The sequence below is a fragment of the Medicago sativa genome, chromosome 3 (assembly GCF_051527215.1).
Source record: "Medicago sativa cultivar Bolivia chromosome 3, Bolivia_mono, whole genome shotgun sequence".
Taxonomy (NCBI): domain Eukaryota; kingdom Viridiplantae; phylum Streptophyta; class Magnoliopsida; order Fabales; family Fabaceae; genus Medicago; species Medicago sativa.
In genome coordinates, this window is record NC_140751.1 from 66,754,401 (window position 1) to 66,826,489 (window position 72,089).

The 72,089-nt window shown below is 33.4% G+C and overlaps 2 protein-coding genes, 1 long non-coding RNA gene and 1 pseudogene across 5 annotated transcripts; all 4 read left to right on the forward strand.

Annotated features, from left to right (window-relative positions):
- The first annotated feature begins 13,895 nt into the window (after nt 1-13,895).
- LOC146939343 (uncharacterized) lies at nt 13,896-26,010 on the forward strand (annotated as a pseudogene). The gene is made up of 10 exons (XR_015033007.1): nt 13,896-14,000; nt 14,840-17,794; nt 18,299-18,787; nt 21,703-22,575; nt 22,859-23,133; nt 23,223-23,297; nt 23,620-23,724; nt 25,163-25,292; nt 25,504-25,667; nt 25,849-26,010. The product of XR_015033007.1 is annotated as an uncharacterized LOC146939343 (transcript).
- LOC146939344 (uncharacterized) lies at nt 26,003-27,631 on the forward strand. Its single transcript, XM_085757425.1, has 3 exons — nt 26,003-26,124; nt 26,483-26,585; nt 26,716-27,631. Exons 1-3 carry the CDS (start codon nt 26,056-26,058, stop codon nt 27,375-27,377), a joined length of 834 nt encoding a protein of 277 aa, XP_085613551.1. The 5' UTR covers nt 26,003-26,055; the 3' UTR covers nt 27,378-27,631.
- A 900-nt stretch (nt 27,632-28,531) lies between these two features.
- On the forward strand, nt 28,532-29,284 carry LOC146939345 (uncharacterized). Its single transcript, XM_085749766.1, has one exon. It carries the CDS (start codon nt 28,532-28,534, stop codon nt 29,282-29,284), a length of 753 nt encoding a protein of 250 aa, XP_085605892.1.
- Nucleotides 29,285-68,527: 39,243 nt separating this feature from the next.
- Nucleotides 68,528-70,682, forward strand: LOC146939346 (uncharacterized). 2 transcript variants are annotated; one of them, XR_015033438.1, is made up of 2 exons: nt 68,528-69,974; nt 70,358-70,682. It is a non-coding gene; the product is annotated as an uncharacterized LOC146939346 (long non-coding RNA). The 2 variants fall into 2 exon arrangements; XR_015033439.1 differs by having other exon boundaries at nt 68,528-68,793.
- The last annotated feature ends 1,407 nt before the right edge of the window (nt 70,683-72,089 follow it).

A 72,089-nucleotide genomic window follows, 5' to 3' on the forward strand; every position in this document is an offset into this window, starting at 1 on the left:
CAAATCGTAGGGTACAAGGACATTTACTTCAAACCAAATCGTGACCAACTGACCATTGTTGGTTTAGTTCTTGTTTTATTGAATAAGTGTGAAACCAATGAATAAATGAAGTTTTAAATCAATGACAAAGACTTTTTTATTTTTTTAGGCAAAACAAAAATATAATAAAATAAAATCAAAAGATACAGAGACTTGGGGGGACATAAAACCTGACCCAGGTATAACCCAAATGGGAAGTACATCATGATAAACACAAACCAAGTGGTCCAGCCCTAAACTATTCTAGCAAATATTCATTCATTAAGGGCGCAACTCAGCTAACCCGCGTACGAGCACGAAACCAAGTTACAAAAAAATATAACAAGTGAACATTTACAACGAACATCCAGGTTTTAGAATTGGCGAATGTATCAACCGCCAACACGGTAACAAAATCCAAGTGCCAGCAGCTCCCTGAACACAACATCAAGCTTAAAAGCTCTTTCGAGCATGAGAACCAGAATGGAGACAATCTTGACGCCTTGAGACCTGCAGATCTCAACAGACCTGGAATATCAGAGAATCAAGCACAGACCACCAACATAACCAGTTTCAGATGTGTTTGAACCCAGATCATGGGATGAGTTCAACACACGTTAGTAATCAATGACAAAGACTTGACTAGCTAGGTAGCTGTGAAGATTGTCAATAATTTAATTTATATGGACCCTGTCCCTTCTTCTTTTCTTTTGAACCATAAAGTTTGTCTGCTGTTGTTGCAAAACTTGAATACCACTGCCTTTATTCACTTAAATGCTGGCTAATGCAGATTGCAGAAACAGCTGTTAATTTGAATTCTAGAACTTGAAAATTGAAGATTGTAAGAGCATCTCCAACAGGGTTCTTATTTAACAAGGACCACGTTCATGGAGCACTGGTTAAAAATACCAAAAAAGAAAGATATTATTAAAAAATGAAACATTTTTTATTGGTTAATTACACAATTTTTAATGCAATAACTATTTTATATTTTTTTTTAGTATCTTTAACCAGTACCTTGGGGAACAGTATGCATTTCTAACCCTATCAAAACTTGAATATCAAGGACCAGTGCCTTATTTCACTTAATGCTAGCTACTGCAGATTGCATAAACAACTTTATTTACCATTGATATAATGTTTTTGAAGTAGTGTACACTCATTTAATTAGAGAGTGGTGAAAGTAAAATAAGAATTCTACGTTGAAAAGTGTAAGAAATATTTATTTCAAACCAAATCGTAGGGTACAAGGACATTTACTTCAAACCAAATCGTGACCAACTGACCATTGTTGGTTTAGTTCTTGTTTTATTGAATAAGTGTGAAACTAATGAATAAATGAAGTTTTAAATCAATGACAAAGACTTTTTTTTTTAGGCAAAACAAAAATATAATAAAATAAAATCAAAAGATACAGAGACTTGGGGGGACATAAAACCTGACCCAGGTATAACCCAAATGGGAAGTACATCGTGATAAACACAAACCAAGTGGTCCAACCCTAAACTATTCTAGCAAATATTCACTCATTAAGGGCGCAACTAAGCGAACCCGCGTACGAGCACGAAATCAAGTTACAAAAAATATAACAAGTGAACATTTACAACAAACATCCGGGTTTTAGAATTGGCGAATGGATTGACCGCCAACACGGTAACAAAATCCAAGTGCCAGCAGCTCCCTGAACACAGCATCGAGCTTAAAATCTCTTTCGAGCATGAGAACCAGAATGGAGACAGTCTTGACGCCTTGAGACCTGCAGATCTCAACAAACCTGGAATATCAGAGAATCAAGCACAGACCACCAACATAACCAGTTTCAGACGTGTTTGAACCCAGATCATGGGATGAGTTCAACACACGTTAGTAACCAAACAGCCCTTACGGGTTTAAAGAACCATACCCTTTCGGGTTTGAGAAACAGAACCACCAAAAAAAGGCCAAAACTACCACCACCCGAAGTCTCCGATCTGAAACACATAAGCAAACGGTACGAAAAGCAAAAAAATAGTACGGACAAACAAGACAGAAAAAAACGGCAACAAAACACAACCAACCACAAAGTGAAACCACCAGCCACCACCAAAGAGCACCATCCAAAAACCACGACATCAGAGGCGCGCTCCCAAACGGCGACGCACCAAACAGAACAACGCAGGTAGAGGAATAGAGCATCGAACAACAACGACGGCGAAAAACCAAGGTGAGGTTGGTAGGTGAGGCGGAGGGTGGAGAAGAGTCCAAACACCTCATCGCCTCACCGGCGAAAACATCTACATGGTGTGGATCGAAATTTGGATTTGGGAGAGATGGGGAAGCAGGTGGGTTTGGGTCTGTTTGTAGAGAGAAGGGAGAGGATTTTCTGTAGAGAGAGAAACTGTCGTATAACATATATCAATCAATGACAAAGACTTGACTAGCTAGGTAGCTGTGAAGATTGTCAATAATTTAATTTATATGGACCCTATCCCTTCTTCTTTTCTTTTGGACCATAAAGTTTGTCTGCTGTTGTTGCAAAACTTGAATACCACTGCCTTTATTCACTTAAATGCTGGCTAATGCAGATTGCAGAAACAACTGTTAATTTGAATTCTAGAACTTGAAAATTGAAGATTGTAAGAGCATCTCCAACGGGGTTCTTATTTAACAAGGACCACGTTCATGGAGCACTGGTTAAAAATACCAAAAAAGAAAGATATTATTAAAAAATGAAACATTTTTTATTGGTTAATTACACAATTTTTAATGCAATAACTATTTTATATTTTTTTTTTAGTATCTTTAACCAGTACCTTGGGGAACAGTATGCATTTCTAACCCTATCAAAACTTGAATATCAAGGACCAGTGCCTTATTTCACTTAATGCTAGCTACTGCAGATTGCATAAACAACTTTATTTACCATTGATATAATGTTTTTGAAGTAGTGTACACTCATTTAATTAGAGAGTGGTGAAAGTAAAATAAGAATTCTACGTTGAAAAGTGTAAGAAATATTTATTTCAAACCAAATCGTAGGGTATAAGGACATTTACTTCAAACCAAATCATGACCAACTGACCATTGTTGGTTTAGTTCTTGTTTTATTGAATAAGTGTGAAACCAATGAATAAATGAAGTTTTAAATCAATGACAAAGACTTTTTTTTTTAGGCAAAACAAAAATATAATAAAATAAAATCAAAAGATACAGAGACTTGGGGAATGGGGGGACATAAAACCTGACCCAGGTATAACCCAAATGGGAAGTACATCGTGATAAACACAAACCAAGTGGTCCAGCCCTAAACTATTCTAGCAAATATTCACTCATTAAGGGCGCAACTCAGCGAACCCGCGTACGAGCACGAAATCAAGTTACAAAAAATATAACAAGTGAACATTTACAACGAACATCCGGGTTTTAGAATTGGCGAATGGATCGACCGCCAACACGGTAACAAAATCCAAGTGCCAGCAGCTCCCTGAACACAGCATCGAGCTTAAAATCTCTTTCGAGCATGAGAACCAGAATGGAGACAGTCTTGACGCCTTGAGACCTGCAGATCTCAACAAACCTGGAATATCAGAGAATCAAGCACAGACCACCAACATAACCAGTTTCAGACGTGTTTGAACCCAGATCATGGGATGAGTTCAACACACGTTAGTAACCAAACAGCCCTTACGGGTTTAAAGAACCATACCCTTTCGGGTTTGAGAAACAGAACCACCAAAAAAAGGCCAAAACTACCACCACCCGAAGTCTCCGATCTGAAACACATAAGCAAACGGTACGAAAAGCAAAAAAATAGTACGGACAAACAAGACAGAAAAAAACGGCAACAAAACACAACCAACCACAAAGTGAAACCACCAGCCACCACCAAAGAGCACCATCCAAAAACCACGACATCAGAGGCGCGCTCCCAAACGGCGACGCACCAAACAGAACAACGCAGGTAGAGGAATAGAGCATCGAACAACAACGACGGCGAAAAACCAAGGTGAGGTTGGTAGGTGAGGCGGAGGGTGGAGAAGAGTCCAAACACCTCATCGCCTCACCGGCGAAAACATCTACATGGTGTGGATCGAAATTTGGATTTGGGAGAGATGGGGAAGCAGGTGGGTTTGGGTCTGTTTGTAGAGAGAAGGGAGAGGATTTTCTGTAGAGAGAGAAACTGTCGTATAACATATATCAATCAATGACAAAGACTTGACTAGCTAGGTAGCTGTGAAGATTGTCAATAATTTAATTTATATGGACCCTATCCCTTCTTCTTTTCTTTTGGACCATAAAGTTTGTCTGCTGTTGTTGCAAAACTTGAATACCACTGCCTTTATTCACTTAAATGCTGGCTAATGCAGATTGCAGAAACAACTGTTAATTTGAATTCTAGAACTTGAAAATTGAAGATTGTAAGAGCATCTCCAACGGGGTTCTTATTTAACAAGGACCACGTTCATGGAGCACTGGTTAAAAATACCAAAAAAGAAAGATATTATTAAAAAATGAAACATTTTTTATTGGTTAATTACACAATTTTTAATGCAATAACTATTTTATATTTTTTTTTTAGTATCTTTAACCAGTACCTTGGGGAACAGTATGCATTTCTAACCCTATCAAAACTTGAATATCAAGGACCAGTGCCTTATTTCACTTAATGCTAGCTACTGCAGATTGCATAAACAACTTTATTTACCATTGATATAATGTTTTTGAAGTAGTGTACACTCATTTAATTAGAGAGTGGTGAAAGTAAAATAAGAATTCTACGTTGAAAAGTGTAAGAAATATTTATTTCAAACCAAATCGTAGGGTATAAGGACATTTACTTCAAACCAAATCATGACCAACTGACCATTGTTGGTTTAGTTCTTGTTTTATTGAATAAGTGTGAAACCAATGAATAAATGAAGTTTTAAATCAATGACAAAGACTTTTTTTTTTTAGGCAAAACAAAAATATAATAAAATAAAATCAAAAGATACAGAGACTTGGGGAATGGGGGGACATAAAACCTGACCCAGGTATAACCCAAATGGGAAGTACATCGTGATAAACACAAACCAAGTGGTCCAGCCCTAAACTATTCTAGCAAATATTCACTCATTAAGGGCGCAACTCAGCGAACCCGCGTACGAGCACGAAATCAAGTTACAAAAAATATAACAAGTGAACATTTACAACGAACATCCGGGTTTTAGAATTGGCGAATGGATCGACCGCCAACACGGTAACAAAATCCAAGTGCCAGCAGCTCCCTGAACACAGCATCGAGCTTAAAATCTCTTTCGAGCATGAGAACCAGAATGGAGACAGTCTTGACGCCTTGAGACCTGCAGATCTCAACAAACCTGGAATATCAGAGAATCAAGCACAGACCACCAACATAACCAGTTTCAGACGTGTTTGAACCCAGATCATGGGACGAGTTCAACACACGTTAGTAACCAAACTGGCCTTACGGGTTTAAAGAACCATACCCTTTCGAGTTTGCGAAACAGAACCATTAAAAAAAGACCAAAACTACCACCACCCGAAGTCTCCGATCTGAAACACATTAGCAAACGGTACGAAAAGCAAAAAAATAGTACAGACAAACAAGACAGAAAAAAACGGCAACAAAACACAACCAACCACAAAGTGAAACCACCAGCCACCACCAAAGAGCACCATCCAAAAACCACGACATCAGAGGCGCGCTCCCAAACGGCGACGCACCAAACAGAACAACGCAGGTAGAGGAATAGAGCATCCAACAACAACGACGGCGGAAAACCAAGGTGAGGTTGGTAGGTGAGGCGGAGGGTGGAGAAGAGTCCAAACACCTCATCGCCTCACCGGCGGAAACATCTACATGGTGTGGATCGAAATTTGGATTTGGGAGAGATGGGAAGCAGGTGGGTTTGGGTCTGTTTGTATAGAGAAGGGAGAGGATTTTCTGTAGAGAGAGAAACTGTCGTATTACATATATCAATCAATGACAAAGACTTGACTAGCTAGGTAGCTGTGAAGATTGTCAATAATTTAATTTATATGGACCCTATCCCTTCTTCTTTTCTTTTGGACCATAAAGTTTGTCTGCTGTTGTTGCAAAACTTGAATATCACTGCCTTTATTCACTTAAATGCTGGCTAATGCAGATTGCAGAAACAGCTGTTAATTTGAATTCTAGAACTTGAAAATTGAAGATTGTAAGAGCATCTTCAACGGGGTTCTTATTTAACAAGGACCACTCCCCGTTAAGGACCCTCAATTGGAGGAAGAAAAATTGAGTCCCTGTTAAGGAACATACAACTATATAAGGACCCTCTCTCTCCTGAGTAACTAACGGGTCTCACGTTTAAAAAAATAATAAAATGTGTATTACTTGGTCCCACTTGCATACAGAAGTAATAAAATGTGTACTACTTGGTCCCACCTGCATAAAGAAGTAATAAAATGTATACTACTTGGTTCCACTTGTAAAAATGAGTAATAGATGAATTATTTTTGTTTAATATGTAAAGATAGTCGGACATATTTAAGTATTTTTCATTGGAGTCATTATTAGTGTATTGTCACTGGAGTCATTGAGTCCTTAATAAGTACTTTTATTAAAAAATTATAAATAAGTGATGTGTCACGTGAGATCCATTTAAGGAGTCCTTGTTAGAGTCCATTTAGTAACTATTTAAAACTGCAGATTGGAAAAGCATGTATAAATAACAATCTCATTTTGTTTGATCATTCACTGTTGAACCAAAATTAAGCCTCTAAAGTATATTTCTACACCAGAATTGTTGCAGTCAACACTACCTTATTATTACTTAAAAAATAGAAACTCTAGCACCGTTGAAAAAGAAAAAGAAATTCGATTACTTATATGCAATAGAATATGGATGAAAGATGTTTTGATTCATTCTTTAATCTTCTATAGAGATTGATTGAACATCCATGATTGTTTGTGGATGAACGAGGGTGAAATTTTAGAGTGACAATGAATGAAATCAAGGCTTTAAGAAAATTTATATAAAAGGGCAACTTTGGTATTATAATAATTTTTTAAGTAAATTTAGGTGTAACCAGAAATACATGGGGTGTGAATAGGAAAACTCAAAATTTTAAATTATTGTAGAATCTAAGATTCAAAAATATACAATTTATTTAATAAGTTTTTATTTTTAGCGGTATACGCACGCAATTCGTTTTTAAGACCAAAATTTATTGAATAACAGAGAAAAATACAAAGAATACTCTCTCCATTTTAAAATTAGTGTTGTTTAAGTAAAAGGATTGCTCTACCGATTAAAAAGCACTACTCTCTCTATTTTAAAATTAGTGTTGTTTAAGGCTTTTAAAATTAAGAAATGTAATAAGGATCTCAAAAGATATGACAATTATATTAAACTAACTTTATTTATTATTGGTGTAATGTTTTGGAAGTAATGTACATTCATTTAAGGGAAATGCTAACCGATACCCCCGGGGCACGGGTTTGGATATGAAAAAGTAAATTATATAGTAGTTAATGCATTAAAATTGTGTAATTAATTTATAATAAAGTCAAAAGCAATTTTCTTTTATGGTAATAATTTCCTTTTATGGTATGTTTAACCAGTGCATCGGAGACATCGGTTAGCAGGACTTATTTTTTTACTCAGACAATACTTATTTTAAAATGGAGGGAGGATTTTTTTTTTTTTTTGACAAAGAAATGGAGGGAGGATTAAACAAGGACATTTACTTCAAACCAAAATTGTGACCAAGTGACCATTGGCTGGTTTAGTTTTTGTTTTATTAACTAGTAAGTGTGAAACCAATCAATAGTTGAAGCTGTAAATCAACGACAAGACTTGACTAGCAAACTAGCTGTGAAGTTTCTGAATAATTTAAGGGTCCGGAACATTGGTTAAGGAAGCATATGTAGAAGCTTTTGCATTGAAAATTGTGTAATCAATGTTTCAAAAGTCAAAAAAATATCTTTTTTAATTTAATTTAATTGAGCATTTACTTTAGGGTTCTGTTAACTGGTGCCCCTGGGGCACTGATTAAGGATACTAAAGAAGGAAGATATTACTAAAAAAATGAAATATTTTTTATTTTTTACTCCCTTCGTTTCAAAATGAGTGTCGCTTTAGTCAAAAAAATTTGTTTCAAAATGAATGTCACTTTTAGTTTACAATGCAATTATAACTTTTTTTTTCAATTGTACCCTTCAATTAATACTTTGCACACTATTTCCAAAGTATTACTTTTAAAACTAACCAATAGTTAATAAGGATAATTTGGTAAAATAATCATTCTCTTTCTTTTAATCATTGCATTTCTTAATATGTGTGCAAACACCTAAAACGACACTCATTTTGAAACGGAGTGAATATTGATTAATTACACAATTTTAAATGCAATAACTATTTTATAATTTCCTTTTTTTAGTACCCTTAACCAGTATCCCAGAGCACCGATTTGCATTTCCCTTTGCTTTACATGGACCCTATACTTGAATATGAAGGACCAGTGCTTTATTCACTTACATTGTGTTTGGTAGAGTAGAAATATAGAAGAGAGAGTGAAGGAAGAGAGAAATTGAAGAGAGATAGTGAAGTTACCCTGTTTGGTAGTGAAGAGAAATATGGAAGAGAGACTAAAAATATGTGGGTCCCACCAAAATTCCTTTCTCTCCAAAACTGAGAAGAAATGGAAGGGAGTTGTAATATTTTTGTGTGTTTCCTATTATACCCTTCCGTCAATTCCATTAATTTAACTAAATTGATTATTTTTTTCAAAAAAAAAAAAATCTGAAAGTGATTTATAGAATTTTACTTTCATACGTATTCCATTAATGCAGTGTTTCTCTTTTTCTTTCATACGTATTCATACTTTATAGAATTTTACTTTCGTATGAATTTAGTGAATTTTAGCTAAAGTGAATTTATAGAATTTTACTGTCAATTCCATTAATGCAGTGTTGCTCGTTTTTTTCATACGTATTCATAATACTTTATAGAATTTTACGTTACATATTCTTTTGAAGAAAGAATTTAACGTTCCATATATACCCATATTTTGTTATTTTGGAAATGTATGCTCTTTTTTTTTTTTACAAAAGAAATGTATGCCCCTACTAATTTAAAAAAATATATATATTTCATTGTTTCTTTTATAAAAAAATAAATTCTATTTGATTAAAATGAGTAGTGAAATTAATTAATTAAATGTATTTAAATAAAATAATAAATTAATTTTGGTTGAAAATGTTATTCAACATAGGGGGGTATTGTAGTACTTTTCAAAACATGTAATACTTCTCTTTTCTCTATTTCTTCTATCTATCTCTTATACCAAACAACCCTTCAAATCTACTCTATCTCTCACATACTTCTCTATTCCCATACTCTCTCACCTACTTCTCTCTTCATAACTTCTCTCGTAAACCAAACACACCATTAATGCTAGCTACTGCAGATTGCAGAAACAACTTTATTTACCATTGATATAATGCTTTCGAAGAAGTGTCACTCATTTAATTAGAGAGTGGTGAAAGTAAAATAAGAATTCTATGTTAAAAAGTGTAAGTAATACTTCCGTTCTTTTTTAATTGTTATTTTTGGGGTTTTTACACAAACCAAGACAACAATTACATTTTACTACTTTTGATACAACACTTTATATTTTTCCTATAATAACTTTCATCATTTAATATTTCTTTTCATATATTTCTCTCTCTGCAATAAATAACCAAGGGTAATAAAGGCAAAACATCATTTAATGTTGTATTGAACTTTGAAAGTAACAGTTAATTAAAAACAAAAGAATTTTGCAAAAGTGAGAATTAAAAAGGAAGGGATCGAGTATTTATGTCAAATCAAATCGTAGGGTACAAGGACATTTACTTCAAACCAAATCGTGACCAACTGACCATTGTTGGTTTAGTTCTTGTTTTATTGAATAAGTGTGAAACCAATGAATACGTGAAGCTTTAAATCAATGACAAAGACTTTTTTTTTTTTTTTTTGAGGGATCAATGACAAAGACTTGACTAGCTAGGTAGCTGTGAAGTTTGTCAATAATTTAATTTATACGGACCCTATCCCTTCTTCTTTTCTTTTGTACCATAAAGTTTGTCTGCTGTTGTTGCAAAACTTGAATACCACTGCCTTTATTCACTTAAATGCTGGCTAATGCAGATTGCAGAAACAGCTGTTAATTTGAATTCCAGAACTCGAAAACTGAAGATTGGAAGTAACTATTTAAAACTGCAGATTGGAAAAGCAGGTATAAATAACAATCCCATATTGTTTGATCATTCATTGTTGAACTAAATTAAGCCTCCAAAGTTTATGTCTACGGCAGAGTTGTTACAGTCAACACTACCTTAGACAATGAGATGCTACTAGCTACGGCATATTGGAGAAAGATCAGGAGGATTGTTCATACGACTTGAACATTTGCTGAAATAAGGTAACAAACAATGTTATGCTTTTAGCAAAAAAAAAAAAAAAAAAAAACAATGTTATGCTTGTGTTTTTTTTTTCTATAAATTGTGATTGCTCATTCAACCTGAAATCAATAATATCACCATATACAAATTAGGGTTAAATAACTAAAGGTCCCCTAAATATATCAACATTTAATTTTAGTCTCCCTAAAATATTACTTAGGCTTTTGGTCTCTCTAAAATTTTCATCAATGAAATTAGTTCTTTTTACTCAACTCATGTCTAACCTTTATATTTTTTAATGAAATTTTCCAGAAATAATTAGAAAATTATGACAATATTTTTTAAATAATTTAATTTGTTTTTAACAAAACATGAATTTAATATGAATTGTTTAGCACTAAAAACATAAAAAATTCATGTTTTGTTAAAATATTCTAATTTTTTTGGAGAGATTGTCATAATATTCTATCCGTTTCTGGAAAATTTCGTAAAAAGATATGAAGGTTAGACATGAGTTGAGTAAAAAGTATGAACTAATTTCATAGATGGAAAATCAAGTGCATGTATATTTAAGGGGATCATTTACTTATTTAACCCTACATATTATATTTAGTACTTTCCTTATTTTATGATCCATGTAATCATAACAACGTGTAGCTTTTTCTTATTCTATCTAGGGCCTGTTTGTTATAACTTTTTTATTTGTATAATAGAGTTTGGTAATGTACTATCTTTTTGCTATAATTTTTTTAACAAAGAAATTTTCAAGGAAAGCTTCGAATAAAAAATTTGTTTGAATAGTTTATCTTAAAATGTCATTCTAAGTATTTCATAATTTTGTTATAATTTTTTTTGGATACTAGAATTTTGAAAAAATCTTTAAAAAAAACTATTTCAAATAGGTTTTCATAAAAAATCATTTTTGAGAGATGTCATTTTGAAAAAATTTGTGATTTTTACTATGTAAAATCTCGAACAATGAATATTTAAGTTAGTGAATGTCAAAATTTCTTTTTTAACGTATATCTGATGAGTTTAAAATAACTTCAACTATTTTTGAGTAAGTTTCCAAAAAATCCAATTTTAAAAATACAAAAAAAAACCTTTTTTTTTTAAATTTAAAACAAACGGGTCCTTAATGTATTAAGTAGTTACTTCAAATATAGAATTACTCAAGTTATTACTTCAAAAGGGAAAGTAACAGTGGATTGATACTCACTTTTTTATTATTATTATTATTAATAATTATTATTGTAAATAAAATATTCTTTTATGTATTGAAATTACTCCATCAGTTTTTATTTAATTGTTGTTTTAGAATAGTAACATAAAATTAAAAATAAGTAGATTTTGAGCTTGTTTTTTCTATTATATCATCATTTTTATATACCAATAAATTATATATTTTTATCATATTTTATCTTTTCAATAACTTTGAATCTATGGGTTTTTTCCTTCTCTGGAACAAACAACTGATACTCTCTCTTTCAACCAAACTCTTTTTTTTTTCTTTTTCTTCACATTTTATCTCTTCCATAACAAACAACTTTTTTTTCATATCTCTTCCATAACAAACAACTTTTTTGTCATTAAAATTGTTTTTTAATTTGCACTTAATTTCTTTTAACATTGTACAGTTTTATTTATAGTATTTATCTTCTTCATGCATCCATTGTTATAGGTAACAAAAGTTTGTTTAAAAATTAATCAAAGGGGTTTGCTAACTTTTTTTCAACTTAATCAAATATATATCAAAGGGCTTTGCTAACAAAAAACATGAGGGTCCAAGTTAGCAAAAATGCACAGTTTTATTTGGACAAAAATACCTTTCATCTTTATTATTTAAAACTAATAGCTTAAGGGTTACTTTAATAATTTTCATTATTTGTTAACTTACACCAATTTGCTAACTTAGACCCACTTTTATTTTAAGGCAATTATCTTGAGGGATAGTTTAGTAATTTTTATACCTTTTCATTTGGACAAAAATACCCTTCATCTTTATCATTTAAAACTAATAGATTGAGGGTTACTTTAGTAATTTTCATTAAAACATTTGTTTTTTTGAAGGAATTAAAACATTTGTTAACTTGCACCAATTTGTTAACTTAGATCCACTTTTATTTTAGGGTTAATTATGTTTCTAGTCCCTATAAAATAGCGACCTTGTAAGTTTAGTCCCTACTTAATTTTAATAGCATTTTTAGTCCCTATAAAAAAAAATTTACTTATAATTTTAGTCCCTGCAAAAACAAAGTTTGATTAATTATCCTTAAACTCTTAAATTTTTGAACGATTTTTTTGAGACAAGATTAGAACACTATGAAAGGTTCGTTTACTAAAATTTAGAATTTTCTGACATGAAATGAATTAAATATGAATTTTTTAAAACGACAAAAGTTAAAAATAAAAAGTAATAAAATCTGGATGTAGAAATCAAATTTTGCAATAATTTTTTGCGGACAAACTTTTAGTAATGTTCTAAACATGTCTGCAAAAAATTGTTCAAAAATTTAAGAGTTTAAGCATAAATTAAACAAATTTGAATTGAGTAGGGACTAATACTCAGTGCAGAAAAACAAAATTAGGGACTAAAAATGCTATTAAAATTAAGTTAGGACTAAACTTACAAGGTCGCTATTTTATAGGGACTAGAAACATAATTAACCCTTTATTTTATAATAATAAATAGCTTGAGGGATAATTTAGTAATTTTTGTGGAATATTAGGAAACGGTTGTTGGATGTTTTTTATTGAAAAGTAAAATTAAATGAAATTTATTAAACTATCTCTTACTTTAAATTGGTTTACACTTGTGGATTTTTTTTTTTTTTTATAAATGAAAAGGTGCACTTTTGCTAACTTGGACCTTCATGTTTTTTGTTGGTCTAAGTTAGCAAACCCCTATATCAAAATAGTCTTGGCTTTTTCTACCAAAAAAAAAAAAAATAGTCTTGGCTTTTCAAACTTTTCCCTTTAAAACCCTCTGAAATTCAATTTGCAAATCACAACGTATAGTTCAATATTACATTTTTTAATTATTCCATCATTTTGTAATTTGTTAATTGTATAAAGCCACCATCCAAATATTTTCTCAACAATTTTGTGTGCAGAACTTGAATATCAAGGACCATTGCCTTATTTCACTTAATGATGTCTACTGCATATTGCAGAACTTGAATTGGAAAACAACAATAATTCATTCATATACAGTCTAGTTGCTGAGAACCATTTATTATGAAGTTTTTGAGAACTATTAACTAGAAATGGAGAATGAGTTGGTGAAACACAGAATTGATATCATGCTCTTTTATCCTCTCCTTACATGCAAACATAATAACTACCACTTTATTATTGCATATTTGCATTTATGAAAAGTAATATTTATATTACAATCTCAGTATGTTTTCTAAAATTATTGGAAAGACTGTCTACTTGTTGAACCAAAATTATATTTCTACAACAGAGTTGTTGCAGTCAACACCTTATTTATGATCTAGCTACTGAATATCGGAGAAAAATCAGGAGAATTGTCCATACGGCTTGAACATTTGCTGAAAGTGCTGGAGATAAGGTAACAAACAAACATAGTCTATCCTTAACAATTTTCAGTCGATATTTTAATTAATTTCTTAAGTTTTATAAATCAACTTGAGTTTTATGCTTTTGTATTATTTTTTAGAGAAACCAACTCGAGTCGATAAGGATAGAATCAAACATAGTCTATCTGTAAGAAATTTTCTGTTCCAGCCAAGTTAATTTTACTTTTCAAACTAAAAGCTTAAAATCTGAAGCCTGCTTCCAAGTCAAAATCCTAAAAAATGTCCTCTAATTTCAAGCATTGAAAAAAGGGGAAATAACAGTGGATATACCGACTTAAGTTACAAAAACTTCAATATTTTAGAAAGCTACTACATTGATTAAATAAAAGTTCGATATCCACTATGAAACACTAACAGGAGAGCCTTACCATTTTGTAAATGATATGCAAGGATTATTTAATAAGTTGCAACAATGCAAGGTCCTATACCTTATTAGTTACAGGATCCTATCTTATAACTACGCACACAATATGCCAAAACTATATTATGCCAAACTCCAACAATTTTGTAAATGTTATTGCCTCTGCAGCTTTTATTTGCTCCAGAACATGGATTGCAGTAACTATTACTCCTAATTCTCTTGATTGAATCTTTAGTATTGGATGGACTCCCTGTTTCAAATTACTTTGATGGAAAATGTGTCATGAAGTATCATTTTTCAAATGAACAGACTCCAACAATTTTTCAAAATTATTCTTTGATGAAAAGTGTGTCATCTACTATCATTTATCAACCATTTTATTTCTTAATACACAATACAACACACACAAACATATATATGCCTAACTTTGATCTATTGAAATTTATTTAGATGGCGAGTATTCTGACTGATTTTGCGAAGCCTTATGTGGATAAATTGATAAAGGGGGTGATCGATAAGTCAAGTTATATATGTTGCTTCACGCGCATTGCTAATGATTTTGAAGAAGAAAGAACTAGATTGGAAATAGAAAGCACAACTGTTAAGCAACGTGTTGATGTGGCAACAAGAAGAGGAGAGGATGTTCAAGCAAATGTTCTTTTTTGGGAAAAAGAAGCTGATGAGCTCATTCAAGAAGACACCAAAACAAACCAAAAATGTCTTTTTGGGTTTTGTCCCCATATCATATGGCGATATAATAGGGGAAAGGAACTGACAATTAAGAAGGAGCAAATTAAAAGATTAATTGAAACTGGAAAGCAACTTTCAATTGGACTCCCTGCTCGTCTTCCAGATGTTGAACGTTATTCATCCCAACACTATATTTCTTTTGAAAGTAGGGAATCCAAATACAAAGAGCTTTTAGATGCTCTGAAAGATGACAACAATTATATAACCGGGTTGCAAGGGATGGGGGGCACAGGAAAAACTACATTGGCCAAAGAAGTTGGGAAGGAACTTAAGCAATCCAAACAATTTACCAGTGTCATTGATACGACAGTGTCATCATCTGTTGATATTAGAAAGATTCAAAATGTTATTGCTGGACCCTTGGATTTAAAATTTAATGACTGTACTGAATCAGACCGACCCAAAAAACTATGGAAGAGATTAACCAATGGTGAAAAGATTCTTCTAATATTGGATGATGTGTGGGGAGACATCGATTTTAATGAAATAGGGATTCCATACAGTGACAATCACAAAGGCTGTAGAATTCTTGTAACCACGCGCAGTCTCTTGGTGTGCAACATATTAGAATGCAGTAAGACAATCCAACTGGAGCTCTTATCTGATGAAGAGGCATGGAACATGTTCCAAAGGCATGCTGGTCTAAATGAAATTTCAACTAAAAGTTTGCTTGACAAGGGCCGTAAAATTGCAAATGAATGCAGAGGGTTACCAATTGCAATTGCTGTTATTGCCAGTAGTTTGAAGGGCATACGAAGTCCAGAAGAGTGGGAATGGGCCTTAAAATCCTTGCAGAAACCCATGCACGGTGTTGATGATGAACTTGTTAAAATTTATAAACACTTGCAAGTTAGCTATGATAATATGAAGAATGAGAAGGCCAGGAGACTATTGCTCTTGTGTTCTGTATTTCGAGAAGATGAAAAAATTCCTACCGAAAGGTTAATCAGACTTGGCATCGGAGGAGGCCTTTTTGGGGAAGATTATGTCAGCTACGAATATGCTCGAACTCAAGTTGTTATATCCAAAAATAAACTCCTGGATTCTTGTTTGCTGTTGGAGGCCGATCAAAACAGAGTGAAAATGCATGACTTGGTTCGTGATGCAGCCCAATGGATAGCGAACAAAGAGATTCAAACCGTGAAGTTGTATGATAAAAATAAAAAGGCAGTGGTTGAAAGGGAGGCGAATATCAAATATTTGCTATGTGAAGGAAAGCCCAAGGATGTGTTTTCCTTTAAGCTTGTTGGTTCCAAGCTTGAGATTCTAATTGTCATTGTGCATAAGGATGAAGATTGTCAGAATGTGAAAATCGAAGTCCCAAACTCATTTTTTGAAAATATTATGGGCCTTAGAGTTTTTCATTTAATCCATCATCATTATTCTAAACTAGATCTATCATTACCTCATTCAATTCAGTCATTGAAGAATATTCGATCTCTTCTCTTTGAGAGTGTCAATTTGGGTGACATCTCTATTTTGGGAAACCTGCAAAGCCTTGAGACTCTTGATTTGGATGAGTGTGAAATTGATGAATTGCCTCATGGAATCACAAACCTAGAGAAATTTAGATTATTGAACTTGGAAAGTTGTATAATTTCAAGGAATAATCCTTTTGAAGTGATTGAAGGATGCTCATCACTTGAAGAGTTGTATTTCACAGGTAGCTTTAATGATTTTTGCAAAGAAATAACTTTCCCTAATTTACGAAGGTTTAACATTGATGAATATTCGAGTCGAGTGGACGAATCATCATCAAAGCGTGTGTCTGTTCGATTCAATGATAAGTTTTTCCTATCTGAAACAACATTCAAGTATTGTATGCAAGAAGCAGAGGTTCTTAGACTAAGAAGAATCGAGGGGGAATGGAAAAACATCATACCTGAGATTGTTCCCATGGATCAAGGTATGAATGATATAGTTGAGCTTGAATTGAGATTCATTTCACAATTACAGTGCCTCATTGACACTAAGCACACTGAATCTCAAGTTTCAAAAGTCTTCTCCAAGTTGGTTGTACTAAAGCTCGACAGAATGGATAATTTGGAAGAATTGTGCAATGGTCCTCTTTCCTTTCACTCTCTGAACAGTTTAGAGAATCTGTCCATCAATGATTGTGAACATTTGCAAAGCTTATTTAAGTGCAAACTAAACCTATTCAATCTAAAGAGTGTGTCGTTGGAAGGATGCCCGATGTTGATCTCCCTATTTCAAATAATTGATGATGGCAGGAGTTGTGACTCAATGTTTCAGAAACTGGAAGTTCTTAGTATTAAAAAATGTCCAGAACTTGAAATAATACTTCCGTTTCAATCTTCTCGTGATCTTCCAGCACTAGAATCCATCACAGTTGACAGTTGTGATAAGCTGAAATACATATTTGGCAAAGATGTCAAATTTGGTTCCCTCAAAAAAACGAAGCTTGGTGGCATACCGAATTTCATCAACATTTTCCCAGAATGTAATCAGACAATGTCTTTGTCCATTAAGAAGCCATCTTCCATTTCTGGAGATGCTTCCGAGCCACAAGAACAATCAGAACCAATCAAATGCAATATATATTGTTGTGGTAAAAAATATGGGCACAGATTGAGGAGTACCACAAGGACTAAAACCCCATTGGTTTCTAAGGATCAACAGCAGGACAATTTAATGGTAACCCTCTTACCTTCTATTTCTTCTGTGATGTTATTTTTTGTAATTTTTTAATACATACCATTAATCTCTGAAGCATGTGAGTGAAAATTGTGACTTTCTCTTATTTATTAATAATATAGTATTATATGTGCATAGGAGTTTTCTAAATTTTTTTTACTATTTAAACTTTTATTGTGATGTTTTTATAATAAATTGAAGAATTTAGCCCTCTCATGTTATATTATATAGCAAACCTCATGATTTTATTGACGTAGCCGTTCTTTAGTTTTTTTAAAAATAGATGTATTCTTGTACCAGTACTCGTATCGTACTGGGTACTGCACCCGTACCTATGCAACATAGCTATTGATACAATTTATTATTTGAAAAAAAATATTTTTAAATTCGTTTTATTAGACATCCTATGCTTGAAGATTACTATTAATGTACATTTTTTATTTGGGTAGAAATAAGAGATTGTTTAACTTCTATTTTTATTTGGATTGGATGACATGATTGCAGAAATCAAATTCATATTGCCTTAACATTTGGGAACGTGCTCAATGTCTTTCAATACCGTCATATATCTTGTGCAATATTAAAGAGATTACACTGTCGAATATTTCGAAGATGAAATCAGTATTCATCCTATCCATTGCTCCAAGAATGTTGTTGGAGACTTTGACAATCAGTAAGTGTGATGAATTGAAGCACATTATAATAGACACGGGAGATCATGACAACACTGTTGGCAATAACTGGGGCACTGTCTTCCCAAATTTAAGAAATGTCAAAGTTGAAGATTGTGAGAAATTGGAATACATGATTGGGCACGACACTGATGATCATCAAAACCACACTGAGATTCATCTTCATCTTCCAGTATTGGAGACCTTCGTTCTTCGCAATCTGCTAAGTTTAGTCAGCATGTGTCCCAAACAATATCACACAACATTTCCACCTTTGAAAAAACTTGAACTCAATAACTGCGGGGACGGTAAAATCATCAAGGTATCCCTATTTTGTATATCTTTGTTGTTTGTGAATCTAAACTTGATGATTTTATGTCATCATATATTTTTAAATGATTTTTTTATAAAAATTTCCTCCACATAAGTTTCTCTATTTTTGTTACTTTTTATATTTTGATGTTTAAAAAGTTTATATTTCATTCATCTTATGCTAAACAAAAATTGTGGAGCAACATTGAATAATGTTCAAATCATGCCTATAAAAAACATAAAAAAAATTCAAATTCAAAAGATGATTAAACATGTTTGGTTTCATCATAAATCGTTTATAGGATAATTTTGTAAGAATTGAAAAATGCAGTTTATTTATGATGGGGACAAAAAAACTAAACAATAATTTTATGTGAACTAAAAACATGTTTAATTTTTTTAAACAAGTACATTTTTTAGGGTGTCTAATATGAACCTCTTAAATTTTGTTCAAAGGTGGGTTGCCATATTTAGTAAACAATGACATTTATATTAATAAAATATGAAGAACAAAAAATTATTTTATTATAATTTACTAAAAAAAAAAGTAGGGTCCACCTTTGGATGATCCATATTAGATTTTAGAAAAAAATAGTGGGTTGATCTTCGTGAAAACAATTAAGTGAAAGACCATGATCATGACAAGCTATTATCAGTAGATTGTGTGTTGTGAGTCCCCACGCACTTCACATTTACTCTTCATTGCCTAGTAGTTTGTCAAATTGAACTCATGACGTAACATGTGTTTTAATTTTAAGGGTTAATTAAGTTTTTGGTCCCTATAAATATCTGCGGTTTTGTTTTTAGTCTCTATAAAAACAAATCATACTTTTTAGTCCCTACAAAATTTTCCGTTAATGATTTTAGTCCCTGGTAAATTAAAATTTGTTTAATTATGCTTAAACTTCTAAATTTGTTTAATTAGTCCAAATTTTAAGCCAAAAAATCATTAAAAAATTTAAAATTTTAAGCATAATTAAACAAATTTTAATTTAACAGGGACTAAAAACACTAACGAAAAATTTTGTAGGGACTAAAAAGTGTGATTTATTTTTATAGGGACTAAAAACAAAACTGCAGATATTTATATGGATCAAAAACTTAATTAACCCTAATTTTAAAGCGACATGTTCCCACTATTTTGGCTTGTAGGAGGAACTTGTCGTTGTCCATCATGTTTTGTTAGCCTTCTTTTTTTGGATTTGCATTTGTTGTTGAGCTCTTTTGCATGAATGCTGCTCTTTACCCAAACAGTTCTGCTCATTCTCAAAGTAAAAGTCCAAAATGCCCCTACGCAACTTAAGTTGCGCTAGTGTATTATGAGAAAAAAAACAGAAATACACTAGTGCATGTTAAGTTGCGTTGTGCAACTTAAGTTGCGCTAGTGTATTCTGAGCTGAAGTTAAGTTGCGCTAGTGTACTCTGAACTCAAGTTAAGTTGCGCTAGTGTATTCTGAGTTCATGTTAAGTTGCGCTAGTGTATTCTGACCACAACTTAACATAAGCTCAAAATACACGAGCGCAACTTAAGTTGCGTAGGGGCATTTTGGACTTTTACTTTGGGAATGAGCAGAACTGTTTGGGTAAAGAGCAGCATTCCTTTTGCATTTCTAAAAAATAAAAAATATGTTGACTCACGATCCTTTTTGACAAACTTTATTTTCTGCTATTAACACCTACTTCTCTTGACAAATTACTTTTTTAAACTTTAATATGACCGCAAAAATTTGGACGGAAGATGGTGTGAGGAAGAGGGAAAGAAGTCTTCTATATATTAATGGTTTCTAGGTGTGAAAACTAAGTATTATATTTTAGGAATTGAATAATGTACAATCACTAATGTGTTTATATAGTAAATTTTAAACTTACTATACATTAATAAAACGACAAGAAAATAAAAGCTATCAATAGTTATCTATAAAAGTTGAGTTCTATGAAGTTTTAAGAAGTCAAATTTATCTATAATTGACATCAAACTAAATAGCTTATCAATATTTTTTTTTTAATATCATCTCTCTTTGAACTTTGTTTGGTGTTAATTATTCAAGAAAATTATACGAAATTTTTTATTTTGGGTAGCCAATGATACCCATTGTTATGAAGCCCTTCTTCCTTGTCTACAACTTATACGAAAATGTGAACGTGGGCGTTGATTCAATCGAGGAACATTTGAATGAAGAGGATTGGAGTTTTTTTTTTTTTTTAACGAACGGAGGAAGAATAGAAGATTGAAAAACAAAATACATTGTCTCTATCAACTGAACTAAACTCACGAGGACAAATAACAATATTAATTTAATTAAGCTTTTTCAAAAAAAAAAAATATTAATTTAATTAAATAATGTAGTACTTTCTTTTGGTTGCATTATAGTGTAGTAATAATTTAATTCAAATAAAACGTTAAATATTTTTAATGGGAAGTTTTTTATAATGTAATATTGTTACATTATAATATAGCAATATTAATTTAACTAAATAACACTCGTAGGTTTCTTTGAGTGAGTTACCTCAATTTTAAGAAATACTTGAGTTGTTCACGATCCTTCATTTCAAACTCTAATGATAACTTATCTTTGAGTCGTAATCTCTCAGACAAATCATTTTATGTAGCAATAATATCATCAACATAAACAGAAAGTTCAATTAGTTTTCCTAGATTCATTACAATTATAAAGTGCGCTCAAGTTAAGAATAGAAGATTTTCTTTTTACTAATTCCTAAGCTTCATTACAATTATGTTTCTCGGGATATCGGTTGAGCATATAAATTGGTCTCCATTATAAATTTGGACATGGCGTGTCTAAGTGGAGAGAAATTGTGAGTTTGAATCAACACTCTAGTATATCAAATAACTTCACAGCCTTTTATTATCTCTATGGTACTTACAGGACATTGTTATTCTCATTTCACATTCATTTATTGCAGGAATTGAGTGGGAATGTTATCATTTTCTCGCTTTGGAGAGACTTGTGGTAAAGAATAACTCCAAAGTAGAAAATATCATTTGTCTGAATGAAATAAATGAACAGCAACTGAACTTAGCTTTGGAAGTCATTGATTTGGATGTTCTGCCTATGATGACATGCCTTTTTGTGGGTCCCAAAAATTTGATTTCCCCCCAAAACCTTACACATTTAACAATCAAGCGATGTGAAAAGTTGAAAATTGTTTTCTCCACTTCTATAATAAGGTATCTACCACAGTTGCTTCGTATGAGAATTGAAGAATGCAACGAGTTGAAGCATATAATTGAAGATGATTTGGAGAATAAAAAACCCTCAAATGTTATGTCTACAACGAAGACATGCTTCCCAAAGTTAAGAACACTTGCTGTAAAAAAGTGCAACAAGTTGAAATATGTCTTTCCAATTTCCATATGTAAAGAGCTTCCTGAGCTATATGATCTGAGAATTGAAGAATGCAATGAGTTGAAGCATATTATTGAAGATGATTTGGAGAATACAACAAAGACATGCTTCCCAAAGTTAAGAACACTTGCTGTAAAAAAGTGCAACAAGTTGAAATATGTCTTTCCAATCTCCATATGTAAAGAGCTTCCCAAGTTAGGGACTCTAATAATAAGCGAAGCAGATGAGCTAGAGGAAATATTTGTAAGTGAAGGTGATGATAAGAAAGTGGAGATGCCAAATCTGAAATTTGTAGCATTTGAAAATCTACCAAGCCTCAGTCATGACCAGGGAATTCAATTTCAAGCTGTAAAATATCGTCTCATACAGAATTGTCAAAAACTCTCTCTGGCTTCAGCATCAACACCAGACTTCGAAAATGATATTTCTCGTTTATATGCTAGAATTGTCTTCGGTACAGACTCTATCCAATATATTTTTAAAAACTATTACATGTTGGCTGTAAATAATTACATATCATGCATTATTATCAGGTATGCATGCATACGTATTTCTAAAATGTAAGGGCTTGTGTAGTGACCTATCTAATAGAAGCTTTAATTTTATGTAAAATTTAATTATTAGGTAGATAGAAATTTTGTGCATCTTTAAACTTGAACATGATGATGTACAATTGAAAGTCGACAAATTGATATTATTATTATGCTTATGAGTTACTACATAATGATGTTAATCTCTATAATATTTTTCTGTAGATTGGGAATTGTATTTCTATTTCATGAAACTGTTTCGACAATTTCAAAATGAGACCAAAGGCCACAATAATCGTAATGAAAATCCTGAAACCTCCAAAGGTTTTGCCGCTGGGGTTGAAGTTAAAGCATCGTCAGAACACGAGTTTACTTCTCCAAAGAAAACAAAAACACCAAAAAGAGAGCATGAACTTGTGCAAAATGTTCCTGATTTAGAAATACCAACAAATCCAGAGGTAATTTGCAGGCAATGTCAAATTCCATTAGATATTTAATGGATGCAATTAATAGCTCAAGATCATTAATGCTTATGTTCTTGTTACAGGAGTTGATGAATGAACAATCGATGGACCAACAACGTCCACTTGGAGAAACTGATACTGCTGTCAAACCTTCTCAGGTAAATCATGTAATATCGTACCACCGCATTCTGCATATAAAGCTAAAAATGAAATACTAAAAGAAATATATTTTATTTCAAGTGCAAGTAACCAACTTACATTTTTATGATATGCAATTAGTTGGAGGGTTCTACTACATCTGAAAAAAATGTAGGAGAAATGTTGTCCACCATTTCAGTAACAAAGAATGAGTCACCTATACAATTAGTTTCTCCTAAACAAAAGGCATTTCCCCTAATTTGCTTGTATTCTTTTTGACACTTTCTCAATGCAGGAATTGAATTATTCTACAATATTAAACATCTTTTTAATTTTAAGCAGGTTAGTGAAATAAGTGTTGAAGAAGGAACTACAATAGCTACTCCCAAGACAATAGCATCATCATCAGGCCCATTATGTACTTCTAAGCATAAAACATCTTCACAGGTGAGTTTATTTTATATAACAAAGCCTTCAAATTAACATAGTCTTCTGCTTACAAGTATTGCTGTCATATTTTTCTTTTTCTTATTATTCAATTGCCATGGAATTGGATTTGTAAGAATCAGGCTTTAAACTAATTTCGATATATCAAGAAGAAAAAATTGGAATCTACAGCTTTTAAATTTTGGAAAATTTGGATTTAATGGTGATGATTTGTCCACTTGAGAAACATGTGGGAAAACTACTAGAGGCAATCCATTCACTACTATCTCAGGGAGGTTTAGTCTCTAATCTTTGGATTTAAGGTTTAGATATTAAGAAAGTACAAAGTTAGATAGGTTTAGTCCATTTTATCCGGAATTCATTCAATGCATGCTTTTGGTTTTTTGTAAGTGTACAAAAGAAAAATCATCGTTCATTATGTCTTGCTTTCCTAAAAGAACCAAAGTTTTGGGACAACAAATTAGTGTTATGATACCATTAGGAGTCATCAAAACGGAGTCAACAAATTAATTAGAGAAAATAATGCATGAATTGATCATCAATTCAAATTTCCAGAAATGGATCATCAATCCAAATTTCCATTTTGTCTAAATTTTACTTACTGAATTTGTATCATTCCATTGAGAAGTAATAGAAGAAACCCACATTCGCTGTTTCACAGTATTTCTTTAATTGTACTATGTTTTAAGGGTCAACACCCTTACATATTGATAAGGAGAATGTTATGTGTCCACACTATATGTGTGTAAGTTAGGAAGAGTGTCCACAGGAAATTCATCTATTTAACCCTTATTCTGATCAAGCACAGTAAATTATACTAAATTAAATTAATATTGTTGAAATGAAATGATATAAATGACCTCAATTAGTAAGTTTTTTGAAAGTGTTGAGTTAGATGCAATGTAGTCAGGATTAATATCCTACGTAGGATCAGTCGTCCGGTGAAGGAACGTAACACAGTTCGTAAGTAGGATCGGTAGGTTATTGATAGAGTTGAGAGATATAAACAGAATATAGAAGAAAAAACAGAGGAACAAAAAAAAACAGAGAAAATAGAGGAAAAACAGAGGACACGGGAAAACAGTTAAAAACAGAGGAAACAGGGGAAAACAGAGAAAAAAGGAATCGGAGTGACGTAGAAGCACGGTTGAGGTGCCACGGCACGTAGAATCGTAAGATCCTACGAGCCAGCACTCGATCCTGGCTACATTGGTTGGATGAATTAAATGTTTATAAGGTATTAACATTAAAAAATTATGAATGGATTATGTGTACATCTGGGAATTTCTTAAGCATCTAAATGGAGAGCTCCATTATGAAGGATGCGTAAGAAACGAATAAAAAACTATTAACGAAATAAGAAACATATGAGGACTAAAATTCTACTTTTAACAAATTTTAGATATATGCTGCAACTTATCATTTTTTCATGATGTAGTGTTTGAAAGAAACGGAGGATCAAAGTATTCAAGGGGGTCCTACGTCCAAAACAAGGAATGAGCCATCTATACAATTAGTTTCTGATCTTGAAGGTTCTCAGGAAACAACTCAGACTAGTGATAATCAAGGTGAAGACTTGTTAGATCGATTTTCTTTTCTTATATGCTACCTCATAACCCTTTTGATTTTGAATTTACTTGTTCAGTTTTTCTTATATGTTCAGGGTATCCTTTTCAAATAGTAGAAAATTTAAGTCCTTCAACTATCAACTATTTCAATAAAAACTCAGTTTCGATATTTACATATAATGATGCTAATCCATATAATATTTTGCTATAGATTTTGATTTGTATTTACATATGGAGAGTATATATCAACAATTTCAAGCAAAGTCTAAAGGTCATGATAATGGCAATGAAAATCCAACTGCACAAACCACTAAAGAATTTGCAGCTTGGGTTGTAGCTGAAGCAGCATCAAGGAACGCGTTGACTTCTTCAAAGGTCAATACTGCTCTATTTATTCATAGATGTACTTGTTAATTGTTTAAAGTTTAAAGTTTGGAGTGTTTTACTTCATGAGGAAAAGGAAAATTGTTTAAAGTTTTCTAAGAAATAAATTTTACATCAAGTGCTTCTTACAAATATACTACAATTTATTTACATTTTCATGCTATGCAATTAGTTGGAAGGTTCAACGTCAGAAAACACAGCAGCAGCAACATTGTCCACCATTTCAGGAACAAAGAATGAGCTGCCTATACAATTAGACGTTGCTCCTAAACAGAAGGCATTCCCGCTATTTTGCTTGTATTCTTTTTTGAATTTTTCTCAATGCAGGAATTGAATCATATACTACATTCTTAAACATCCTTTTAATATTTAGCAGGGTATGAAGATAAGTTTTGAAGAAGGAACTGGATCAACTTATGACAAAACAATAACATCATCAACTCATTCAGTAAGACTATCACCAACTTATAGCATGTAACAAGGATAATCACAATACATATTACGGCCTGATATATTTTATTTGAATTTTCTTCTTTTAAGCTTTTTATTCACCAAAATTGAAAGTGCAAAGACATCAGTGTGGCTTGATGACACTAAAAATATTATTGATAAGAAATAAAGAAACCGAAATGATAGGACGCTCACTAATACTAAAGTTAGGGAGACCAAATCTATTACGAAAAATAACATAGCAATGACTCTCACTAATACTCTGAAAGCCTATGTTAAATAACATAGCAGCACAATTGTTTCCTTCCTTATATTGGAGATAATGATATAATTTGTTTATTAATTTCAATTGCTAGGAAGTTGGTGATGGAAAAATATGCAAACCCTCTGTTTCAATTGTCAATAGAAATCCTCCATCCACCAAATATGTTAATATTGGAGACTCTTCGGAAATTATTGGTGAGTTTTATTTTTATTCTTTAAATTTTAAGGTTTCTCCTCCCACCTTGATTTTAGTTTCTTAAATTAAATTATAACACTTCCATGAGAGTAATGAGCTGAATATAAGTGATTAAATGATTTCTTGTAGCAATGGAAGACATTAACAAACTGATCGAGGAGGACCCGCTTCTTGCATTTGAGAAGCTTCTTACCGGAGGGCAAATTTTTTCCATTAGAAGTTTACTTCAAAAATTAAAGACTTTGATGGACTCGTCATCCGACCTTGACCATCTTGTATCTAACCAAGAGTCCAAATTGAAATTTATTTCTCTTCTTCGTGTACTGAATCATCATCAAGGACTCTTACCTTCGAATGTGAAGGAGTTTGTTGAGAATGTAAAGAACTTCTTCAATGACTACATTGTCAAACATGCGGCTTCTCAACAGGTACTCAAGAAGCACAACGAACTTCTTGATTTGAAAACCAATCTCATGCAAAAGCTTTGGAGTGCAAAGAGTACACAAGCCCACATTGACGGTGAATCTTCAACTGCCAATGCTCAGATACACGAACTCTCTTTACAAATGGATAGCCTTGAGAAACAACGAGATGATTTGAAGTCAGTAGTGAACAAATGTGATGTTCAGAAGGAGATGTTGAAGGATGAATGCACTGAATGGGCACGTGAAAGTAAAGAATTGCTTTCTGCACTTGTGTCGACGGAGGTCGATGTAGTAGAAGTTGAACTGGCGAGGAAGTTGGCAACAGAAGGCTTTGCAACTTTCAAATCTTCGTTTCCTGCATTTTAGGAAGAAACAAACACAAAAATAGGCTAGGTCATCATGATTATCGTTTTAGTTAATGTCATTATGTTTATGTATGCTTAGTGCTGCACTCTTTTTTCCTTCACCTGGTTTTATCCTATTAGGTTTTACAGGTAAGGTTTTTAATGAGGCAGTTGTATACTATTATTATTCCGTTGTGTATTGATAAGTCTAGTCCCCCAAATTTTATCTTATTTTGAATCTTGATTTTAATAATATTATTGGAATGCTCCAGACGATAGATGGTTGAATTGAGTGCAAATTAGTTGCATGTCTTTTTTACCATATGATGCTTTTACGCTCAATTTTTTGTTAAAGTAGAAAGATATATACCCGTGCAACTCACGGTGGGATTGTAAAATTGAAATAACTTTAGTATAGAGGTGAACAACCATTTGGATTAGGACAGTAAATAACTTGTCATCACCTAAAAACTCTATCACGATTCACAAATACCAAGCCTCAATGCTCTTTTATGTAACATTTAGTAACTAGTCAGTACATGAAAAAACTTTCATAGAATTGATAGAATTCCTCTTCAAAAATATGTTTGGAATTCTTTCTCCAAATTAAACCTCCTGGGTTGCAGAAAAAAAAAATAAAGACATAATTGTTGGGTTACTCAATTTGAAATATGAGGGTCCAAAATAAGCATAAGGGCCAAATACAAAATTTATTTATTTTTATTTTTTATTTAAATCCAATTTTGCATAATAAAATTTAAGGTGTGAGGATGGTAAATCCAAAATTTAGCCTTGACACACGTTAATTATTTACTTTCAGACGAAATCATTCAAGTTTGTAAACCTTCAGTAGTGGATGCTTCATTCAAGTTTTCAGATGAAATCTAGTTTGTAAACCGTAGTAAAAAGAAAGTTTAGAAGATATTATTCTAATTCGTCGAGATGTAAATCTTTGTTATAAAGAAAGTTAAGGAGACTTATCCTTCTTATTCAATCACAGTCCGATGGGAATATATTATTACACATGCAAAATATGATATGAAGTGAAGCATTCCAATATTACACATTTTTTGTTAATTAAAATTGTTGAAGAAAAAACAAATAAAAACCAATACATATGTGCAACATAGTGTATTTAAATATAACTTACGTGGATTTGAATTAATTCAGTAGGAGATGAGGAGGTTAGGGTGGGAGGTGGGAGGAGGTGCGTGGGAGTGGAGACGTAGGTTACTAGCATGGGAGGAAGAGAGTGTGGGGGAGTGTTCTGCTATGCTTCTTAATGTTGTTTTGCAGGAAACATCGACAGATACTTGGCGGTGGTTGCTAGACCCAATCCATGGTTATACGGTCCGAGGAACATATCACTTCCTTACTACTCCACGGGTAGGTGTCGACAGATCGTCGGTGGATGATATTTGGCACAGGTTTATTCCCTCAAAGGTTTCCTTGGTTGTGTGGCGTCTCCTACACGACAGATTGCCTACTAAAGATAATTTAGTAAGGCGGAGAGTCATTCAAGCAACAGACATGGCTTGCACAGCAGTTTGCGGCGAATCGGAAACGGCTTCTCACTTGTTCTTAGGTTGTGCTACTTACAGATCTCTTTGGTTACTTGTGTTGCATTGGCTTGGTATTACATCAGTTCTTCACGGAGAGCTTCGACATCATTTCTTGCAGTTTACTCATATGGCTGGTTTGCCGAGGTTCTCTCATCTTTATTTACGGTTAATTTGGTTTGCATCTGTTTGGGTGATTTGGAAGGAAAGGAATAACCGCGTTTTCAACAATGTGGCTTTGGATCCTCACGTGTTACTAGAAAAAGTTAAACTTAATTCTTTTTTGTGGTTAAAATCTAAACAGGTAGCATTCTCTTACAGTTATCATGACTGGTGGAGACATCCGTTGATGTGTATGGGTGTCCATTAGTGTTGATTGTATTAATGGTGCTCACTCTTTAATTAGGGCACTCTAAAGTTGTAAATATTGTTACTTGTTTCATCCTTTGCACACCTTGTACGGGTTGATTATTTGTTAATATATATCATTTTAGCTTGTTCAAAAAAAAAAGGATTCTACAGCTATAGATAATACTACCTTATAAACTCTCTCTTTTTTTATTGTTTAGTTTTGTATTATATCTTCACAAAAGTTGTTGTGCAAATTCTAGTTCTTAATGTTTAGATGATTTTTTTTTATTAAGAATACAATATGAATTATTTAATAAAAAGGGAAGCGATCATGGTCGAGTTGAGCATCGTTACATGGAAACTGACCTGACTGGTGGTCGCTATGCAAGGTAAGTACTTAATATTAGGGGAAATATTATGTTATTGTTATAAAAAAAATTAAGAAACTACATAGCTCACCGAAATTGGCATCGGAAAGAATCAAACATGTGACCTTGAGAGGAGCACTAAGGTCCCAAGCCAACCAGGCAACCCAAGTGGGTATAATTATTATTATCATTTATTTGATTTGTTAATAAGGTGATTGTTATTTAGTTTGAGGTTGCTTGTTGAAGGTAGTTAGTTGAGTGTTTCTATTTTCATTTGTTGTGTCAGAATGGGAAACTATTTGTAAAATTCTTGTGAGGGTTGTGATCAATGAAGTGTTGATGCAAATACCAAACACCATAAATAACTTGTAAACATCGATAATGATTTAACAAAATGAAAGTGATTGTCTATAATCACAAGTGACAGTGTCGTGTCGGACATCAACATGTGTTAAACATTAAGACAAGAGTACAATCTGAAGTGTTGGTGTTATATAGATAGTGAAATCAATCCTAGTTGGAAAAAATAGATGATTCTAAAATTATAGCTATTTTTCTATGCTTTATGGCTTGTTTGCATATGTTGGGGTTATGGTTTAACGTATCAATGTTCAAGGCAGGAATATCTGACGTTGACCTTTATAAGTAATCTGAATTCGTGTTTTCTAATTTGTTGGTGTATAATGTTGCCTCTAAAGGTTTGGTACACTTTCATGATTGCTTATGTCTCAATTTTTAAAGCAAAGCAGAGAAAAAAATTATAAGAAACTACGTATATAACCCGTGCGTTGCACGGGTTTGATTAGAATACGTACTTGAAATATTTTTACAAATGATAAAATAATTGTGATAAGCATAATCACATAGAATTATATGAATGATAATGTTCTAAAATATGTTGATATTTTTATGTTTAATAGAAATTTATATTAAATATAGGATGGTTGTTTAGAATAGAAACTATATGAATTCATACTTGTCCCATAAGTCCTAACTCAACCGGAAAAAATGTCGAAATTGTTAGGCTGGACTTCATGACCTGGGTTCGAACCCCGGTACCTCCACTTTATGTGTGTGAGTTTATATATGATGGCTTTGTCATCTCGTGTGTCTACCCAAAAAAAACTAATATAATTCTTATTGGGTCTTATTAATATTTCATAAGTTTCAAGAGGTCTATGACAATTCATGTTTTATCCTAATAGTGTAATTATATAAGAACTTTTCTTTTTATGGATCGCAATTGTGTAGTTGCAAGATGTTTTGCTTTTTATCTTGATATTACTTATTCCTTTCGATTAGAGTTAGAGGCATTCATGTTTCTCGGTCAACATTGCTTATAAAATGGATTGAAATTAATAAGATATTAGAATTTGATTCATATTTGGTTGTTTTGCCTCTTTTTCTCTCATATTTTATGCGCGGATATAACAACTTCTTTTAGATTTTTCTCTCAAACTATAACTTAACGAATTTTATACAAACTTTTGTTGTCCCTTTTTTTTAGTCTATTGTTTAGTGTACCTTTTTTTTTTAACTTAATTTTTCTATTTTGACTTGTTAAAGTGAATAGGATAATGAGCAATTAGAAAACTTGTTACTCGTCAATTTATTAATTTAAATTTTGCGTTAATATAGTATTGAGTGAAATAGTGGTAAATAGTTATAGAATATGAAGAAAGAAAAAGGTAATTTAAAATTAGGATTGTCATAGTTTTTTTCAATAACAATCACTGAAGCATTTTTATTGATTTGGCAAATTCATTAATATACATAAATAAGTTCCAAATGAAAAAATAAAGAGCCTATAAAAGATATTATTTAAGTATTATATATCTTTATTTTCATATGCTTATCTAGCATCAACTATGCAATAAAAGAAAAAATGGAAGCTTGCTTTATTACCTTGTTATTGTAACACCCCGTTTTCCCAACATAAAAATTTCATAAATAAATTAGAGTTTTTCAACATAAAACGGAATGTCACATTCTTTTCTTAAAAATCATAAATGGAATAAATAATAATTTATCCTTCAAAAATCATTCAACATAAGTAATTCAAAACTTCGCAACGGAATTAGTTCATTCAACATAAAAGGTCTTTGGCACGCAGGCCTTATTATAAAAGTCTCATAAATCATAGTCATCAGTGTTCATCAAAGCTTCATAAAATAATACTCAAAGGAATAGAAAACAGTTCATAAATCCCATCCCGTTACGTATCAGAGCACCTAAGACGACACGGCAGAGATTACTCACAACAACAGCTAGTCCTGGTTACCTGCGCGTTACCAACGTAAGGGCAACATTCAAACAGGAGGGGTGAGATTTCTCAAACAATAATATTAAACATATAAATCATATAAAGTACATTCAACAACTTAAACATCTTATAATTCATTAATCATATCTAATACCTTAAACTTCCTTAACTAGTGTCATTATTCTTCCTACATTAGTCATATAATTCATCAATAACCTCAATTATTAATCATAAAACATCATCACATGTCATCAAATAATAGTCACAATCGCATTATCATAATCATATAACATCTTATCAGAAATCACATAACATCTAACATCAATAATAATCATAAGCATCAACATCTAACATCAATAATAATCATAAGCATCAACATCTAACATCAATAATATTCATGAGCAAAACATAGTATTTATCGAAAACATCTTCATAATCAAGTTCATAATCAACTTCATAAACAAACATCATCATTAAGTCATAATCATCGAATCACAATCACACTTCATAATCAAACCTCACTTAACTCGACAATGCGACTCAACTCGACTATGCAACTCTTAACATCTCAAATCATCTTAGCATCTTAACAACTTAACAACTTGACACTCGACAACTTCACATCTTAAATCATCTTAAAAACCTCTTGATATGCAAATGCATTTGGTACCAATACAGAGCATCAAGCTCCCAACCAACTTATATGAGCGTAAATAGGCTCTTCAGGGCATCAAGCCCCCAACATAGTGAGCAAAAGCTCCAGGGCATCAAGCCCTCACCCATCGTGTGAATGACTAAGCATTCCAGGCATCAAGCCCCCAACCAACGTATATGAGTATGCAATGGACTCAACTTTCTACAACTTAGACAACTGCAGGAACATCTCTCATAATTCCATTAATGTGGACAACCTCTTAGATATTTACGACTTAGACCGACTTATACATCTTCACTAAGATTCAGCAGCAACAAACATCAACGATTGCAGCATATAACAGTGCTTGAATATCATATCATCAATAAGAAATGAATCCTATCAACTTAACATCATAGAACATCATAATTGTAACGCCCTCCTTTTTATTTAATTATTTAAATTAGTTTTAGAATATATTTATATATTTATATGATGTATATGAGGGATATATGATTTGTTGAGATTAGATGTCTTTTTATAATTTAGTTAATATATTTTGTTGAGTGATATTTTGTTATGTTATATGTTGGTATTTACTAGCATAATATATTTGTTAATTGTTATAGATATATATTTGTTATTTGGTGTATTATTATATATTTAGTAGAGAAATATTATTTATTAGAATATGAGGATTATTAGTGTGAGTGGATTTGGGGGTTAGAATAGAAAGAAGAATAAGTTGTTGGGCCTAAATAGATTTGGGAAGAATATTTTAGTATTATAAATAGAGAAGCTTAGGTTGGAAAGAGTTTACCTTAAACCGCTTTTTGGAAAAGAGGAGAACAAGAAAGAAGAGAAGAGAAGAGAAGAGAAAAGTCAAGAGAAGAGGAGAATACCTTAGGAAAGAAGAACACTGCTGCTGATTCAGGAATTAATCTAAGGTGAGGGTGAGATTATCTTGCACTAATATTAAGTTGTTAAATCATTAGATTACATCTAACAAGTTGGGGAGAGTTTGTGAGAATTTGAGAATTAGGGTTTTGAGAGAGATTTGATGATTAGATGATGAAAACTTGTTGAATTGATGTAGAAATTGTGTACAGACCTTAGATAATCCATAGGTTGATTATTGGAAGTAGTTTTAAGGTTAGCACCATGAGATTAGGTGAAACTTGAAGAAAATCTGCATTCTGCCCAAATGAGATTAGGTGAAATTTTTCCGAATTTAAAATGAAAACTGGTATTGATCGGTACAGAATTGTGTTATACCCTAATTTTGGACCTAAAAATACTTGTTCAATTCTTCTTTTCTTGCATTATAAGTCATTTGATATGTCTCTGATCAATTGCATCTTTCTCTGCATTTTATTTCAATGTTATTTGCAAAATTCATGTAAGGGTATTTTAGTCATTTCCTATGTCAAAATTTCTCTCAGTCTTTCAAAATTTTGTTTGAGTCCTTTCAAGTAGTGTGAATAAGTCTCTGTTTCATTCTATGTCAAAATCCATTTTAAAATTTGCATATTGGAGTCATTTTGAGTCAGTTTTGCCCCTAGGGGCATTTTAGTCTTTTCATGTGTTAAAGTCCTGTTTAAATTCTAAAAATTGTCTCTGAGTCTTGTATAAGTTCTTGCTTTAATTTCCTGGTTAAAAAAATCATTTTAAAATTGCATTTGAGTCGTTTCGAGTCATTTTAGTCCCTAGGGGCGTTTTGGTCATTTCACATAATATTTCTGATTCATTTTAATCTGCTTTGTTGTTTTTAATCATCTCGCTTTACGTTAATTTTCAATTTACTTTTTCAATTCAATTTTAGTTTTAATTTTCATTTCGGCCCTTGTACTTTTGTTGTTTGCATTTTAATCCCTTTTTAAGTTTGTTAGAGTCCAAGTGTCATGTGTCCAAATGCTATTGGTCCTTAAGAGTTTGTTACAAGTCTAGTGCCACATGTCCCACTCCAATTGGTCCAAGGCTTACCACATCACCTATAAATAAGTCAAAGTCATGGTCAAAGTGACATTAACTAATTATTTTTCAACCATTCTTCACAAAAATCACAAACTTTTTCTCTCAATTTTTCCCTCCCATTTTCTCATCTCTAACCAACTTTCTCCACCTTCATCACCACCCTAACTAACTCTTCCCACCACCATCAACCACCATCAACCACCACAACAACCTTTAACTACCTTCAATATTCACCAAAACCACCACAATCCACCACAAAATCACAACAACAACTTCCATAACCACCAATATTCATCACCAACATTCAATCCACAACAAATTCATCATCAACCTATCACTGTTCCTGAAATTCATCATCGAATCCATCGCCGAAATCACATAACCATCATCTGCACAATCGCCGATCAACGCCTAAATTCCAATTGAATTCGTCAAAGAACAAGAAAGAAATGGGAAAGAGGAACGGTTCAACACAAGCAATCAACGTCAAGCTCGATTGATTCATTCTCAACCAAATTCAGAACTGAAACGCAGCAATAACAACAATACTAGAACGGCGATTTTACGACGACGATAACGGCAGCAGATCGAACAAGAAGAAGAAGCGAAGAAGAAGTGAGAGTGGAAACAGAGCAAAGACCAGTTCCAGAAGCGAGGAAGAAGATTCGTTCAGATCAAGAAGAGCTTGTCCCGATCAGATCGAACTTTATGCGAGGTATTCCGCTTTGATCCATCATTTTCACCACGTTCAGCTCAGGTATGCGTCCTTTTCATTCCTTCACGCACATGTGCTTCATATTGATGCTTTGCCGTCGTTTTCTTCCATCTCTTGAATCGATTTAGCTACTGAAGCTTTCAAGTGAGTTTTTGTTCGACTGTGTTTGGATATTTGTTGTGTGGTACGGCTAAGAACACTTGAGGATGAAGAAGAGAAATGATATGAGGTGTTTTTCTGCGTATTGGCTTATGGGTGCGTGTGTTTGATCGCTTTAAGAAGAAGAGGATGAAGAAGTGTTGAACGGTGGAGAGGGAGGAAGAAATACGTGCTGCGTGTGTTTTAGGAAGAAGAAGGAACCCATTTTTGACCCATGCCCATGTCCATAGCCGCTCCAGGCCCATGTATTTTCCTTTTGTGTTGTTTCTTTGCTATTTTATTGTTTGCACCACCCGTGTTACTGCTGCACCCCCTATGTTGCTCAATTTCCATGCTAATGTCCTAATCTTTTTTCTATACGTTTCTAAGTACATTTGTGGCATTCTTGCAGTGTTTTTACAAATTGAAAATTGATAGAAAATAGTGGGGATTTTTTCTTGCTTTAATTGTAAGATTTTACGTTAAAAACTTGTGGTTTTCTTGCCTAGTTTCAATTCCATTTCTTGATAGATGTTAGTAATTCATGATAGGTGATGTTGTGAGAATTTTTGCTACTGTGGGTATGTTTCTTTTGTTGAATGTGTGTCTTGTGCCTAGTTGCTTGCTTTGCAAGATTCATTTGTGAGTAAATAATGCAAAGTATGTTTAAATTCACTATTAAAATGCATGGTTTATCACATCCCTTTGATCCACATTTTACAATCTGAGTTCATGTCTTTAGAATGTGTTAAAAAATGAGGATTATAAGTCATGTGAGCCTTGCATTTTGTAGTAGGACTTTAGCACTATTTTTGCCATGTTTTGTAGTATTTTTCTTGCTTTTGTTATAGTAATCTTTACTTGTTTTTACTTCTTGATATTGCCATGTGCCACTAACCCTTTTGTTTCATGTTTCTTAAGCATCCTATCCTCCATTTCCCCTTTATTTCTTGCACTTTAATTTTCATGCAAAATTAGAATGTAAAGACTTAGGAATTCTTGTATTTTACTTTCATGCAATTTTAATTTCTTGGCAAAGAGGCCATAGAATGTATCTAGGCCAATGATGTAAAGGACAATGGACTCTAATAATGTACACCGACACAAGCACCGACACATGCACACACTTCACTTTAGGTATATAGCTAGAATATGCATGTTTAGATGTATGTTTAGGATTGTATGTTTAGATGAATGTTTAGGCTTTATACTTAGAAAAATCAATTTTCCAAAAAATGTGAACAACGTCATTCAAACTCTTTTTCATAATAAACCTTGGGATCAAAATCCCATTGTAATTTTCCCTTTATTTTCTTAATCAAATTTCAATGAACTCTAATCATGTTTAGACCACATTTTGCAAATGACTAATTCAACCTCACAATTTCATAAATCTCATGCCCTTGAGGCCTCTCTCTTATTCTTCAAACCCCATTTTCAAACTTAAAATCAACCAACAAAAACAAAAACATTTTTGGAAGAGAACTACGGTGGATTTGATCCCTTAATCGGGTACGTAGGCAAGGAATCAAAATTCCTTCAATTCAACTAAAATAAAAATTCAAACACATTCTTCTCCCTCCAATTCTTCACTTAGAAACTTTTAGGTTTAATAGATACTTTTCAAAATAGCATTTAAAAATAGAGCGCGCGCGTAGAAATTAAAGACGGTTCCTATAGGATACTATAGTCGTTATGGGTGCCTAACACCTTCCCGTAGCGAAAACAACTCCCGGACCTCGATTCTCAAGGGTTTTGCTTACTTTTTCCCTTCCCAAGAAAAAATAAGATATCACCGGTTTAAAAGGTTCAAACGTAATCAATGTTTGACACCCGAAAACCAAGATAAAACAGCTGGCGACTTCACTGGGGAGATTCGAGAGTTACGCCTAGTCTTTATTTCCACGCTTGCGCTCTTTTTACTTGCTTCTTTTACTTGCTTTCCTATGTGAATAAATGTTTAAATTCTTGCAAACGTGTGGGGTGAGAATATCAAAAGTCCTGCACCCGGGCTGAGTGAACTTAGGATTTAGGAGGGATATAATCGACAATTCATTCCGGGGGTTGCCTCGTGTTTTGGATTATGCGATCAATCCCACATAGCTGAGGCATTTTGGGGGTGATGTTGTCGGCGCGTGTTGTCGCGTTTAGGCACTTTACTTCTAATTGTTCTATGACGCTATGAACCGTAGATAACCAAACCCATCCATGGCCATTTTCTAGGACGTAGTGCGGAAGCTAAACCGAGTGTTGTCTCGAGTTTTAGTCGTCATGCGATACTACACTCAAGTTAGACCTTCCACGTATAATCATGGAGCGAGTGTTGTCTCGTGACACCGTGAGATACGTCGGAGAGGTTGCAACTTGGGAACCTTTTTAGAACCTGGTTACTATTATCCTAAAGCCCTAGATTCACCGGACACCGTGTCCACCCGTGACTCCTCGACTTTGAACTTCAACCCACCATGTTTTCTCCGAACTTGAACATAATCATGCATTCATGCATACATGCATAAACTTTTTCCCATGCATTTATCGGAGGACTTAGACAAGTCATCTTTTGAACATCACGGATATGAACACCAAGTTTTGCTCAAAATCTTCAAATAAAACCGTGTTTTTTCCGTAATGTTCACAACCACTTTGACAAGTCTTCTGACAAAAAAAAAGAGTCCTTTTGCATTTGCATATCATGCATCATATGCATCATTCATCGGTCACAAATGGCTTCCCGTGCTCATTGTCTCCTGGTTCTTCTGCCGCAGTCTGAAAAGTGGCTCGTGCTCGCAAGATTCACCAACCAGATAGAGTTCATCAGACAAGATTGTACAAGAGAAGAAACATGGCTAACCTTGAGGAAGAGAATGCCAGCCCCTCGGGCCAGCCCATTGAAGAGTCTAATCTGGACGAGATTTTGAGGCTTATTAAAAAGAGCGATTATAAGATTGTTGACCAGCTGCTGCAAACTCCGTCGAAGATATCCACCTTGTCTCTGCTCTTGAGCTCAGAAGCTCACAGGAAAGTGTTGATGAAAGTACTAGAACATGCCTATGTTGATCATGAAGTCTCTGTGGATCAGTTCGATGGAATAGTGGGTAACATTACTGCTTGCAATAACTTGGGGTTTGGTGATGATGAACTCCCCGAAGCAGGGAAACACCACAACTTGGCTCTGCATATCTCAGTACACTGCAAGTCTGACATGATATCCAATGTGTTGGTGGACACTGGATCGTCTTTGAATGTAATGCCTGAGTCTACACTGAGACAATTGAGTCATCATGGAATCTCTCTGAGGGGAAGCAGCTATTTGGTTAAAGCTTTCGACGGATCTCGCAAAGATGTTCTGGGGGAAGTAGACTTGCCAATCACCATTGGTCCTGAGACATTTCAGATCACTTTCCAGGTCATGGACATCAATGCCTCTTACAGTTGTCTCCTCGGAAGACCGTGGATTCACGATGCTGGAGCAGTAACTTCTACTTTGCATCAAAAGCTCAAGTTCATGAGGAACGGTAAGATTGTCACTGTACATGGTGAAGAAGCATATCTGGTTAGCCAAGTGTCATCTTTCTCTTGTGTTGAAGCAGGGTCCGCTGAAGGGACGTCATTTCAAGGCTTGACTGTTGAAGGTGCAGAGCCCCGAAGAGCTGGTACTGCTATAGCTTCATTGAAAGACGCCCAGAAGGCTGTTCAAGAAGGGCAAGCTGCTGGCTGGGGCAAAGTGATTCAGATTCTGGAAAACAAGCGTAAAGAGGGCCTTGGATTCTCCCCAACCTCTGACGTTTCGACAGGAACTTTCTACAGTGCTGGGTTTATCAATGCTATTGCTGAAGATACTGCTGGAAGTAGTTACGTGCCCACATTTGTTGTACCAGGAGGCACTGTGAGAAATTGGGAAGCCATTGATGTTCCTTTAGTCATGCATGCTTCCATGTAATGTGTCTTGTTGCTCATGTTTTCTTCGTTTTCAAAATAACAATCCTTTCGCTCTGCCCAAGGCGAAAGTGATATCATTGTAAGGGCATGTTTGTTTCGGCATTGCCGTTATCGATAAAAGTTGTCGTCTTTCTCACGACTCTTTGTTTTTTACTTTTTAGTGCCTTTTTCTTGGAAATAATGGTAATGCCAGAAAAAACCAAAACATTTGTATTTTCTTATTAATTTCAAAAATCTGCATAAAAAAAAAACATTTTTCTAAAATCATCCCAATCATATTATGCAGATTGAACCACAATGAACCCGTTGAACACAGTGACCCTATGGTTCCTCCAAATTTTGAATTCCCTGTATATGAAGCTGAAGATGAGGATGATGATGAAGAGATACCGTATGAGATCACTCGACTGCTTGAGCAAGAAAGAAGAGCCATTCAGCCTCACCAGGAAGAGATTGAGCTTATCAACCTGGGTACTGAAGAGAATAAGCGAGAGATCAAGATCGGTGCTGCACTTGAGCCAGAGGTGAAAAGGAAGATCATTCAGCTTCTCCATGATTATCCAGATGTCTTTGCATGGTCCTATGAAGATATGCCGGGTCTAGATCCCAAGATTGTGGAACATCGAATACCGACAAGACCTGAATGTCCTCCTGTCAAACAGAAATTGAGAAGGTCTCGTCCAGACATGGCTCTTAAGATCAAGGCTGAGGTGCAGAAGCAAATTGACGCGGGTTTCCTCATGACAGCTGAATACCCCGAGTGGATTGCCAACATCGTACCAGTACCAAAGAAAGATGGGAAAGTTCGAATGTGTGTTGATCACAGAGATCTGAATAAAGCCAGTCCAAAGGATAATTTCCCATTGCCTCATATTGATGTGCTTGTTAACAGTACTGCTCAATCCAAAGTGTTCTCTTTCATGGATGGTTTCTCTGGTTATAACCAGATACGAATGTCACCTGAAGATAGAGAAAAGACGTCCTTCATTACTCCATGGGGAACATTCTGTTATAAAGTGATGCCGTTTGGCTTGATAAATGCTGGTGCTACCTATCAAAGGGGTATGACCACTCTGTTTCATGATATGATTCACAAAGAGATTGAAGTATATGTTGATGACATGATTGTGAAGTCAAGTGATTCGGTGTAAGATTGAAGTAAATGTGGTGTATTTGAAAAAGATGTTCGAAAGATTGAGAAAGTACAAGCTGCGTTTGAATCCTAACAAGTGTACATTCGGTGTAAGATTTGGAAAATTGCTAGGCTTCATTGTCAGCCAAAGAGGCATTGAAGTTGATCCTGACAAAGTCCGAGCCATCAGAGAGATGCCGGCCCCTCAAACTGAGAAGCAAGTCAGAGGTTTCCTCGGACGTCTGAATTACATTTCAAGATTTATATCTCACATGACTACTACCTGTGGTCCAATTTTCAAATTGCTCAGAAAGAATCAGCCTGTTGTATGGAATGATGAATGTCAGGAAGCTTTTGATAGCATTAAAGAATACCTGTTGGAACCACCTATCCTTGTCCCACCAGGGGAAGGAAGGCCTTTGATTATGTATCTGTCAGTGTTAGATGATTCTGTGGGCTGTGTTCTCGGTCAACAAGATGAGACTGGTAAGAAAGAGCATGCTATCTACTATCTGAGCAAGAAGTTCACCGACTGTGAGACTCGGTATACAATGCTTGAAAAGACATGTTGTGCTTTAGCTTGGGCTGCCAAACGCCTGCGTCATTATATGGTGAATCATACAACTTGGTTGATATCCCGAATGGATCCAATCAAGTACATCTTTGAGAAACCTGATGTTACCGGAAATATCGCACGTTGGCAAATGTTGTTGTCTGAATATGATATTGTGTACAAAGCTCATAAAGTAATCAAAGGAAGCATCCTTGCTGAGCATCTTGCTTGTCAACCTCTTGATGATTACCAGCCAATTAAGTTTGATTTCCCTGATGAAGAGATCATGTATCTGAAAGCAAAAGACTGTGAAGAGCCACTGATCAATGAAGGACCAGATCCCAATAGCAAATGGGGATTGGTGTTTGATGGTGCTGTTAATGCTTATGGTAAAGGAATTGGGGCCATCATTGTAACTCCACAGGGGTACCACATTCCTTTCACCGCTCGAATAACTTTTGAATGCACGAAAAATATAGCCGAATATGAAGCATGCATCTTGGGCATTGAAGAAGCCCTTGATCTGAGAATTAAGCACCTTGACATCTATGGAGATTCTGCACTTGTTATTAATCAGACAAAGGGTGAATGGGAGACTCATCATGAGAAGCTGATCCCATACCGAGACTATGCAGGACGTCTATTGACATACTTTACCAAGGTTGAGCTGCACCACATCCCTCGGGATGAAAATCAAATGGCTGACGCTCTCGCTACTTTGTCTTCTATGTTTCGTGTCAATCACTGGAATGATGTGCCCGTAATCAAAGTGCAACGTCTCGATAGACCCGCTCATGTGTTTACTGTTGGAAATATGCCAGATCAAGCTGATGAAGATGTGAATGATAAAAAGCCTTGGTATTACAACATCAAGCAATTCTTGCAGAATCGTGAATATCCACCTGGTGCCTCCAACAGGGATAAAAAGACTTTGAGAAGATGGGCTAGCAGATTCTTTCTGGACGGAGAAATCCTATACAAAAGGAACTATGACATGGTCTTGTTGAGATGTGTTGACAAACAAGAAGCTTAGAAGTTGATGCATGATGTACATGATGGTACTTTCGGGACCCATGCTTCGGGTCACACCATGTCAAGAAAACTGTTGAGAGCCGGCTATTACTGGATAACCATGGAGCGTGACTGCCACAAACATGTCAAGAGATGCCACAAGTGTCAAATTTATGCCGACAAGATTCATGTGCCTCCGCACGCTCTCAATGTTATATCTTCCCCATGGCCTTTCTCTATGTGGGGCATTGACATGATCGGAAGGATTGAGCCAAAGGCTTCCAATGGACACCGTTTCATTCTAGTGGCAATTGACTATTTCACCAAGTGGGTTGAAGCCGCTTCCTATGCAATTGTGACCAAGCAAGTGGTAGTGAAGTTTATCAAGAATAACATCATCTGTCGATATGGTGTTCCCAACAAGATCATCACCGACAATGGTTCCAATCTGAACAATAGCATGATGCAAGCTTTATGTGAAGAATTCAAAATTGAACATCACAACTCTTCTCCTTATAGACCTCAGATGAATGGTGCAGTTGAGGCCGCTAACAAGAACATCAAGAAGATTGTTCAGAAGATGGTCACTACTTACAAAGACTGGCATGAAATGCTACCTTTTGCCTTGCATGGTTACCGTACTACAGTGCGCAGTTCAACCAGGGCAACTCCTTTCTCTCTGGTATATGGTATGGAAGCGGTTCTCCCTCTGGAAGTGGAGATTCCATCTCTTCGAGTGATCATGGAAGCAAAATTAACTGAGGCTGAATGGTGTCAAAGTCGGTACGATCAATTGAATCTGATTGAAGAGAAACGTATGGATGCTATGACTCATGGACAGTTGTATCAAGTGCGAATGAAGAATGCTTTTGACAAGAAAGTCCGACCTCGAGAATTCAAGGAAGGCGAACTTGTACTGAAAAGAAGGATAAGTCAGCAACCAGACCCAAGGGGCAAGTGGACACCTAACTATGAAGGTCCTTAAGTTGTCAAGAAGGCTTTCTCTGGTGGTGCTTTGATTCTCACACACATGGATGGTGTTGAACTTCCGAATCCTGTTAATGCCGATATAGTCAAGAAATACTTTGTCTAGAAAGAAAAGAACAGCGTGGTAGGTCGAAAACCTGAAAGGGCGGCCTAGGCAAAAATGCGCTTCCCGGTGGATCGAAAACCCGAAAGGGCGATCCAGGCAAAAGTTAGGGACAAAAAAAAAATGAATATGAAAGAGCTCGCTGAGATTGTACGCAACTCAGGCAAGAATGAGCGCCTCGATGAGCCGAAAACCCGAAAGGGCGGTTCATGCAAAAATGAGGTTGACAATAACAGACAAGTAACTATATCTGGCAAACCACCATCACCCCTTGGGGCATCTACAACTGTCAATGATCGTCTTCATCAGAGGCTTCTGTACTTGTGAATTCAAAGTTTCTATGAAATGTAGCGGTCATCGTGTTCAATGTATCACCAACCAATAAAATTACCATTTTCCAAGCTTTGTAAATCCGTGAAGTCATGCCTTTGGCTGACTTTCACTCTTCTACATCAATTTGAGCCTGTGCTTTTGTTTGAAATTCTATTTTTCTTTCTACTTTCAATACTATATACAAAACATTTTCTTTCTATTTTGATAATGTTAATGTCTGAAACAAACATCTTTTGAAAACTAAAGAAATCTTTTTCTGTCTATTTTGAAAGCAAACCTGAGCAACAGGGTACATTTCAATGAAACATGCATGAATAAATGAATGTCAATGTCTTTTTCAATACATGTTACAAGCAGGTTGTTCCCCGGGATGATCTGTGGTCAATGGCAAGAATGAAAAAACAGAATGGAAATGAAAAAAATAAAAAAAAAATGATGAAAAAAAAATGCAAATAAAAAGCTCGCTAAGTTGAAAACCCGAAAGGGCGGCTTAGGCAAAAATGAGCACCCCGCTGATTGACAACCTATGAAGGCAATTCAGGCAAAAATGGGGCAATGAAAAGAATCTTTACTCCCCGGTGAATCGAAAACCCGAAAGGGCGGTTCAGGCAAGAGTGGGGTTTGAAAATGAAAAATGAAAGAATGAAATATTAAAAGCATTGACCACAGATGCGAATATCCAATGTTTACCCAGCACTGACACGCCTAGCAACGGCGACCTGTATCCAAGAACTTTCCAAAGGTTCCCTCCTTTACAAGTTTATATTGCCCTCAGCCATGGTTTCGATACGTCTCTCAACGACGGTCTCTCCAAAGAGGTTTTCCCCTGTGAATATGTTGCAGCACGAGCCACTACGTGCCCAACCTTCCAATGTTTTGTCTGCCTTTGTGAAACTTCTCTGCCAAGTTACAAACCAATCATGCATTTCAGGCATTCATACATGCATAATCATGCATTTTATGTGCTCATACATCCAATAATCTTGCTATACCATACATACATGTCGCATATCCAACTGTCAACTGTCAAATTCAATGCCAATTTCAATTTCAATTGCAACTGTCAATCTCAATTTCAACTGTCAAGTTCAATTCAATTTCAACTGTCAAATTCGAAGCAATCTCAATGTCAATTTCAATGTCAATATTCAATGTCAATGTCAAATGTCAATATCCAATGTCAATGTCAATGTTAATGTCAATATCCAATGCCAATGTCAATGTCAATGTCAATATTCAATGTCAATGTCAATATCCAATGTCAATGTCAATGTCAATGTCAATGCCAATTTCAATGTCAATGTCAATATCCAATGTCAATGTCAATGTCAATGTCAATTTCAATATCAATGTCAATATCCAATGTCAAATGTCAATGTCAATATCCAATGTCAATGTCAATATCAATGTCAATGTCAATGTCAATGTCAATTTCAATTTCCAAGCCAATGTCAATGTCAATGTCAATTTCAACTTTCAATTCAATTCAAATCAATGTCAATTTACTCTCAATTTGCTTTTGGGCCAACAAAATGGTCATGTCTATCTTCAAATCAAGTCAATGACAATTTACCCTCAATGGGTATCTTGTTAAACCAGACTTTCAATTTGTATCTTGTTACTGGTCAAGTGCCAGGTTTGATCCAAGAAAGAACCACTTGTACCTGCTTATATACTTATACTTCCGGACAAACGGCAAGTTCGATTCTAAAAGAACAGTTTGTACCCAGCTTATGCTTTGTTTCCGGTCAAACGGCAAGTTCGATCCAAAGAACAGTTTGCACCTACTTACATGTTGTGGTATTGATCAAGTGGCAGGTTCGATCAGAACAGCTTGTATCTACCCTTTGTCTATATCTCCGATCAAGTGGCAAGTTCGATCTAAAGAACAGCTTGTATCCGCCTATATGGCTATGTTTTCAATCAAGTGGCAAGTTCGATCCAAAGAACAGCTTGTATCCATTTCTTGTTTGTATTTCCTTGGTCAAGTGGCAGGTTCGATCCAAAGAACAGCTTGTACCCATCTCGTGTCTGTATCTCTCGGTCAAGTGGCAGGTTCGATCCAAAGAACAGCTTGTACCCATCTCTTGTTTGTATCTCTCGGTCAAGTGACAGGTTCGATCCAAAGAACAGCTTGTACCTGTCTATTTGTTGCCCGTTCTTTCTACCTTGATGTCTATAAATCCCTTGGTGGTGTGACACAGCCCGTAGATTCCGGTTCGATTGTCTTGCATTCATGAATGAAATGTTGCATGGCATTCATGTTTTTTGAAAATCTGAAAACGTATTTTTATGTCCAAAAGCAGTGCAAATGTTAATATTTAAGTATCTTCGTCCCGTCAACTCAAAGACTTCGTCTCTTGACCCTCCGGACAAAGAAACTTAAATAGGGGCAGCTGTTATACCCTAATTTTGGACCTAAAAATACTTGTTCAATTCTTCTTTTCTTGCATTATAAGTCATTTGATATGTCTCTGATCAATTGCATCTTTCTCTGCATTTTATTTCAATGTTATTTGCAAAATTCATGTAAGGGTATTTTAGTCATTTCCTATGTCAAAATTTCTCTCAGTCTTTCAAAATTTTGTTTGAGTCCTTTCAAGTAGTGTGAATAAGTCTCTGTTTCATTCTATGTCAAAATCCATTTTAAAATTTGCATATTGGAGTCATTTTGAGTCAGTTTTGCCCCTAGGGGCATTTTAGTCTTTTCATGTGTTAAAGTCCTGTTTAAATTCTAAAAATTGTCTCTGAGTCTTGTATAAGTTCTTGCTTTAATTTCCTGGTTAAAAAAATCATTTTAAAATTGCATTTGAGTCGTTTCGAGTCATTTTAGTCCCTAGGGGCGTTTTGGTCATTTCACATAATATTTCTGATTCATTTTAATCTGCTTTGTTGTTTTTAATCATCTCGCTTTACGTTAATTTTCAATTTACTTTTTCAATTCAATTTTAGTTTTAATTTTCATTTCGGCCCTTGTACTTTTGTTGTTTGCATTTTAATCCCTTTTTAAGTTTGTTAGAGTCCAAGTGCCATGTGTCCAAATGCTATTGGTCCTTAAGAGTTTGTTACAAGTCTAGTGCCACATGTCCCACTCCAATTGGTCCAAGGCTTACCACATCACCTATAAATAAGTCAAAGTCATGGTCAAAGTGACATTAACTAATTATTTTTCAACCATTCTTCACAAAAATCACAAACTTTTTCTCTCAATTTTTCCCTCCCATTTTCTCATCTCTAACCAACTTTCTCCACCTTCATCACCACCCTAACTAACTCTTCCCACCACCATCAACCACCATCAACCACCACAACAACCTTTAACTACCTTCAATATTCACCAAAACCACCACAATCCACCACAAAATCACAACAACAACTTCCATAACCACCAATATTCATCACCAACATTCAATCCACAACAAATTCATCATCAACCTATCACTGTTCCTGAAATTCATCATCGAATCCATCGCCGAAATCACATAACCATCATCTGCACAATCGCCGATCAACGCCTAAATTCCAATTGAATTCGTCAAAGAACAAGAAAGAAATGGGAAAGAGGAACGATTCAACACAAGCAATCAACGTCAAGCTCGATTGATTCATTCTCAACCAAATTCAGAACTGAAACGCAGCAATAACAACAATACTAGAACGGCGATTTTACGACGACGATAACGGCAGCAGATCGAACAAGAAGAAGAAGCGAAGAAGAAGTGAGAGTGGAAACAGAGCAAAGACCAGTTCCAGAAGCGAGGAAGAAGATTCGTTCAGATCAAGAAGAGCTTGTCCCGATCAGATCGAACTTTATGCGAGGTATTCCGCTTTGATCCATCATTTTCACCACGTTCAGCTCAGGTATGCGTCCTTTTCATTCCTTCACGCACATGTGCTTCATATTGATGCTTTGCCGTCGTTTTCTTCCATCTCTTGAATCGATTTAGCTACTGAAGCTTTCAAGTGAGTTTTTGTTCGACTGTGTTTGGATATTTGTTGTGTGGTACGGCTAAGAACACTTGAGGATGAAGAAGAGAAATGATATGAGGTGTTTTTCTGCGTATTGGCTTATGGGTGCGTGTGTTTGATCGCTTTAAGAAGAAGAGGATGAAGAAGTGTTGAACGGTGGAGAGGGAGGAAGAAATACGTGCTGCGTGTGTTTTAGGAAGAAGAAGGAACCCATTTTTGACCCATGCCCATGTCCATACCCGCTCCAGGCCCATGTATTTTCCTTTTGTGTTGTTTCTTTGCTATTTTATTGTTTGCACCACCCGTGTTACTGCTGCACCCCCTATGTTGCTCAATTTCCATGCTAATGTCCTAATCTTTTTTCTATACGTTTCTAAGTACATTTGTGGCATTCTTGCAGTGTTTTTACAAATTGAAAATTGATAGAAAATAGTGGGGATTTTTTCTTGCTTTAATTGTAAGATTTTACGTTAAAAACTTGTGGTTTTCTTGCCTAGTTTCAATTCCATTTCTTGATAGATGTTAGTAATTCATGATAGGTGATGTTGTGAGAATTTTTGCTACTGTGGGTATGTTTCTTTTGTTGAATGTGTGTCTTGTGCCTAGTTGCTTGCTTTGCAAGATTCATTTGTGAGTAAATAATGCAAAGTATGTTTAAATTCACTATTAAAATGCATGGTTTATCACATCCCTTTGATCCACATTTTACAATCTGAGTTCATGTCTTTAGAATGTGTTAAAAAATGAGGATTATAAGTCATGTGAGCCTTGCATTTTGTAGTAGGACTTTAGCACTATTTTTGCCATGTTTTGTAGTATTTTTCTTGCTTTTGTTATAGTAATCTTTACTTGTTTTTACTTCTTGATATTGCCATGTGCCACTAACCCTTTTGTTTCATGTTTCTTAAGCATCCTATCCTCCATTTCCCCTTTATTTCTTGCACTTTAATTTTCATGCAAAATTAGAATGTAAAGACTTAGGAATTCTTGTATTTTACTTTCATGCAATTTTAATTTCTTGGCAAAGAGGCCATAGAATGTATCTAGGCCAATGATGTAAAGGACAATGGACTCTAATAATGTACACCGACACAAGCACCGACACATGCACACACTTCACTTTAGGTATATAGCTAGAATATGCATGTTTAGATGTATGTTTAGGATTGTATGTTTAGATGAATGTTTAGGCTTTATACTTAGAAAAATCAATTTTCCAAAAAATGTGAACAACGTCATTCAAACTCTTTTTCATAATAAACCTTGGGATCAAAATCCCATTGTAATTTTCCCTTTATTTTCTTAATCAAATTTCAATGAACTCTAATCATGTTTAGACCACATTTTGCAAATGACTAATTCAACCTCACAATTTCATAAATCTCATGCCCTTGAGGCCTCTCTCTTATTCTTCAAACCCCATTTTCAAACTTAAAATCAACCAACAAAAACAAAAACATTTTTGGAAGAGAACTACGGTGGATTTGATCCCTTAATCGGGTACGTAGGCAAGGAATCAAAATTCCTTCAATTCAACTAAAATAAAAATTCAAACACATTCTTCTCCCTCCAATTATTCACTTAGAAACTTTTAGGTTTAATAGATACTTTTCAAAATAGCATTTAAAAATAGAGCGCGCGCGTAGAAATTAAAGACGGTTCCTATAGGATATTATAGTCGTTATGGGTGCCTAACACCTTCCCGTAGCGAAAACAACTCCCGGACCTCGATTCTCAAGGGTTTTGCTTACTTTTTCCCTTCCCAAGAAAAAATAAGATATCACTGGTTTAAAAGGTTCAAACGTAATCAATGGTTGACACCCGAAAACCAAGATAAAACAAATTGGTCTTAGGCGTAAACATGAAAGTTTTAGATAATTTTGTTAGCTTTCTAGTGGCTTTGGTTTGACGTGAAAATGATGTTTGGTCTTTGAGTTATGATGAAAATACTACAGGGAGGTCTTAGCGAAATTGTACGGTGACAGCATTCTCTGTTTCATGTTTTTGCGTTTTGTTCATATGTTTTTGTTTTGAATTGATCTTTGTTGTAAACATGAAAGTTGTTGCTATTTGTGATATCTTTCCAGTAGCTTTGGTTTGACATGAAAATATGTTGTGGGTAATTTATTATGTTTTTACAAAGATACATAGTGAATTATTGTTGATGTTTAAATACGATGTTATATGAAGTTGTTTATGATTGATGAATATGATGTTTTAAGATGTTGTTTATTATCATTTGATATTGTTATATTATGATATGACATGAATTATTTATGTGAACCATATGTTGTCAAGAGGCTAAGATGTTAAGATTTTAAGACGTTAATATGATAAGAGTTGTTAAGTCGTCGAGTCGTTATGAAGTCATCAAGTTGTTAAGATGTTATGTTGTCAAGATGTTAGGATGTCATAGATGTTCATGAGTTGTTTAAGTTGTAGAAAGTTGAGTCCATTGCATACTCATATACGTTGGTTAGGGACTTGATGCCCTGGAATGCTTAGTCATTCACACGATGGGTGAGGGCTTGATGCCCTGGAGCTTTTGCTCACTATGTTGGGGGCTTGATGCCCCGAAGAGCCTATTTACGCTCATATAAGTTGGTTGGGAGCTTGATGCTCTGTATTGGTACCAAATGCATTTGCATATCAAGAGGTTTTTAAGATGATTTAAGATGTGAAGTTGTCGAGTGTCAAGTTGTTAAGTTGTCAAGATGCTAAGATGATTTGAGATGTTACGAGTTGTATAGTCTAGTTGAGTCGCATTGTCGAGTTAAGTGAGGTTTGATTATGAAGTGTGATTGTGATTCAATGATTATGATTTAATGATGATGTTTGTTTATGAAGTTGATTATGAACTTGATTATGAAGATGTTTTCGATAAATACTATGTTTTGCTCATGAATATTATTGATGTTAGATGTTGATGCTTATGATTATTATTGATGTTAGATGTTGATGCTTATGATTATTATTGATGTTAGATGTTATGTGATTTATGATAAGATGTTATATGATTATGATAATGCGTTTGTGACTATTATTTGATGACATGTGATGATGTTTTATGATTAATAATTGAGGTTATTGATGAAGTATATGACTAATGTAGGAAATATAATGACACTAGTTAAGGAAGTTTAAGTTATTAGATATGATTAATGAATTATAAGATGTTTAAGTTGTTGAATGTATTTTACATGATTTATATGTTTAATATTATTGTTTGAGAAATCTCACCCCTCTGCTTGGAAATGTTGCTCATCGTAAGGGTAACTTGCAGGTAATCAAGGTTAGCTGCAGTCGTGGGTGGCTATCTCTCACAGTGTCTTTAGGTGCTCTGATACGTAACTGGATGAGATTTATAAACTGTTTTCTATTCCTTTGCGTATTATTTTATGAAGCTTTGATGAACGCTGATGACTATGATTTATGAGACTTTTATAATAAGACCTGCGTGCCAAAGATCTTTTATGTTGAATGAACTAATTCCGCTGCGAAGTTTTGAATTACTTATGTTTAATGATTTTGAAGAATAAATTGTTATTTATTTAGTTTAAGAATTTTTAAGAAGTGTAGCATTCCGTTTAAAGTTGTTGAACTCTGATTTTACATAAGAAATTTTCTTGTTGGAAAAATAGGGTGTTACAATTGGTATCAGAGCAGGTCGGTCCGTCCGGCCAAGTAGATGAGTCGTTGTGTCGTGTCGTCATGTTTTCTAGTTAGTAGTTATGTTTTTATGTGATCATGTTTAACTGACTAACTTGATGTGGTTTTTGTGTTTTGTTTAAAGAAGTAATGACTAAATTTATTTTCTATTGCTCTTGAATTTCGAGGACGAAATTCTTTTAAGTTGGGGAGAGTTGTAACACCCTCCTTTTTATTTAATTATTTTAATTAGTTTTAGAATATATTTATATATTTATATGATGTATATGAGGGATATATGATTTGTTGAGATTAGATGTCTTTTTACAATTTAGTTAATATATTTTGTTGAGTGATATTTTGTTATGTTATATGTTGGTATTTACTAGCATAATATACTTGTTAATTGTTATAGATATATATTTGTTATTTGGTGTATTATTATATATTTAGTAGAGAAATATTATTTATTAGAATATGAGGATTATTAGTGTGAGTGGATTTGGGGGTTAGAATAGAAAGAAGAATAAGTTGTTGGGCCAAAATTGATTTGGGAAGAATATTTTAGTATTATAAATAGAGAAGCTTAGGTTGAAAAGAGTTTACCTTAAACCGCTTTTTGGAAAAGAGGAGAACAAGAAAGAAGAGAAGAGAAGAGAAAAGTCAATAGAAAAGGAGAATACCTTAGGAAAGAAGAACACTGCTGCTGATTCAGGAATTAATCCAAGGTGAGGGTGAGACTATCTTGCATTAATATTAAGTCGTTAAATCATTAGATTACATCTAACAAGTTGGGGAGAGTTTGTGAGAATTTGAGAATTAGGGTTTTGAAAGAGATTTCATGATTAGATGATGAAAACTTGTTGAATTGATGTAGAAATTGTGTACAGACCTTAGATAATCCATAGGTTGATTATTGGAAGTAGTTTTGAGGTTAGCACCATGAGATTAGGTGAAACTTGAAGAAAATCTGCATTCTGCCCAAATTTTGATATTAAAACTGGTATTGATCGGTAAGGAATTGGTCTTAGGTGTAAACACGAAAGTTGTAGGTATGGATGCTAGCTTTCTAATGCCGTTGGTCTCACGTCAAAATGATTTATAGAACTTAGTTATGGTCAAATTACTGCACGTAGGTCACAGTGAATTTTTATGGACTTTCAGCACAACTTTTCCGAATTTAAAATGAAAAATAGTATTGATCGGTACAGAATTGGTCTTAGGCGTAAACATGAAAGTTTTAGATAATTTTGTTAGCTTTCTAGTGGCTTTGGTTTGACGTGAATATGATGTTTGGTGTTTGAGTTATGATGAAAATACTACAGGGAGGTCTTAGCGAAATTGTACGGTGACAACATTCTCTGTTTCATGTTTTTGCGTTTTGTTCATATGTTTTTGTTTTGAATTGATCTTTGTTGTAAACACGAAAGTTGTTGATATTTGTGATATCTTTCCAATAGCTTTGGTTTGACATGAAAATATGTTGTGGATAATTTATTATGTTTTTACAAAGATACATAGTGAATTATTGTTGATGTTTAAATACGATGTTATATGAAGATGTTTATGATTGATGAATATGATGCTTTAAGATGTTGTTTATTATCATTTGATATTGTTATATTATGATATGACATGAATTATTTATGTGATCCATATGTTGTCAAAATGCTAAGATGTTAAGATGTTAAGACGTTAAGATGATAAGAGTTGTTAAGTCGTCGAGTCATTATGAAGTCATCAAGTTGTTAAGATGTTATGTTGTCAAGATGTTAGGATGTCATAGATGTTCATGAAGTTGTTTAAGTTGTAGAAAGTTGAGTCCATTGCATACTCATATACGTTGGTTGGGGGCTTGATGCCCTGGAATGCTTAGTCATTCACACGATGGGGTGAGGGCTTGATGCCCTGGAGCTTTTGCTCACTATGTTGGGGGCTTCATTCCCCCAAGAGCCTATTTACGCTCATATAAGTTGGTTGGGAGCTTGATGCTCTGTATTGGTACCAAATGCATTTGCATATCAAGAGGTTTTTAAGATGATTTAAGATGTGAAGTTGTCGAGTGTAACACCCCGTTTTCCCAACGTAAAAATTTCATAATTAAAAATCAGAGTAATTCAACTTTAAACGGAATGCTACACTTCTTAAAATTTCATAAACTGAATAAATAACAATTTATTCTTCAAAATCATTGAACATAAGTAATTCAAAACTTCGCAGCGGAATAGTTTGACAACTTAAATAATCTTTGGCACAAGGGCCTCAATATAAAATTTCATAAAACTTAGTTCAACATCAATTCTTGAAAGATTCATAAAGTAATACGTAAGGAACAGAAAGTAAAGACATAATCCCATCCCGTTACGTATCAGAGCACCTAAGACACACTTGTGAGGAGTCCACTCACGACCGCAACTAATCCTGGTTACCTGCAAGTTACCCATACGAAGAGCAACATTTCCAAGCAGAGGGGTGAGATTTCTCAAACAATAATATTAAGCATATAAATCATATAAAGTACATTCAACAACTTAAACATCTTATAATTCATTAATCATATCTAATAACTTAAACTTCCTTAACTAGTGTCATTATCCTTCCTACATTAGTCATATGCTTCATCAAGTAATCTCAATTATTATTCATAAAATATCTTATCTTAAATCATGATCATAAGCATCAATATCTAACACCAAATATAATCGTAAGCATCATCATATAATTCACATAAGTATCATTATCAAAACATATCATTTATTGAAAGCAACTTCATAATCAAGTTCATAATCAATTTCATAAACAAACATCATCATTAAATCATAATCATCAAATCACAATCAAACTTCATAATCAAACCTCACTTAACTCGACAATGCGACTCAACTCGACTATGTAACTCTTAACATCTCAAATCATCTTAGCATCTTGACAACTTAACAACTTGACAACTCGACAACTTCACATCTTAAATCATCTTAAAACTTCTTGATATGCAAATGCATGTGGTACCATTCAACAACATAAATGAGCGTAATTAAGCTCTTCAACATGTGAGCATAAAGCTGCCGGGCTTAAAGCCCCCAACGTAGTTTGAGCACAAAGGCTGCCGGGCCTAAAGCCCCCAACTTTAATGAGCAAAAGGCTGCCGGGCCTAAAGCCCCCAACTTTAATGAGTATGCAATGGACTCAACTTCCTACAACTTAGACAACTTCATGAACATCTATGACATCCTAACATCTTGATATCTTGACAACATAACATCTTAATAACTTGATGACTTCATAACGACTTGACGACTTAATAACTCTTATCATCTTAACGTCTTAACATCTTGACAACATATGGATCACATAAATAATTCATGTCATATCATAATATAACAATATCAAATGATAATAAACAACATCTTAAAACATCATATTCATCAATCATAAACAACTTCATATAACATCGTGTTTAAACATCAACAATAATTCACTATGTATCTTTGTAAAAACATAATAAATTATCCACAATATATTTTCATGTCAAACCAAAACTATTGGAAAGATATCACAAATATCAACAACTTTCATGTTTACAACAAAGATCAATTCAAAACAGAAACATATGAACAAAACGCAAAAACATGAAACAGAGAATGCTGTCACCGTACAATTTTGCTAAGACCTCCCTGTAGTATTTTCATCATAACTCACAGACCAAACATCATTTTCACGTCAAACCAAAGCCACTAGAAAGCTAACAAAATTATCTAAAACTTTCATGTTTACTCCTAAGACCAATTCTGTACCGATCAATACCAGTTTTTATTTTAAATTCGGAAAGGTTGTGCTGAAAGTCCATAAAAATTCACTGTGACCTATGTGCAGTAATTTGACCATAACTCAAGTTCTATAAATCCTATTGACGTGAGACCAGCGGCATTAGAAAGCTAACATCCATACCTACAACTTTCTTGTTTACACCTAAACCCAGTTCGGAACTTAAACTTGTCAAACTGAGACAATAAAAACGCGTTTTGTACATTGACAGCAAAATCGCAGTTCAGCTGCGATTTCGCTTTGGGGAAATCTTTTCCACTTCTTATTCGATCCAATACTCTCCAAACTTGACCCTAATCATTACCCTATGATTGCCCTATCATTAGAACACTAATTATTCATCAACTTACTGTATGCAAATTCAAAGGGTTCTCAAATCTATTAACAACCTATTACAATTATTAAACCCTAATTCTTAAATTCACCAACATCTCATCCAATTCCATGGTTTTAACCTCAAAACTACATCCAATAATCATCCTATGGGTTATCTAAGGACTGTATATAATTTCTACATCAATTCAACAAGTTTTTATCATCTAATCATCAAATCTCTCTCAAAACCCTAATTCTCAAATTCTCACAAACTTTCCCCAACTTGTTAGATGCAATCTAATGATTTAACAACTTAATATTAATGCAAGATAGTCTCACCCTCACCTTAGATTAATTCCTGAATCAGCGGCAGCGTTCTTCTTTCCTAAGGTCTTCTCCTCTTCTCTTGACTTTTCTTTCCTCTTCTCTTCTTTCTTGTTCTCCTCTTTTCCAAAAAGCGGTTTCCGGTAAACTCTTTCTAACCTAGGCTTCTCTATTTATAATACTAAACGCTCTTCCTAAATCTATTTTGGCCCAACAACTTATTCTTCTTTCTATTCTAACCCCCTTCTTATTTCTCTTACACCTCAAAACTACTCTATTCTTTTTTTAAATTAAATATATCTCTCCCCCACTTAATAATAATAATACACCAATAACAAATATATCTCTAACAAATAACAAATATATTTCTACACCATATAACAAATATATCTATAACAAATAACAAATATATCTACATAACAAATATATTTCTACACCAAATAACAATTATATTATGCTAGTAAATACCAACATATAACATAACAAAATATCACATAAATCATGTAAATCATATCAATAATATAAATATATTCTAAAACTAATTAAAATAATTAAATAAAAAGGAGGGCGTTACATTGAGTGTCAAGTTGTTAAGTTGTCAAGATGCTAAGATGATTTGAGATGTTAAGGGTTGCATAGTCGAGTTGAGTCGCATTGTCGAGTTAAGTGAGGTTTGATTATGAAGTGTGATTGTGATTCGATGATTATGATTTAATGATGATGTTTGTTTATGAAGTTGATTATGAACTTGATTATGAAGATGTTTTCGATAAATACTATGTTTTGCTCATGAATATTATTGATGTTAGATGTTGATGCTTATGATTATTATTGATGTTAGATGTTGATGCTTATGATTATTATTGATGTTAGATGTTATGTGATTTATGATAAGATGTTATATGATTATGATAATGCGTTTGTGACTATTATTTGATGACATGTGATGATGTTTTATGATTAATAATTGAGGTTATTGATGAAGTATATGACTAATGTAGGAAATATAATGACACTAGTTAAGGAAATTTAAGTTATTAGATATGATTAATGAATTATAAGATGTTTAAGTTGTTGAATGTACTTTATATGATTTATATGTTTAATATTATTGTTTGAGAAATCTCACCCCTCTGCTTAAAAATGTTGCTCATCGTAAGGGTAACTTGCAGGTAATCAAGGTTAGCTGCAGTCGTGGGTGGCTATCTCTCACAGTGTCTTTAGGTGCTCTGATACGTAACTGGATGAGATTTATAAACTGTTTTCTATTCCTTTGCGTATTATTTTATGAAGCTTTGATGAACGCTGATGACTATGATTTATGAGACTTTTATAATAAGACCTGCGTGCCAAAGATCTTTTATGTTGAATGAACTAATTCCGCTGCGAAGTTTTGAATTACTTATGTTTAATGATTTTGAAGAATAAATTGTTATTTATTTAGTTTAAGAATTTTTAAGAAGTGGAGCATTCCGTTTAAAGTTGTTGAACTCTGATTTTACATAAGAAATTTTCTTGTTGGAAAAATAGGGTGTTACAATTGGTATCAGAGCAGGTCGGTCCGTCCGGCCAAGTAGATGAGTCGTTGTGTCGTGTCGTCATGTTTTCTAGTTAGTAGTTATGTTTTTATGTGATCATGTTTAACTGACTAACTTGATGTGGTTTTTGTGTTTTGTTTGAATAAGTAATGACTAAATTTATTTTCTATTGCTCTTGAATTTCAAGGACGAAATTCTTTTAAGTTGGGGAGAGTTGTAACGCCCTCCTTTTTATTTAATTATTTTAATTAGTTTTAGAATATATTTATATATTTATATGATGTATATGAGGGATATATGATTTGTTGAGATTAGATGTCTTTTTATAATTTAGTTAATATATTTTGTTGAGTGATATTTTGTTATGTTATATGTTGGTATTTACTAGCATAATATATTTGTTAATTGTTATAGATATATATTTGTTAGAATAGAAAGAAGAATAAGTTGGGCCTAAATAGATTTGGGAAGAATATTTTAGTATTATAAATAGAGAAGCTTAGGTTGGAAAGAGTTTACCTTAAACCGCTTTTTGGAAAAGAGGAGAACTAGAAAGAAGAGAAGAGAAGAGAAAAGTCAAGAGAAGAGGAGAATACCTTAGGAAAGAAGAACACTGCTGCTGATTCAGGAATTAATCTAAGGTGAGGGTGAGACTATCTTGCATTAATATTAAGTCGTTAAATCTAACAAGTTGGGGAGAGTTTGTGAATTAGGGTTTTGAAAGAGATTTGATGATTAGATGATGAAAACTTGTTGAATTGATGTAGAAATTGTGTACAGACCTTAGATAATCCATAGGTTGATTATTGGAAGTAGCTTTGAGGTTAGCACCATGAGATTAGGTGAAACTTGAAGAAAATCTACATTCTGCCCAAATTTTGATATTAAAACTGGTATTGATCGGTAAGGAATTGGTCTTAGGTGTAAACACGAAAGTTGTAGGTATGGATGCTAGCTTTCTAATGCCGTTGGTCTCACGTCAAAATGATTTATAGAACTTGAGTTATGGTCAAATTACTGCACGTAGGTCACAGTGAATTTTTATGGACTTTCAGCACAACTTTTCCGAATTTAAAATGAAAACTGGTATTGATCGGTACAGAATTGGTCTTAGGCGTAAACATGAAAGTTTTATATAATTTTGTTAGCTTTCTAGTGGCTTTGGTTTGACGTGAAAATGATGTTTGGTCTTTGAGTTATGATGAAAATACTACAGGGAGGTCTTAGCAAAATTGTACGGTGACAGCATTCTCTGTTTCATGTTTTTGCGTTTTGTTCATATGTTTTTGTTTTGAATTGATCTTTGTTGTAAACTTGAAAGTTGTTGATATTTGTGATATCTTTCCAGTAGCTTTGGTTTGACATGAAAATATGTTGTGGATAATTTATTATGTTTTTACAAAGATACATAGTGAATTATTGTTGATGTTTAAATACGATGTTATATGAAGTTGTTTATGATTGATGAATATGATGTTTTAAGATGTTGTTTATTATCATTTGATATTGTTATATTATGATATGACATGAATTATTTATGTGATCCATATGTTGTCAAGAGGCTAAGATGTTAAGATTTTAAGACGTTAAGATGATAAGAGTTGTTAAGTCGTCGAGTCGTTATGAAGTCATCAAGTTGTTAAGATGTTATGTTGTCAAGATGTTAGGATGTCATAGATGTTCATGAAGTTGTTTAAGTTGTAGAAAGTTGAGTCCATTGCATACTCATATACGTTGGTTGGGGGCTTGATGCCCTGGAATGCTTAGTCATTCACACGATGGGTGAGGGCTTGATGCCCTGGAGCTTTTGCTCACTATGTTGGGGGCTTGATGCCCCGAAGAGCCTATTTACGCTCATATAAGTTGGTTGGGAGCTTGATGCTCTGTATTGGTACAAAATGCATTTGCATATCAAGAGGTTTTTAAGATGATTTAAGATGTGAAGTTGTCGAGTGTCAAGTTGTTAAGTTGTCAAGATGCTAAGATGATTTGAGATGTTAAGAGTTGCATAGTCGAGTTGAGTCGCATTGTCGAGTTAAGTGAGGTTTGATTATGAAGTGTGATTGTGATTCGATGATTATGATTTAATGATGATGTTTGTTTATGATTATGATTTAATGATGATGTTTGTTTATGAAGTTGATTATGAACTTGATTATGAAGATGTTTTCGATAAATACTATGTTTTGCTCATGAATATTATTGATGTTAGATGTTGATGCTTATGATTATTATTGATGTTAGATGTTGATGCTTATGATTATTATTGATGTTAGATGTTATGTGATTTATGATAAGATGTTATATGATTATGATAATGCGTTTGTGACTATTATTTGATGACATGTGATGATGTTTTATGATTAATAATTGAGGTTATTGATGAAGGATATGACTAATGTAGGAAGAATAATGACACTAGTTAAGGATGTTTAAGTTATTAGATATGATTAATGAATTATAAGATGTTAACTTTATTTGATTTATATGTTTAATATTATTGTTTGAGAAATCTCACCCCTCTGCTTGGAAATGTTGCTCTTCGTATGGGTAACTTGCAGGTAATCAAGGTTAGCTGCAGTCGTGGGTGGTTATCTCTCACAGTGTCTTTAGGTGCTCTGATACGTAACGGGATGGGATTTATGAACTGTTTTCTATTCCTTTGCGTATTATTTTATGAAGCTTTGATGAACGCTGATGACTATGATTTATGAGACTTTTATAATAAGGTCTGCGTGCCAAAGATCTTTTATGTTGAATGAACTAATTCCGCTGCGAAGTTTTGAATTACTTATGTTTAATGATTTTGAAGAATAAATTGTTATTTATTTAGTTTAAGATTTTTTAAGAAGTGTAGCATTCCGTTTAAAGTTGTTGAACTCTGATTTTACATAAGAAATTTTCTTGTTGGGAAAACGGGGTGTTACAATAATATTATGTATCATACAATACTCACATAATGTATTCCAACATATCAACAACAATAACCACATATACATTAATCAATTACATTCATATCAAAGTACAAAACATTCTTCAAAATCAAATCAAGTTTGATCAATGAGACATAAGTCAAATACTTATAAAACACCTCAACTAAATCCCCAATACTTAAGTTGAAGTCGGGAAACCAACCATAATTTTTTGGTCTAACTTGGGATTAGTTATGCTAAGTTTTTTTAAAGTTTTCTGAAGACCCACTTAGACTATTTCCTTCATAACTCAAAATCTACACATAATTTTCTAGTCACTCCAAAGCCATTAGAAAGCTAACTCAATTATCTACAACTTTCATGTTTACACCGAGAGCTAATTCAACACGAAAACAGGTGAAAAAGATACAAGAACGCAAAAATCGAAGTTCTGACAGCACGCAACGAAAGCACAACAAGCAGTCACCCATGAGGGGCTGCCTTGCTACGCTCAGGCGTGGAAAACTGCGCCCAGGCGTGGGAAGGCAGTAGCCCACCTGCGACGCAGCTCTGTGCAGTCCCATTTTTTCGGTTTCACCGTTTCGTCCGTAAAAACCTAACCGTTACTCCGAATCCGATTCCGTTTTGGCCTACGCGTTCTGTTCGACAAATCCTATCATATTTTACTGAAAAATCATATTTTTAAATCTCCAAAACAGCTTATCCTAGAATCACTTATTTCTCAAAAACACTTAAAATCACTTTTTCTCTGAATCTCAACTTGTCATCCATTCTCATGTTTCTAACCATCAAACTACTTCTAATAACATTCCTATAGGATATCTAAGGTCTGTTCATGATTCTCTCATCAATTCTATGGTTCTTTAACATCTAATCATCAAAATCGTTCATGAACCCTAATCCTCTTAATCTCACAAACTCTCCCCAACTTGTTAGATGTAATCTAATGATTTAACAACTTAATATTAATGCAAGATAGTCTCACCCTCACCTTAGATTAATTCCTGAATCAGCGGCAGCGTTCTTCTTTCCTAAGGTCTTCTCCTCTTCTCGACTTGTCTCTCCTCTTCTCTTCTTTCTTGTTCTCCTCTTTTCCAAAAAGCGGTTTCCGGTAAACTCTTTCTAACCTAAGCTTCTCTATTTATAATACTAAAATATTCTTCCCAAATCTATTTAGGCCCAACAACTTATTCTTCTTTCTATTATAACCCCCAATTCCACTCACACTAATAATCCTCATATTCTAATGAATAATATTTCTCTACTAAATATATATCTCTCCCACTTGATAATATTAATACACCAAATAACATATATATTTCCACATAAAATAACAAATATATTTCTGCACCAAATAACATATATATTTCTACAAAAAATGACAAATATATTTCTACACCAAATAACATATATATTATGCTAGTAAATACCAACATATAACATAACAAAATATCACTCAACAAAATATATTAACTAAATTATAAAAAGACATCTAATCTCAACAAATCATATATCCCTCATATACATCATATAAATATATAAATATATTCTAAAACTAATTAAAATAATTAAATAAAAAGGAGGGCGTTACAGTTATCATTCCCATGGAAAAAATAGTCACTCATATACACATAAAGCAATACAATAAAAAATAAAGCTAAAAAAATAGACTGACAAACATTACATAAATAAAAAATCGAGCTACAACATTTGGTCGATCTAAACCTTTCATAAGTACAATTTTATTATAGAGTGGTACTCAGTATTGTGTTTACTCAACAATGAATCATATTCTAGCTAAAGTAATTAATTGGGAGTTACAATGTGACGGAAGCAAAGGAGTGTACACAATATATGAATTAAAATCTCACGTTAATGTAATTGAATAGCATCATACACATCACTCAACTAAATAATATAAAAAGACACCAACTAAATATAAGAATGTATTAGAAGTTTTTTTTTCTAAGAGAAGTGTGGAGCTATTCTAGATGTGCCACATCAGCATAGGTCTAAGAACAACTCGTTTAATCACAAAGATATATAGATAGATAGATAGATAGATATAGATAGATTGTCAATTTTTATTTTTTTTGATAGATAACTTGAGACTCATTCTAACAATTATTGTCCGACTAATGAACTTGGTTTTCAAATAAACACCTTTTATGTAGGAGATATGTTATTTGACATAATATTTTTTCTATTGAACTTTCTAATGAGCTTCCTATTAGATTCTTCATTTATGTTTCATATTAGTTCTTGAACACTTTTTTAAGTAAGAGTTATTTATATGATATAAGCTCCACCATTAGGTTTGAGAACTAAGAAACGATAAAACAAATATTAACCCTTTCATAAAAGAATAACAAATATTAAAATTTAGATTTAGAATACAAACCACTACACCATTTGTTGTCTCTGGCAACACTTTTTTAGGAGACATGTAAAAATTGTCCCCTAAAAGTCTCTAAGGCAGCGATTTATGAGTGTTGCCAAAAATATTTTCGCAACCCCTGAAAAACGTCCCCTAAAATACTTTTGCGGACGATTTTGGAGTGTTACACTATTATTTCATTGGTGACAACCATTAATTGTCCCCTTAGATACTTTTGGGGACGATTTTGAAGCGTTACACTATTTTATCTTTGGTGACAACCATTAATTGTCCCCTTAGATACTTTTGGGGACAATTTTGGATTGTTGCATAACAATTTCACCAACATCAAATTTTTGATGGCAATCTTCAATCCAAGTTTGTTTACCAAAAAAACAAATTTTCACAAGAAAGACAATTGACATAGCTAGGAGTTGAACACACAATCTTTAGGATAGACAAGGCAATCCTTTAACCAACACACCACATGCTTTGTGATTTTGATTAAAAATATAAATATAAATGTTAGGATTATCAAATTATAACAAACCTAACAAACATTGCTTATTTTGATTAAAAAATTAACTAATTAAAAAAGATAAAAATATTTGTTATACTATTGTTGTCATTGAAAAAAATAAATATGGTTTATTGAATTTGTTTCATTTAAATGTCACAAATATCTATACATATAATTTTATTTTTGTGGTATCCGAGGTTCGAACCCCGGACCTTGCATATATATGCAAGTATATATACTTATAATTTTAATCTATATATAAAAAAATTATATAAAATATCATATGTATCTTACACGCAAAATTTCGATTCGATAAAATATCGTTGATATAATATATATTCTCTTTTATACAATACAAATATAATCTTTCTCCATCCTTCAAAAAAAAATATAAATAATATTTTTGTCGCCTTTCATTCCACCGTGAAGACTCATCGCCGCCGTATCGGAGCAGTTTTTGTCGTTGTTGCCGATATTTGTTCCTCACCGGACTGACACTAGAAGGAGGGGATCATTCGCTAACCGCCATAGTCTAATGATCCTCCATTGTAACCGTTTTCTATTACGCGCTCCTCCTTTGTAACCATTTTCTATTACATATTCCTCCACCACGATAGTTGACAGTTGCTGCTCCATCTTCTGAAAGAAAAGGCTGAAACTCGTAGGAGAACCGTCGCAAGTCATTCCTCCACCGTGCAGGAATCACGTCTTGCGATTCAAATCAGGAACAAGCGATTCCAGTTCTTAAAACTATTTCATTTACTATTTTATCTTTTAACAATAATATTTTTCTATTTATCAAATGCACACGTTAGTGCAATAAAAAGACCGGAAAGACGGGCTCGTGAGTGCCTGTCTTTTCGTTAGTAGTAATAGTAAGTTTTTAATATCTATATTATATATAAAGAAAATAGGCCGATTTAGGTTGAAATTTTCTCCTTTAAATTATACTCTTAAATAAATTTGACAATAAGAAAATTATTTTGTTGGTGTTTTTCAAAATGATAAGGATACAATTTGCAAATAGGATCTAAAGATTTTGAAAAAATTACAAGTACAAATATTTGTGACTTTCAAATTATACAAATATTTGTATGACATAAGATGCACAGGGGAGCCCTTCAGTGAGGTGGTGCTCCCTAGCACTAGCTTACTCACTCAGAAAATGCGTCTTGATCCGGAGGATTTTTTGTCCACGTGTCGTCATTGGATTGGCCTTCTGGCTGGTCTAGAATAGTTCCTATTTTAGTGGGATATTTGTGACTTTCAAATTGTAGCAAACAAAAAAAAAACACGTTTATCTTTTTCAATAAAAAATATAATGTAAATCCTTATATTTTTTAATACCGCAAAGAATATAACGTGAATATATCGAAATTTGTTTAAGGGTATAATTGAAATTATAAAAAATTTAGCTCAAAATAATTATCCCTCCATATATAATATTGATAATATTGTTCCTATTGTAGTGAAATATTTCTTATTTTAATGAGATTTAATTTTTTAATTAAAATATAAAATAATATTATTAAAGGAGAAAATAGTAAATAAAATTATTTAAATGAAAGGTAAAATATGTAATGTAAAAGTCAGGCCAAACTCATGTATTTTAAACCTGATTTTTTATAAATAAGATAGATTATAGAATAGATACTACAAGAAAAAAGTTGTAATTTTTTAGAATAATATAAATACGTTATAGAATATAGTATATATTATAATAAAATGCACAAAGTTTATTTTATGAAAAAGGTTAATTGAATTATATGGTAATAATATAATATATATTGGATGTCATGACCAACAAAAAATAAAAAATAATGTGTTCGATGTAACTACAAAAAAAAAATAATGTGTTGGATGTAACTACAGTATAGTATAGTGTATATAAAAAAAGTATATATGTACGACGCAACATAAAATTTTAGTGAGTGGGTTAATTGTTAATAGAAAACTAGAACGCCGACCCGTGCAACGCACGGGTCTCACCGGCCGGAATAATTTGATACATAATAAAACGAATAATTAATAAAGTTTTTAGTCCCTATAAATATATCAAATTTAGTTTTTAGTCCTCGTAAATTTTTTTGATAGATTTTGGTTTCTATAAAAAATTTCAGCACGTAGTTTAGTCCCTATTAAATTAAAATTTATTTAATTATGCTTAAAATTTTAAATTTTTTAATGATCTGTTACATACTTGTTTAAAACATTATAAAATGTTCCTTCGCTTAAACACATACTAAGCAAAGGCAAGCATACTAACTTGATTTTATCAATCTGTACTTTTAATTTAACATGTGAATGCGTGGGATCTAGTTACTCAAGCCAAATCAGTATTGGGTTTTCTTCATCAAGCATACCAACTTGGTGAATGACTATCTAACATTCAGAAAAATATTAACACCTTCCGGAGGTAAATCTAAAAATAAATTTCGTACATTTAGAGGTCGAAGCGCTAATAAAAGACAATGATAATAAATTGTTGAATTAATACTTATGGCAATGAATAAATTTATTTAGGTGGACTGGAAAAAGTTTCCTTAGCTAAGTAAATATAGCCGACACAGCAACTTGAAGAAAATTAAAAACCAAACTGTAAAAAACAAAAGGAAAAAACACTGATTATTTAATGTCTGATTTATGCAGATTGAAGGAATTCGATAACAAAGCAAACGGCTCTAGCATTCGAGCAAGCTAAACATCTTTGTCGTCCTTGTGCTCAATTTTGACACGAACAACTCTGGTAGGTTTTGTGGCCGACGTCTGGCCAGCTTCATCATCATCAACAGCCACATAGTCAATGCTATTAGAGGACCTCTTAGCACCTGTTTTGGTGGTTGGTGTGTCAATCACACATGTATTGCTGCATGAGTCCCCAGCCTCTGGTACATCCTGCAGACATTGGCGGCAAACAATTTGATCAATTGTGTTACGGATTAAACCTTTACGGACTCATGAAAGATTAATGTAATAATTACCATCTGAACATTTGAATTGTTTGGCGCAGCACAATCCACACTAAGCTCAACAACGGATCCATCGTCGGAGTTATTAATTGTATTTGTTTCTCTACTGACTTTAGTCTCGTAGAGCTAACGTGCCTGCATGCACCTTCCATTCCACCGTAAAGACCCATCGCCACTGTATCAGAACACTTTTCACCACTGTTGCCTCCATCGATTCCTCACCGAACAGATCAGTTACCATACATTGATTGATTAGTAACTAATTTAGTAAGGGAACCATAGTTTCAATTATAAAATTAAAAAAGTATACCAAAAATTATATTAGGAGAATACCAGCACACAGATTTGTTAGCAAACAAATGAATAGTCACGCAACCGTTTAAAATTCCAGAGTAAACTTAAAAATGTCGTGATTTTATAGGAACTAAACATATTTATTTATAAACATAAAATTTCATTAGATATAGATAAAGAAACTATAAATTGTAATAAGTTAAATATAAAGTATGTAAATAAATTAAAAATTAAAAATATAATTATGTCTATATATACTATATTTTATTACCGTGTTTTTTAAATTCGTTTAAATATTATTTTAATTAATGGTTAAGAAAAGGGAAAATTTCTTATACGATATTTAGTGTGACAATAACAATAGTTAAATATCATAGTAATATGAAATCATGAATATAAATATGATAAAGGGCGACAACGGATTATACCCATGTTGGAGAATCGACTTAAACTAAACAATTTTAGAAGCTACTATGCATGTGTTTGATTATGCGGTGACCAAAATTGAGTTTGATTGAATTGATTTTATATATTTTTTTTGAAAAATAAAAGAAGGATTATATTAATTGGAAATGGATCCCAAATTTCTTTTGGATTTTCTTCTACCCAAATCTTATTTAAAAGACTTAAACGCACTTTTGGCCCCTAACTTTATCATAGTTGCAATTTTGGTCCCCTATTAAAAAAACCACTTTTTAACCCCCTAAGTTTACCCTTTTTTTTCAACTTTAAGGTCCCCTTAATCTTGACTCTATCAACGCCCACGTGGCTCATCACTTAAGTGAGTTGGACGCCACATGCATTATTTTTCAATTAAATTTAAAAGAAAAATCCACATGTGTATATTATAATTAAAGAAACAAAAAAGAAAAAGGTAATGGGAAGGGGCGCACGTGACAATCTTCATCTAAAACACAAACAACGATGTCAGCAGTTCAACATCTTACAACATGAACAACAACAAACCACTTATTATCAAAAGAAAAAAAAACTATGGTCCTCTTTAGAAAGAATTTATCAGGCCACACTCATGCTTTCTCACCTACCATTTCTTCTTCTTTTTCATGGATAAGAAAATTCAAGGATGAAGGTCACATTCACAGCCATGGTCATGTGTATTTATAGTTATACCGTATGAAAGAAAGAAGTAACAAACAACACCTTTGTGTTCTTAGTAAAGTGGATGAAAAAATGGGGGAAAAAAAATTAGGTTTAGGGTTAGCTTTACGGATTAAGCATTTACCACGGTTTAGGGTTTATTTTTATCGAGAGAAATAGGTTTAGGGCTTCGTATATATAACCAAAATATTTGCTTCATAAAAAAAAGGCGAGGATAAGAATAAAATTTGTGCGATGCATTTTTTTAGATGGAATTTGTTATGTTAAATTGCAATCGTAAAAGTGTAGAAAATATTTGTTTCAAAAAAAAAAAAGGAGGATACGAATGAAATTTGTTAGGTTAATTTTTTTTTTTTTGAAAGGGAAATTTGTTAGGTTAATTAATAAATAAGGATTCGGATGGCCAAAACTATAGGAAAACAAATTTCGGATTTAAGTGAATTGATAACAAATTTCGGATATGACCAAAATTATAATTAGAGATAAATATGAAATAGTTGTTTCGGAAAATAGAAGAGATAAATACGAAATAGTTGTTTTGGAAAATAGAAGAGATAAATATAATATGATCAATGGCTAAAATTGAATGGCGCCTAAATGCGCAAGATCCAATGGCTTAGAAAAGTGGATGAAAAAATGGGGGGAAAAAAATTAGGTTTAGGGTTAGCTTTACGGATTAAGCATTTACCACGGTTTAGGGTTTATTTTTATCGAGAGAAACAGGTTTAGGGCTTCGTATATATAACCAAAATATTTGCTTCATAAAAAAAAAGGCGAGGATAAGAATAAAATTTGTGCGATGCATTTTTTTAGATGGAATTTGTTATGTTAAATTGCAATCGTAAAAGTGTAGAAAATATTTGTTTCAAAAAAAAAAAAAAAGGAGGATACGAATGAAATTTGTTAGGTTAATTTTTTTTTTTGAAAGGGAAATTTGTTAGGTTAATTAATAAATAAGGATTCGGATGGCCAAAACTATAGGAAAACAAATTTCGGATTTAAGTGAATTGATAACAAATTTCGGATATGACCAAAATTATAATTAGAGATAAATATGAAATAGTTGTTTCGGAAAATAGAAGAGATAAATACGAAATAGTTGTTTCAGAAAATAGAAGAGATAAATATAATATGATCAATGACTAAAATTGAATGGCGCCTAAATGCGCAAGATCCAATGGTTTAGAAAAGTGGATGAAAAAATGGGGGGAAAAAATTAGGTTTAGGGTTAGCTTTACGGGTTAAGCTTTAGTAAATAAGATTTATGTTATTTAAAAAAAAAACAATTGAAATTTATGTTGGTTGTGAACTATCGTATATCTTAACCACAACAACAACAAAAAAAGAACTTGTACAAAAATAAAAATCGTGTGAGAGACCAGATCTCTCTCCTTTGTTGCCGCTCAAGATCCTTCATGTTTGCGATTTCGTTCTCCCTCACTATGCCGGTCCAGATCTTTCGCGGTTCCAACTCTCTATCTCTCACGCTACCGCCGTTTAACTCTTGCGAAAACTATCTCAACCACCGCTTCTCAACGTGAGAATGGGTGAGTGCTTCAAATTCTCTACTCACACCGCCGCTTCAGATTGTGTTGTTCGAACTTTCCTTCAATTAGGATTTTGAATTGTCGTTTTACTTTCTCTATCACCCTCTTTGTTTTGATTTTTAAAAAACACTCAGATCTGTAGGGTAGTTGTGTTCTATTTTTTTTATTGATTGACGAACCCTTTTTTTTTTATTGTTAACACATGTGATACTCTGAATGCATTGAATAGCAACTTGTTGGTCAACAAGGTCAAATTCATATGGAGCTTCATGATTTGTATTATGTAAATCAAAGAGAGAGGGTACGTGTGTTATCTCAAGGTATGATTTTTTTTTTTTTTTTGCTAATGACTGAAATAAGATGAACTACTAAGTTAGGAACCAAGGTTTAATTTTCATTTTCTTATGTTTGCCATCAGCTACATCCATTCTTCCTATTTAGCTTGTAGTTTTATTCTCAAATTGCCCTGTTCTTGTTGTGCCTATTATTCGGTTGTATTTTTTTCTAATAATTTAGTGAATATGACAACATTACCCTTTCCCTGACATTGCACTATACTTTGAGACTTTATTTTTCTACTAGAAGCTTAATTGTGTCCCATTTTGAGACTCCTGACTATGGCCTCAAATCACTCAAGTTTAATTGTGTCTTGAGTTACTTTATGGTTGTTATATGAATGACTTACATTCAAGATTATTGTATCATTTGATTTGACAGGCACCAAAGGCAGCTTTGCAAGTGAGTATTTTTCATTATCTAAGTTATTGTCATCTTTTTATTCTTTAACATGATTTTTTTTTCTTTCCATTTAAGATGAATTACAATATCAATTATTTTGAAAAGTACTTGGCCACTATGGTTTAGATTGATCATGTTTTTTCTACATAGTTCTTTGAGTCTCCATCCTTGTGAACACAAGGTTGTATGGCAAAGCTTTGATCATATACCTTGTTCTCATTACTTTTCTTGTTTTTTCAATGTAGTAATGAAATAAAAATGGTAGGTTATTATAGGCCTAGATGCTATTGATGTTTTCCATCGCAAGCTAATTATATGTGTTGAGTTGGACGACACAGATTGGGGCAACCTCGGATTTTGGTCTTCAACATACTAATTATATGTATTTTATGAAATGTGATCGAGGTGGAACCTTCTCTAAGGGTGAACTAAATAGTTTTGAGGTGGGCTGTAACATTTGATCCTTCCCTTATTTGTAAAATCAATTGAGTTGAGCATTTGATATGTCGTGAGTGGTTGTATATGAAATAAGTTATTTCTGGTTTAGGGTGTGTATGTTTAATTTAGCCGCGTTATTTGATTTGGCGTGTAATGGTAGTGTAGATATAATTGATAATTGGGTATATCTAATAATGCATATATCTTGTTTTACACTTTTAGCTAATTCCTTATGAAACTTTGTGTATGGCTAATCTTTAGGTTTCGTCTTGTTAATATACTAACACCGTTGAAAATGAGATATTTGTTAATTTAATTTACACATGGCTAGTCTTTAGGTTTCATTTGGTTATTTAATTTAATTTGTTAATTTTTTTTATGATTTCAGACTCAAGTGTTGGCAAGGTCTCCTGGAATACAACCCCGTTTGCAGCCCAACATTAGTGTAAACCATTGAGCAATGTACCTCTTTTCAGCTTGCTCTTATCTAACATTACATCCATTGTAGTTTTTGTTTTTGTTATTGACCGAGAGTTTGTTGTAATAAAAAGTTGAGTTTTAGGGGGAAAAAAGTAGTTGTGGTTATAGCTTGAGTTTTAAATTGTTGGAATGATTAATAATGTGATAATGTCATGGTTATTTGACACAATCCTTGTACTTATTCGGCTGACTCTAAGGTGATTAATAGAATTTGTGTTGCTTCTATTTCACAATTTGTGATATTTTTTTCGTTGATAGTTCATGTAGACTTCCTAAATTTGGAAATACGGTAGGGAAAGCAATTGCAGCTATATAACTGCAAATTTTTTGTAAACATTTCTTTTTGCACCGCTTTCGAACCGTTGCCTTTATCCTACGGGTACGTTTTTTGAGGCAGCAAATAGTTTCACCTTAAGGCATCACTTAAAAACGTTGCCTCAAAAGTATAGGAAAAACGTCCCCTATTCACTTTAGTTTAGGCGACGCTTATCAAAAGTGTGCCCAAAGACGAAGAAAAGCGTCCCCTTAGATAATAGGCGACGCTCGCATAGAAGTCACTTGAAAAACGTCGCCTATACTCTTAGGCAACGTTTTTCAGGGTTCTGGCAACGATTTTGAACTGTTCTTAGAGAGGATAAATGCTGTAATATGAATCTTAACAAACCTATGTTTGAATAAGTCCGCTAATATTAAAGTGTAAATAATACCCAATATTTTAACTTTTTTAAAAAATAAAAACATCACTATTTTTTTCATTCTCCATTGAACTTCCATGTTCATGCTTGATTTCTAAATTTAACATTTTTTATAAAATAAATGCAAAATTGGCAATTAGCAATTACCATTTAGCTCTATAATTTTTTATTTTCAATTGTCAACAAAGCGTGTTGTTAATATATGTGAGATTGTTTTTAGTACCATTTGATAAAAGAGAATAAAAAATTGTGAGAATATTTACAACTTAAGTCAAAATCCAGTACCTGTAAAAGAAGAAAGTGAAAGATCAGTTTTGATTGAATAATGGTTATAAGAGGAATTAGGAATACCTTTTCGTATATTAGCATCATATCTTTGTATAAATTTATTTCTCTCAACCTGAAAAAATAATGAATACAATGACTTTAGTGCAGATGAATAATATACAAATAACTTTTGTACATATGAATTCAGTACCTGTCAAAAAAAAGTTAAAGATCAGTTTTGACTGAATAATGGTTATAAGAGGAATTAGGAATAACTTTTCATATATTAGCAGCATATCTATGGTGAAGTTATTTCTCTCAACCTGAAAAAATAATGAATATATATACAATGATTTTAGTGCAAATGAACAATATACAAATAACTTTTGTACATATGAATATGATAGTATCATTACTCAAGGAATGAGTGTAATTGTCAAATGTGTGGGAATGGGTAGAAAATGAATGTCTTGGTAAGTGGTGGCTATAAAGGGTGAGGGTGAATGTGAAAAATTAAGCACTAAACTTTTCAACTTTGTAAGTTACATTTGAAGGAATGTTAAGGAGCAAATTCAATTATGATGGTGTAATTAGACAATCATGGAGTGTTTTCATAATCTAAGATTCATAGACGTTTCTTTCCAATGAGAATTGAACAATTTATTTTTTTATGGCTAT

Coding starts and splice junctions, on each gene's coding strand:
- LOC146939344 (XM_085757425.1), top strand. CDS start 26,056: ATGAAGATAAGTTTTGAAGAAGGAACTGGATCAACTTATGACAAAACA. Junction 26,125..26,482: donor TAACATCATCAACTCATTCA/GTAAGACTATCA, acceptor TTCAATTGCTAG/GAAGTTGGTGATGGAAAAAT. Junction 26,586..26,715: donor AGACTCTTCGGAAATTATTG/GTGAGTTTTATT, acceptor GATTTCTTGTAG/CAATGGAAGACATTAACAAA.
- LOC146939345 (XM_085749766.1), top strand. CDS start 28,532: ATGAGGAGGTTAGGGTGGGAGGTGGGAGGAGGTGCGTGGGAGTGGAGA.